At 35.5% G+C, this 72,089-nt stretch overlaps 1 protein-coding gene across 2 annotated transcripts; it reads left to right on the forward strand.

The window, feature by feature from the left end:
- The first annotated feature begins 27,971 nt into the window (after nt 1-27,971).
- Nucleotides 27,972-50,730, forward strand: LOC107820973 (cyclic nucleotide-gated ion channel 2-like). 2 transcript variants are annotated; one of them, XM_016647342.2, is made up of 8 exons: nt 27,972-28,106; nt 45,544-46,180; nt 47,789-48,004; nt 48,429-48,745; nt 49,171-49,282; nt 49,366-49,602; nt 49,702-49,788; nt 50,058-50,730. In XM_016647342.2, exons 1-8 carry the CDS (start codon nt 28,081-28,083, stop codon nt 50,541-50,543), a joined length of 2,118 nt encoding a protein of 705 aa, XP_016502828.2. In that variant the 5' UTR covers nt 27,972-28,080; the 3' UTR covers nt 50,544-50,730. The 2 variants fall into 2 exon arrangements, with proteins under 2 accessions (XP_016502828.2, XP_016502827.2); XM_016647341.2 differs by lacking the exon at nt 27,972-28,106 and adding an exon at nt 44,841-45,138.
- Nucleotides 50,731-72,089: the final 21,359 nt, after the last annotated feature.

Raw genomic sequence — 72,089 nt, forward strand, 5'->3', positions numbered from 1 at the left:
TGCCTGCAATTCATGTTGTTGATTTGCCTGTTTAGTTTGATTATCAAAGAGTTTATTGTTTGGTCGAAATTGAGATTTGTAGTATGTCCAGTTGGGTTTAGGAGTCAGTGGTTGGAAGTTGATAATTTGGACTGGCTATAGCTGTTTGGGGATTTATTTTAGGACATTGAACCACAAGGGTTTCAGAGGGTAATTTGGGGATTTAAAAACTTGAAAAAGAGGTTTAACTTGAGTGGACTGTCAAAGAGGTACCAAGGTACCATTAATTTAATGCATTTGTTTAAACAAAGTTTGGGAACAAAAGATAATGGTATGGGGGAGGTTTTGTTGGGGAGTGATTAAATAAATATGTACCCATGACCTTTGATTTAAAAAGAAAAATAGGACAAATATGGTGGGAAACAGACATACAATAGTGGGCATAAGATGGAGGATGATGGGGCAAGATGGGTTTCGGATTTTGGATTTTTTTTAATGCTCTTAAGAGCTGGCAGGGTCTGTTTTTGCATATATATAGAGAGCCATTTTGATAGGGCAGAGGGGAGAGTTCTAAAAAAAAAGAATTGAGGGGGAAATCAGAAAAAGGAGAGGTAAAAAAGATAGAGGAGAGATCAGAAGAACAGAAAAGGGGAAGGGGTTGAGAGCTAAAGAGAAAAGCACTGTTTCATTGCTCTTTCTTCTGAGTTTTTGTTTCCAATTTCTAAATTGAATTTCAATTTCAACATCTCTAAAAAAGAACAAAAAGCATAAGTTTGGAATAGGCAACCCTGTCCAGTGTTTGAAGTTCTAAAGCTATTGAACTCATTTGAATATTAGTAGATTCTTCTCTGCAATCTGTTGTTTCTGGGCCCTACTTCAATTTCCTGGGCCTTGGTAGTGTTGTTGTTGGTTTGTCTTTGCTTGCTGCTTGATTTCTTTTGAAACTGCCACTGGATTCCGGTTTTATTGTTTGGTTTACTCTACGGGCTGCTGTTGGCATTTGCTACTGCTTTGTTACTGCTGTTGTTGCTGCTGCCATTTTGCTGCTACTGACTTCTCTGCTTTTTTCTTCCTCTTTTGCGTTTCGATATCCAAGTACACGCTAGAATCTCGCATTGATGTAACAGTTGAAAGCACGAAATGAAAGATGCAAAGAAGTTTAATCATTTGTTGTTGTAATTACAGCTTTATAAATATTGTTAGATTTGCGTAATTTGTTAGTTTGTAATCCAATAGAGAATACATGAGGTAACTTGTATTCAATTGAAACCTTAGTTTGTTTACGTTGTTGATCTAGTCGTTTTAGTTGACCGTATGACGTAGGGTGCACATGTGTTTAGTAAGTTGATAGTTAAATCTCATCTCTATTCTTATTTTGAAACACGTAAGGCAGATTGCTTCTAATTTGGCAAAAGACGCAATTCTGTTTTAAATAATTTAAACTAACTCTATCAAATTGGATTTCGTTAGGCGGTTTATAGAACCATGTTCGAATCCCATTAGCCGCAGTTTCTAGTAGTTGATTCCGTTAATCTAGTTCAAATAAGTTAGTTTAAATTCGAACTTGAAGAACATTTAGTGTAAGTTTAGCATTTTTATTAATCTTGTATGTAATCTCCTTTAGCAAATTAACAGCATGTTCACCCGTGAAATAAGGCACGAAACAATTCCCGCCTCGTAAGCAATTAATAAGATAATTAACAAGAATCTGGAGTTAGCCAAGCATGCAATTCAATTAGTATTTTATTTTCTTTCTTCCATTTCTTAGAGACGAGCATAATAAAGACGTAGTCATTGTAGGTTTATCTTTTTCATAAAATGAGACGAGCCTCGCCAAATGAAATGCACAAACTGCGGGGCCCTCACAAACGTATATACTAAAAATACTTAAAATTTGGGATGGACTGTTTAGTGAATTTCACTGCCTTCCCCAAAGATAAAAACGCGTTAGACTCTTTAGGCGCGATTTAATTAAATGACATTCTTAAATTCGGGTGCGCATTTATGTGACCCAAATTCAAATCTCAACGGAATCGAAATGTGTTAACAACTACGGGTGCATTGATTGTGACGTGGTTCGAGATGTATTTTCACGACGTTGCAATTCTATAAAAAATAAATGATAATAATAAAAGCGGTTTAAACTTAATAAAAGCACATAAGTCACAACATGTATTTAAATCAGATATTTAGCAATTATAACAATTTAAGCGACCGTGCTAGAACCACGGGACTCGAGGGTGCCTAACACCTTCCCTCGGGTCAACAGAATTCCTTACTTAGAATTTCTGGTTCGCAGGCTTCATTTGGAAAGTCGAATATTTTCCTCAATTTAGGATTCAAGATAAACCGGTGACTTGGGACACCAAAAGCCAAACCTTTCCCAAGTGGCGACTCTGAACTAAATAAATAATCTCATTTCGAATATTGTCACTTAAATTGGAAAAACTCCCTCGCGCATCTTACCCTTCGGGGCGGGTCACAAATACTATTTGAATGGCAATAAATGGCAGCAATAATGCAATATTTAATGACCCAAGAATAAAGAGAATAATATTAAATAGTAATAAAATATAAATAATGGCATTTATTTACATAAATGCAATGAGTCAACCAAAAAGTGATAAGATTATTTGATATTCCCTCTGGTAATGATAAATGACTGATGAGCCTTTGAATATTTGGATTCTCCTTGGATCGTGGGAGAAGAGTTGGATAAAGATCAGAAGAAAAGGTTTATTTTTATATATGTATAATAAAGCAACAATCTTCAGAGAATGTTAATGTTTTTTTTTTTTTATAATGAGTGTCCAATCCCCCTCTATTGCTACATATTTTTCTATTTACAAGGGCACATGGGCCACAAAAATCCTAATAGTACAAATCCGAAGAATATTCACTGGAATATTCTCTTTGAAGTCTTATTCCCAGAACTAGTTGTTGCTCCTCTACTAAAGGGAGTGCTCGTCCTCATCCTTGACCTTCGTCGAGTCCTCGACCTTGCCTTCGCCCTTCGTTGAAATCAACTTGACGACGCGTGGCGGCCTTCGAAGGTCTTCTTAATATCGATTAGGCTCGCATATAATTATGACAGTTTTTAGCTCGTACAACATATATCACACACACACAGTATACATGGATATACATGTGATATATATTTGATACAAATATGATACATATGTGATGCACAAATGATATACAGATCATTTTTTTCATGTTTCATTTTCTACTTTGAATTTTCAATTCAAACCATCTCAAAACTCCGTCAAATCATCCCAAAAGTGAGATTCAAACTCTTTAAGATATGCTCAATCTACACTCAAAAGAAAGCAAATATTTGACCTTGCATTAGCTACAAATAGCTAATTAGTTAATATTAGTAATATTTGACTAATATTAGTAATATTTAATAAATTGAACAATTTTTATAATAAGTTACTTATAAATGGATATAGTTGTTTCCCAATAAGAATGGCAAATGTAGCCCATGAATTATGGCTCGTCCAATATGTTCAAGTTGTCCAAATTGAGTCGAGATAAATGAATCAATATATTTTTCTTAAATTATTAGTTTACGTCATTCCTACTATATAATCTTATTTTCAAGTTTCAATTTTGATTTTACTAGTTTGACTTGTTTTAATTTGATGGTTATTTTAGAGTTTAATAAGTTAGATCAAATCAATAAACTGGTCATAACTTAACCCGTTTAATTTATTCGGACGGGTATAGCGGATTATTAAAAAGTTGATAGATTTGGCCACCTTTATTCAGTGTGTGAACCATCTAGTGTTATAGTCTGTTTGGCCAAATTTCTTTTTGGTGAAAAGTGCTTTTTTTTGTCAAAAGAACTTTTGGCCAAAAATTGAGGTGTTTGGCCAAGCTTTTGAAAGGAAAAATGTGCTTTTGAGGAGAAACAGAAACAGTTTTGGAGAAGCAAAAAAAAATAGCTTCTCTCCAAAAGCACTTTTTTGAGAAGTATTTTTGAGAAAAATACACTTAAAAATACTTTTTTAAAACTTGGTCAAACGCTAATTGTTGCTCAGAAGTGCTTTTCAAACTAATTAGCCAAACAAAAATTACTTCTCACCAAAAATACTTTTGAGAAAAACACTTTTGAAAAAAATACTTTTTAAAATAAGCTGATTTTTGCAGCTTGGCCAAACGGGCTATTTGGCAGCCAAGATGAGTAAATTAGTTTTAGAAAGAATACAGAATATATAGAAAAAGTTTAGCTAACAAATAGTTAACTGTGTTTTCCTCTATTCAAAGTTAATTTTGTCCTTGTTGAATCCTTCCTCTCTCTTGTTTGTTTACAGCAGATGGAAAGACAATTACAAATAATAGTCTATGGTAATTGCAAATTTGTAACTTGAAAAGTAAGTAATCTGCTACATAAAATTGTTACACACTGAAATCATATATGAAAATTATTTTTGGAATTTGTCAACATCTTTTAAAAATTGTCCAAACAGTATCAATTAACAGGATAAATAATTAACAAACGATATTATAAAAAATTTTGTTCGGATTTGGTTTGGTAACACTAACATATCTTATGATTTGAGATATTATGCACCTTTTTTGATCTTTTTTTTTTTGTAACACGTTCTTAGCCAACTCTGTTTAACCCCAAAAATGGTTTTCAAGGTCAAAACAATAATTTTATATGACGGGCCGCAAGCAATCGATTCAATCCGAAAGATATAAAATTTTGTTAATACAACGTGATAGATAAGTGGAAAATAAATTCAATGACAGATAATATAATAAAAATAAAGCAGAGAAGAAAGAATTCTTATTGAATGATCCTTGATAGGATAATGAGCCGAACAGAACTTGAAGAGCCGAATTATGGCTAACTTGGGAGCAAGATGCTATCAATTACAATGTATATAATTGTAGAGAAGAAAATTAGATTCCCCTGATGGTGGTAAAAGTATGTTTATTTATAGGACTAAATCTAAATAACCAGTGTGAGCACGTGATTTTTGTCTTACGAGAATTACTCCAAAAGAATTCATAAATAATTTTTCTTTGTATACGATTTTGAATTTTTCGTGGCATTTTATCCGTACATGTTTATTTCATTCTAATTAAAGAAAAACACAGAAAAATAGTAATATAGGTACATGTGCATTTAGGAATTAATGTTGCATTTTCATAATTAATTAATCATGGGTTTATATAAAAGGATAAAATAAAATATATTTAGGAATTAAATAAACCATAGTTGGTTTTAAAAGAAGAAAATATGCATTTAAAGTGTGCCATCGTGGGATTTTATTTTTTACTTGTGTGGTAATTGTTGATAAGAGTTAATATTTTGTAGTTTGATTTTGGTTTTATATTTCATTTTTTATTTTAGATTTTTTGTTAAAGTGTTGATTAAAAGAAGAAATGAGAAGAATTAAAAACATACGCCAATCAGATCTGGGCCAAGAAACTTTAAACCAAAAATCAGGCCCAAAACTTTCTCTATACCCGGCCAAATCCAGTCCACCTGCAGCCAATCCAAACGATGTCGTATTGGAACCTTACATCTGGACTGTCGATCAAGATGATTTAATGGTCCAGATCAATTCTCTTGTTAAACCAAACGACACCGTATGACTGTATTTGATCAGGACCGTTCATCGTTATTGATCCAATGGCTCCCAGGCTTTCACTCCTGACCCGACCCATCCCCATCTGAGACCGACCCAATCCCCACTAAACCAAAACGGCACCGTTCCTTTAAGTGGAGAGATCCTGGCCATCGATCTTGCCTGATCTAACGGCACAGATCAGACCACCCCTCCCCTATATAAACTGAATTCCTAACCCAACCCCCCTAACCAAACACCCCCCCCTCGTCCTCCTGTTCATCATCGTCTCTAAGACGATACCCCTCCAAACCCTAGCCGCCCTAGCTCCCCCTCGCCTGAAACCCGGCGGCAACTACGTTGCCGGACACCAAACCAACACCCTAAGACCACCTGACCACCCTCTATCCAAATCTGGTTAACCACTTAGCTCGAATCTTCATTTGAAGATTCGAGCCAAACTCAGATCCAAACCAACCAGTCCCTAATTAACACCACAGCACCCCCTAACCACCCTCGTTACAGATCTGTTGGTTGTTCACCTCGAATCACCCTACATCGTCTCGAATCTTCAATCGAAGATTCGAGCATAACCTAAACCTACCCCAATGTACCCCAAACTCACACCAGTCACTCTCCTAACCTCACTCGTAACCAAACCAAACTTGGTTTGGTTCGAATCTGACCAGAAGTGGTTGAGCCCTAAATCAGACCCTCAAGAACCCTAAAATCCCAAATCTTGGAATCTGCCCAAATTAAGTAGAAGGTTGAGGTCTAATCGACCTTAATCGAAGTATTTTCAGTTGAGAATACTTCGACTAAGGTCTGTTCGATTTCAAAGTGTACGAATCAGAGTTTCGAAGACTGGGTCTGTATAATTCTGTTATTATGAGGTATTTTCTTTCTTTCCTTCGTGTTTGTTTTCATTATTTACGTATCTGTTTATTTACTATGTTGATTTTGGTTGTTTTTAGTCAAATTGACTCTATTCATTTCAAAGGACCTTTTATTTGGTCCGATTCTGTCTATTATTTATAGTCGCCTTAACTGTATGTGTTATAAATTGTGAAATCGAGTCCTAAATTGCGTCGCTTAATTAATTCCCTGACTAGTATATAAGTTCGTCAATAACACTGTTTGATAGTTTCTTTGTTACTGATTTGTTTAAGTGTTAATTGTAATATATAATCGATTAATTAAATAGGTCGTTCATATAATTTGAGTCACTTGGCATCCTATTGATAATAGTGTCCGAGTAGTCTCATGTTGTTGTGTTTGATCCTTTCTCTCTTAGTTATTTACCATCTTTTGCATATATTTCCATTCAAAGTGTTTACAATGTTCTGTATCTAGGATTTGTATATATGTCAATTGTTATTCTAGTTAATCCAATTTCTTGATCCCTATTCTGATGCTACTCAATCTGATTTGAGTCCTATGTGTTGAGTAATCTGAATTGGTTATAGCTGTTGGCCAGAAGTAATCTTAGATAACTGTTAGATTAAGCAGAGGTCAGATTTTAAAAGTTGTAATGCAATAGTGTTTGTGTTAGGAAGGCAGTAATATTAAGAGTTTTTAGGGGTATTATGGGAATGAAATAGTAGGGATAATATGTTAGTATTAGTGTGTTATTAGTGGAATGTTAATGGCTTTAATTTAATGTGATAATGGGGAACAAAAGGAAATGGAGGGGGGGGTGGCTGAAAATCAGGGAAAAGGCTTCCTTAATGGGATTTAAAGTAAAAAGAGCAGATTTTTAGTGGAAAGTCTGATTTTGTTGAAAAGAAGAGGGGTCGGGCAGCACTTAAAGGAAGGGGACAGACCTGTATAAGAAGGGAAAAAAAAGACAGAAAAGAGGGGGGACTAATTTTCGAAAAGAGTGACATTAGGCTGTACTTCTTAACCTAAAAGACCATTGTATTTTTAAGAGGAATAAGGCTGAGGTTTATTTCAATAGTCTCAGTTTGTTTCGTCTGAATGTTCAAAGTAAGGCAACTATTGTTGCTTTGCATCTATTTCTCTTCTGCTTTGACTGTGGCTGCATTTTGGTATTACTGGGCTTCATTTGGCGTTGCTGTTGATTTTGCCTGAAGCTACTATTGGATATTCTTAAGTTTGTTGTTGGTTTTTCAATCTGCTACTGGTTTATCTGTTTGGTTTTTTCTGAAAATCACAAGTTGGTTTTCCAGTACTACTGGGATTTCTGATTACTGGTTTAGCGATTACTGCTGTGGCTGTTGCGTTGTTGTTTGTTGCACACTTCCTGCTGATCTTCCTCTTCTTCTCTTTGCTTTCCAAATACCAGGTACACAACTGGCACATCTTGTAAGCTGAAAAATATTGAAGCATGAATATAAAGAAGTGAAGAGTTGAAGTTTTAAGTTCATTATAGTTGTTCATTTACTTGTATACGTATTAGAATACCTTTTTCATTAGAATCATGTAAGTGTTTATTTATGTATAACTGGACATTTTTTTTTTGCAATAGTTTAGTAAGAAAACTACCCATGTATGTTTAGTTAAAAAGGATTGATATAGTAACTTTTGCTCTGTTAGACAGTATTATTTGTTAAATTGCATATATCAAGAGCATGTTAGGCCATTTAGATTATTATCAAGCATTCAACAGTTATCTCATTGAATGAATGGCCTATTTCGGTAACTGACAGGAACATGGTTTAATTAGATATAAGTAGTTGATTTAATGCATATAAATGGTTTTTAAAAAGAAAATTTAATTAGATTTCCAAGTTCTTACATTACAGTAGAACGCCACTTTAAATTTGAAGGAATTTGTTAATAAGATGATACCATTTTTACAAGCTATGAATGTGTAGAAATAAGTTAATTAGGCCCATCTAGGATTAAGGATGGCCCAGGTCCAGTTTTACACCATACACGCTGGGCCTGGGCCCATAACTGTCAAACGGACTACTTCCCCCCTATCAAGCTCATTTCTGATTTAACAAACCCTGTTCGAAACTTAACTATAATACACGTAAGTATGTAAATAAAGTATGATCACTCTTTTATTTATTATAGAGACAAACGGAATAGAAAACATAGTCATTATAAGACGACCTTTAAAATAAAAATGAGATGAGCCTCATCAATATAACACACAAATTATGGGGCCATCGTTAAATGTATATATATTTAATTACTTAGACTTCGGGATGAGTCGTTTTTAGCAAAACTCCACGGCCTTACCCAAAAAATAGTAATACGCTAATTGCTGTAGGCGCGCATTTTAGTAATCTTACCCTCTTAAACTCGGGTGTGCATTTCATGCGACTCAAATCTAAATCCCAAAGCATTGAATAAAAATGTGTTCCGGATTGCGGGTGCATTTCATGTGACGCAATTCAAAGACATATTTTTATACGATGTTCACATTTTTTTAAAATATAATAATAAAAGCTGTAAAGGAATAAAATTTGCACAGGAACTCATAATTGTATAAAAAAAATCAAGTCAAATGTAACAGTTGAGCGACCGTGCTAGAACCACGGAACTTGGGAATGCCTAACACCTTCTCCTGGGTTAACAAAATTCCTTATCCGGATTTCTGGTTCGCGGACTGTAATACAGAGTCATTCTTTTCCTCGATTCGGGATTAAAATTGGTAACTTGGGACACCCTAAATCTCCCAAGTGGCGACTCTGAAATAAATAAATAAATCCCGTTTCGATTGTCCTTTAATTGGAAAAAACTCCTTCACCCCTCGCGCGTGTAGTGAAAAAGGAGGTGTGACAACTAGTCTCCTTGAATTTTGGGTCCATTATGAGCATTTACTCAATCCATCCATTACTTTTGGAAGATTTGTCACAGCTGTGTCAATGCTGAAATTCTGTAACTGTGAGTTAATTCCATAACTGATGAGTTAATTCCGTAATTAATGAGTCAATCTCGTGCCTGTTGAGTCAATTCCGTGCTTGTTGAGTCAATCTCGTGCCTGATTGCCTTGTTCTGACCGTTACAATCATTTATTGCATTTATTAATAATTGATTTGTTACTGATGGTGTAATGATGGTAAATCCCATATAATCCGGGATTAATTTATTCCTTCCTCATTTGTAATTATGAGATACTCTCTTGCGCCTGATCTGGGCTATTTCATGATGATCAGTTCCGGGACTAACAGGCACGGTATGAGTATGTTCGGTCCCGAGGGTGTTTCACATATCATCTTTACATGTCATTCTTCACTTTTCTTTAAACTTTACTGACACATGTCGGCATTTAATAGACCCACATGGCAAGTCTAATTTTCACTAATACAGATAGTCCCCCCACTTTCCGGTTACTCACTATGATGTGACCGAGAAGTGGAAGATTTTATCCTTTTCATCCTTGCCTCTGCCTCATTAAAAACCTTGCCAGAAAAACCCAATAGGGACAAATATCGGACGAAGGAAAAAAGAGTGCAGAACTTAGAAATTCAGATGATAACTCCATCGCTTATGTTCCTTTCGTCAATAATCGGTTGGTTTACCCCTGTCTTGTTTCGGGGTTTGAAGACAAATCTTTGCCTTATGTTTGCAAAGTTTGATATATATATTTCAGCTTTATTTTTTGCCTATTTTAATGTTTGGGTTTTTGTTTCACCCTTTAACTTTGCATTAAAAATGCTTCAATGCTCCGTGACTTTTTTGAATAAGCACGAATTATAAAAGAGGGCCCTTTTATGAACGACACTTAATGAAGAAGACGTCTCAACTTTATAATGGTGTAAATATACAAAAGAGAGATAGGAATTTTCACATGTTTTTCTTTAATAATGTTTTGAAGAAAGCTTTTATATTTAACTTTCATAACATTTCACATGTGTTTGTGTATCGTCTATAACTCATTTTGCAACTGTTTTTTCTTTTAACAGATTCGATATAAGCTTGCACTCGTAACTGTTTTTCTTTTGCAACAGTTTTTTTTGAATTAGTACAAGGAGATAACTATTTTTGTTTACAACACTTTTAAATATAAGGGTATGAATTTTTACCCATAACTATTTTTATTGATAACAGTTTTCAAGTGAATACAAGGGTAATTCTTTTTCATCCGTAACTGTTTTCAGTTACAACAGTTTTTTAGTAAGTACAAAGATGTGCATTTTTACCCGTAACTAATATTCTGCCTTTAACCTTTTTTGAAACATTCGTTTATATTTACGAATATGTTTTCAAAGGTTTTCGAGTCATGCTTGTGTTTTTGGCTTGTGACTTTGCTCTTAACTTTCGATTTGTTGGGTAGACCTTAGGCTTGACTTGAATTTTGATTTTTTTAGTCTTCTTTGCCTTCCATATATATAGTCCCCAAGTGTTAGAACTTTGAAGTATGAAATCTCGAGCATTTGATTATTCCTTCCAAGTGGTCCATTTCCTGAAAAGAAAAAACATACGGGACTCGGAGGTATATATTTAGATGATGCCTGCTTAACCCCTTTTTTTTATACCAAAAGGGTTGTAACCTAGACCGGGATTAATACAGTGTTCCTCGTGTCTTTCGGGTCTAATATCATTATTTGGTATTTTAGAGAATTTATCCGAGTACTAATTTTTCTTGGCACTTTAAAAAATTATTTGAGTGCTCATACTTAGTCTTTTAGACTTAAAATATATATTTGGATGCATCATTACATGTGCGATGTCTTAATGTTGCACCTTTGGGTGTCTAACTTTTATATGAAAGATGGCTCTTTTATATACTTTAAACGCTATGAAGAGGACGTCTCCTTTTCATTCAGGCGAAAAATAGGATCGATTGATCCGAGTAGACTTTTAGTCTGAGGGAATATTAATCCCGGTAGGATTTACAAGAGTATTGACCCCATTAAAATATATGGGAGTATTGACCCCGGTAAGACATTGAGTTTGAGGGAGTATTGATCCCAAATAAATATATATCTTAGTAGATTTGTCCTGAAGAGACATTTAATCTGATTGGATTTTGAATTTAAATTGGAGTATATGAACATACTTCCAAGTAGAGAGGGACACATGTCTGAAATAATATTTGCGATTTACGGGATAATCGATCCGAGTCATAATACAATTATCCATTAAGAAAGGCTTAGATATTTAGCTTAAATGGTCGTTGCTGGAACGAATATAAATCGCGTGTTTGTTCAAAGTGAACTTTATTCTGGTGGCTTATTTGCATATATTTATCTTGACTTAGATATAACACTTTCGTTTTTTATCGTGGGATTCTTGACTCTGACATGGAGTTCTTGATCCTTTTTGTGTACGTGTAGTATATGTATTTTTGAAGAACTCATTCAGCACTGTTTGAAGTGTTTATGCTTGATATGAGTAATACAACTAACTGAGTTGAGATGGTAAATAATGTCAGGTCAAATTGACTAATCTTCAAGTATGAGTAATCTCCCTAGTGTTTGAGTTTTGAGGTATGAGAACTCAAACACTGGAATCATAATTTGACAGTTCGCGATCTAATAGTCCCCAGTAGGATAGTTAGTATTGATATTGATGGACTTTCAAATGGTCCAGTTCCAACATAGGGACGGTACCGAAGCTCTTTTTATCAAATATTTTATACTCTGATCGGGAACTACGGAGGTTCCAAAATATTATCGAGGATCATGCCATATCTTGACTTGAGCTATTCATACTGAATTTGATGAGTTTTTGATTTGAAGCCTTATTACCAGAGTAATTTTCACTGCTTTCTTTATAAATTTCTCGCATCATATATTTTGTTTGTTTGGTTCATGTGACATTTTAGCTTTTAGAGCCTTGAATATTCTCAAATATAATTCTCCTCCAACAAAGCAGGTAGTACGGGATGAGACACACTCAGAGTTATCGAGAGCATGCTTATCTTTGGGTAAAGTCTCATTCTGCAAGTAATAAATGAATTTATTATGCCAATTCCAAATTAAATTAATCAGGCTTACCTCATTTTCATTCTAATTGATGATAGATCAGGAATCGCCTAAATAAGAGATGGCTCGATCCCGAGACTGTTTGATCTGGAAATGATATTTCTCAATAAGTGCCCGGAGTTGCTTTCTAAGTCAGTGATATCAGCAGTAGATCTGAAACTAACACATCCGGCTCGATTTTCTTGGGCTGCATAGTTTTCTTGGATTTGATCAATCGTTAAATCAATATTTTTGCTCTGAGTCCCCAAGCTAATTTAAGCCCTGTAGCATATGCTTCATACTCGGCTTTGTTGTTAGTAATAAAATAACTTTTATGAATTATCTAACTACTTTCCCTGATAGGCATTAAACATTGCCCCTAACTCGGGAAGTTTAGTACATGTGGACCTAATTGTGTAGAAGGTCCAGATCCCGAGAATTATCCCAGAAATAACATGTTCGGGTAATATGTTCGAGCTAAAATTAATCATGAAATCTGCTAAATTTATGATTTTATAGTCGTACGTGGATGATAAACAATATCATATTCACTTAGTTCGACTAGTTCATGTTTATGCAAAATATTGCGTAATAAAAATATAGTGACTAAGGGAATTGAATGACAGTGAAATAAAGCCTTAGATTTAGGGAAACTACAATTAATGCCAACTTATCAAAATGTAGATATGTAGTTTCCATATCTAAGAGCATTTTATAATAGATAGGAGAATGTGTACCTTTATCTTCTTGAATTAAAATTGCATTTACCGAGACATCCGAGATAATTTGGTGTACCGACAATCATCTTTCTCCTCGGAATTTTGAAAGTAATGATGCGCTGTTGTTAGATAGCAAGTTCGAATGATTCGACTTTTCGGATTAAACCGATCTTTTGAAGATCTGTAACTTTATCTTTTATGATTTGACTCTAGTTTCTTCTTTTGCTTGGCCGGATTATACCGCGGGTCAATATTGAGCATATAAAACTTTTCCTCCGGTGGTACACCTGCTATGTTAGCATGGAGGCAAGCAAAATAATTTTTGTTAGCATGTAAAAGTTTAATCACCTTACCTTTAAATTCGGTGTCAAGTCTCGACCAACGTAAACCTTCCTATTTGGGAAGTCAATGATAATTTCTAGTTCTTCAGCATTTGACCTCGTGGCTTCTGATGCCTTTGGTTCAATGATTGCTTCCGAAAATATTTGTATAATTGTCCAAGGTTATTAATGAACCTTCCTTCCTCGTGTCTATTCCATCCCGCAGCTATATCTTCTTTTTCAGTTGTTAGGTGTGGTATCTTTGTAAGCAATCTCGTGGGTATTTTACCCATATTTTTCCTAATCTTCATTCTTCTCCTGTGAAATTTTACAATTTAGCAAGGTAATTCCTTACCTGTTCGGATAGATCCGGATCTTTTTCAGCCCGTGAAGAAAATCTCGTATCTCTTTGCTCGAACCTATTTTTAGATTTTTGCGTTTAAACTCGGATCACCCAAGAATCACATCCGCTTGATCTCCGGACCTGTTTTTGACTTTTAATTGAATGAACGTGTCTTCCTCTATTCGAAGTTTTGTATTATATCGAATGTAAATTTTACTCCTCAGTTCCGGGAAGGTCCGACATTATTCTTCTGACTCCTTCAATCATATCCGGAATCACCTCGGTTTGGTTTTCGAACCTGTTTTTGGACACTTATTAGTGTCGATTCGACTTACCGTGTCTTCTTCTGTTTAAATTCCGGTGCCGCAACGGTTATGCATATCATTCTCGCAGGATAGATAGGAATTCCCGGAGGTGTTCTATCCGCTCGTTCTATTCCTTGATCTGTTTCTGTAAGGTTAGAACTAAATTTTGGAAATTAAAATTACCTAGTGTATCTGAACCTCCTGTTCTGGAACTGTTTCGTACATATCCGTTATAATCAATTCTGGTACAGATAGTTGCGGTACCAATATATCAATGTGCATTCTCTATTTTTCTCTGCTTGTTACTTACATATCATTATCATGGCTATTCTTCCCTTTTTATTTTGCATGGTACGCCATCTCCAACTTGGTTGTCCTCAACTGTGTTGATTGGTAAATTTCGGCCATGATGAAGGTTTAAACTAAAAACAAGCGAATATTAACAAAAATTGTTACTATCTTTGGATGAATAGCAAATTTGCTTGAGTTCCCGATAACAGAACCAAACTGTTTAACCCAAAAAATGGTTTTCAAGGTCAAAGCAATAATTTTATATGACGGGCCACAAGCAACCGATTCAATCCGAAAGATATAAAATTTTGTTAATACAACGTGATACAGAAGTGGAAAATAAATTCAATGACAAATAATATAATAAAAATAAAGCAGAGAAGAAAGAATTCTTATTGAATGATCCTTGATAGGATAATGAGCCGAATAGAGCTTGAAGAGCCGAATTATGGCTAACTTGGGAGCAAGATGCTATCAATTACAATGTATAGAATTGTAGAGAAGAAAATTAGATTCCCGTGACGGTGGTAAAAGTATGTCTATTTATAGGGCTAAATCTAAATAACTAGTCTCCTTGAATTTTGGGTCCATTATGAGCATTTAATCAATCCATCCATTACTTTTGGAAGATTTGTAACAGCTGTGTAAATGCTGAAATTCCGTAACTGATGAGTTAATTCCATAACTGATGAGTTAATTCCGTAATTAATGAGTCAATCTCATGCCTGTTGAGTCAATCCCGTGCCTGTTGAGTCAATCCCGTACCTGTTGAGTCAATCTCGTGCCTGGTTGCCTTGTTCTGACCGTTACAATCATTTATTAATAATTGATTTGTAACTGATGGGGTAATGATGGTAAATCCCATATAATCCGGGATTAATTTATTCCTTCCTCATTTGTAATTATGAGATACTCTCCCGCGTCTGATATGGGCTATTTCTTGATGATCAATTCCGGGACTAACATGCACGGTATGAGTATGTTCGGTCCCGGAGGTGTTTCAAATATCATCTTTACATGTCATTCTTCACTTTTCTTCAAATTTTACTGACACGTGTCGCCATTTAATAAACTCACATGGCGAGTCTAATTTTCACTAATACAAACTCAAAATTAGGCTTGTGAAAATAATATTTCAAAACATATTGAGTCATTGTTACAAAAATAAATATAGAGAAGATCAATTGTACTTCATTTAATTGAATATTGATTTTTTTCTAAAAAAAATTATATTCGGATGTATCTATAGTTTGTGATCTGTTTGAAAACCTATTGTTGTCCAGTTATTTGTGAGAAATTATTTTCATGACAATTGAGGACATTTGTATGCCGAAATTAAACTGACTGAAATTCAAGGCACCCGGATCAATTACTAAATAACAATCTTTTAGAGTGGCTACTTGGTGTCATTTCGACGAAATTATTGATCTAAATTGCTTATCTACAGTGATGGGCCAAGATAGACAGTCCAGCATAGAAAACCAGAAAGGCAACATGGAATGGAAAAGAAGAAAGTTGCAAAAAACTATAGATCAGAAATAAAAATGTCTTACACTTGTCTTGAAAATCACATTTATATTTTGTTCTTTTTATGCAATTTTAATTTGCTAATGCGTACAATCATAGTATATGTGGGAGAAATTCGTTTTTATTTTAATTTTGTGACAAAATAGGTTTGATGTTGTAATGATTAATCATAAATAAACTAATCTTATATAGACTAATAATCAATTACTGCAATTCTCTCCTTTTAAATGAAATAAGAACTACCACCACAAACAATAACAACAACGATCCAGTGAAATCTCACTAGTGAGGTTTGAAGAGGGTAGCGTATACGTAGACCTTACCCCTACCTCGAAAGAATAAAAATACTGTTTCCGAAAGACCCTCGGCTCAAGAGGACAACAAAACAAAAGGAGAACCAACAATGTGAACAAATTCACACTAAAGATGAGAAAAATCAAATGAGAAATATGGAATAGTAAAGTCAAAAAATCCCAAAGATGGTTCATGAACCTTCTGTTTGGATTTGCTTTGATAAAAGTTTTAGTATGACACGGAATTAGTAAGATGTTGTATCTCCTTGCTGAAAGCAATAGTTAGTTCCATTTGGAGTGTAATACACATATAAAATACTAATAGTAATAGAAGCTCAAAAAAAGACCATAGTACTTTAGTTGTACCAAATTGAGCTGTACGGACTACGGAGGATGAGAATGACTGCCTTAGTCCTTACTCAATCAACCACCTCTCATCTCTTAAATTCTATCTTTCTTTATCAGTGAATTTTCTGCTACACACCCTAATAATTATATTAACGTAAATATCAAAAAAAAAACTTTGGTCGTTAAATTTAAGGGGAACCATGAAGAGAAGGTTGACCAAAATCACCACGAAAATCTTGTCAAATCTCAAAAACTACGTACAACAAAAATTGCACCAAAAACTAGAAATAGACCAAATTAGCGAAATCATACATTAAAACATTACACCAGACACTAGAAATAGACTAAAAATAGAAGGAATTGCAAAAATTACGCCTCCATACCATTATGTGTTTTCTTCGATCACAATTTCCGCTAAATCTAACAATAAAAATTTATTAAATATTTGATGAATACCTAAACTAATTTAAGGGATTACTTTAGCCTTATCCCTAAAACGTAGGAGACCATTATTGTCATTTTCTCTAGTTTAAGCTGTAATGTCGTAAAAAAAACTTTTGTGGTCCGCTTTCCTACAAGTAACGTGGATACATCTTATTGTAATTTGAAATTGACCACAAATCCCAATTTATATAGAGAACAGTCCACATGCAAGATCTCTAAAGATCACGTATGCCCAGGTAAAGGTAGCTATCAATATTATTCTCCTCCAAATTTTTTCTGTCTACTTCCTATTTCTTTTTCTTTTTTCTCCTACAGCAACATATATAAAGGCTGGCGCGCGGATGCATGTTTGACGAATCGGTGTCACGCAATATCACTTTATCGAATTTTTTTACTAGATATATGTATTAATATCGTGAAGAAACGGATAATTAGAAAAAAATGATACTACTTGACATATATTGTATCTTGGTGTGTTGATTATGTGCTTGATTTTGCTCTAAGAAGCCAAAGGTTCGATCCACAACTAACACTTTTTTTTGCAAATATTTGAGAAAGCCTTTGTGTTCTAACTTAAGACTCAACAAAACCAATAGACATAAGGCTATTTCTTGTCCAAAAATATGATAATTAAAGTTATTATTTCCGTTCTTCTATAAAGTTTGACACCGCTTACCAAAATTTCTGAGTACGCCCTAAAAGGTATATTCTTTAGTTTTCTCAAAAGAAAGAAAAGTGTTTTTTCATGTTGTTTGGTAGCTTTCCCAGTCTGGAAAGGTAGCTAGGATAATAAGTTCAATATTATGGTGAAGCAAGACTGCAAGAGAACATCTTATCAAAGGCATGGCTACATGGATATATATATTATATACATAGAGAGAGAATTGTAGGGACAAAAAAGATTGAATGGTTATTCCCGCAAAGTATATTTCAACATATCTTGTCCACGAGGATGGTCTCTTTATATTTCCATCCTATAAAGAGCTCGAAAGGTCATGACACTTGGCTGCATTTTTCTCCGGTAGAGGCAAATTTAAAATTTAAAATCTAATGAACAAAATATTATTGTGCTCACTACGCTTATGTAATTAGCCCTAATAAGTGTTCGTATCCGCTGCCAAATGCTACAAATGTTAAAAGGAGAGGAGCAGAGGTAAGTTAAAAATTTAAATTTGAAAGTTCAACCTTTAGAGTTTATTAGATAGAATTTACCGTACTATCAAGTAATCATGAATTCAGAACTTAATATTTATTAGTATAACACTTTTATAATTCTTCACATATATAATTTTATTTCGTCGTTGAAAATATTGAATTTAGTTAAATGTCTGCATCTAAGAGGGTGGACTGGTAATCAAGATGTTCATTATGCTTTTTATTTGTTGTTTGTATTAATGTTATTATTATTGTATTGTTTTCATACTAGAAACATAGAAAGAGAGAGCACTAAAAATAAGAAAGGTGTTATATCAAGAATTCATGGCAGAGCTCAAACGACCAAATTATCAAGAAACATGTGTATCTCCAGCGGTCTAATTGCTGGTTCAGTGAATTGTGGCTCCAAATTAATCTTGTGATTGAATTGGTAAATCTAGAGTATCAATGTGTCATATAATTTGCCACCATTCATAAAGATAGACTTAATCAGAGAGCTATAGGCCCCTCAAATCAATTATTGAAAAAGCAATCAGTGACTATTGAAACTCTCTGAAATCAACAATGTCTCTTATCCAATCGACTTAAATCCTCTAACACGATATATATTATAGGGAAATTTGCGCTTTTAGTTTATGATATATATTATTTGTTCGCGTGCTTAAATCCAAAAATGATTGAGTAAAAAAAAAAACGAGATTCAAGTGGGATTGCGATTTGCTACGTAGTTGAGTCATCCATTTCCTAAAATGAACTACATTAAAATTAGAGGTATATCTAGGAATTAAATTTAATATATTGATAAAAAAAATATGGATTCGATTTTAAGGTTTTTTTGCACTAAACTTAGTCTGCTTTTTAAAATTATGTGTAAAATTTAAGAGTAAAACTTTAGTAAATTTTTATATATATATTTATATTTCAAATTGAAAATACTAGGTTCAGATAAACTTGTTGTTGTAAGAGATGTATTCGCCACCGATTAAAATAGACCGGTACAAACTGATACCTAATTTTCTTGCGCTGGAGATTCATATATACTTGGGATGTTAGGTATGTAGGATTTGTTTGGTCTTTTATTGGCAAAAATATCTACTTCTCTCCAATAATATTTAGACATACCTATACTTAGTAGTATTTGTTTTCTTGCTCAATGAATATAACATTTCAATTAAGATTTAATCCCTACTTGTTTTAAAATTTGCTTAATTAAACGATGGGAAGTTCCCTATACATTACCCTATAATTAAGACTCCTCTTTTTTCTTTCTTTGGTGGAATGTGGTTATAATCCTTGGTCCCATTTGAGGGTTTGTTGAAAACATTAAGTCCTCATACCTTTTTCGGGGCATTTTGTATAAATAACTCTTAGTTTATGACTAAGTTCATATTTGGTCTAAACTTTTTAATATTAAAAAGTTTTCGTAGTTATTTCTGAACTTCTGTTTTTCTCATTCTTGCCTTTATATTTAAAGACTTATTCAATAATTTACACTTTTATTTTGCAAAATGCTTTTTTAACTTCATGAATGTTTAAATCAATCATGAATTTTATAAAAGAGGGCCCTTTTATATTCAACACTTAATGAAGAAAACGTCTCAACTTCATAATGGTGTAAATGTACGACAAAAGAAATAGGAATACACATGTTTCTTGAAATAACTTTGGCAAGTTTTTATTTGAACTTTGTCAAGTTTTAAATAACACCTTACATGTGTTTAAATAACTTCTATAACTTTTTCGTAACTGTTTTCCTTACAACAGATTTCAAAAAAATAAAATAAAGCACAAGGTTTTTATTTATAACCCGTTCCAGTACATTGCCTTTAACCTAACTATGATAAGATTTTTCTTTAGCTTTGGCTCGTAATTTGCCCTGCACTTGACTCATTCAATGAGTAAACTTTTCAGGCTTGAACTTTGATTATTTCCCAATCTTCTTTGCCTTCTTTATACATATGTCTATGTATATTATATAGTCCCCCAAGTGTTTGAGCTTTGAAGTATGAAGTCTCGAGCACTTGATTACCTCCTCTTATTTGGTCCTTTTCCTGAAAAGGAATAAAACATACAGGATTCGGAGGTACGATTATGGATGTAGACTGCTTAACCCGTCTCAATTTCTATCAGAATAGTTGTAACCCTAGACCAAGAATTTAATTTATTCCACGTGCCTTGCAGGTCGTGATTCATCATTTAGTACGGTTTAGCTTTTTGCCTATCATCTAAAATCGTTAGTAAAATTTTAACAATTAAAATATAAAATTTTAAAATGAGGATACCTGACCGTGGGTACTCCTTAGAAATAGTATCTCTTCAGGTGAACGACATTCCAATGTGAAGGTAATATCTTGCCATCCATTGTTTCCAGCTCGTATGCTCCTTATCTCTTCAGGTGAACGACATTCCAATGTGAAGGTAATATCTTGCCATCCATTGTTTCCAGCTCGTATGCTCCTTTCCCCTCGATGCCATGAATCTTGTAAGGTCCTTCCCAGGTTGGACTTAATTTTCCCGCATTAGCCGCCTTCGTGGATTGAAAAAATTTCTTGAGTACGAAGTCCCCAATCTTGAAGTATCTTAGACGAGCTTTCCGATTGTAATATCATTCCATGAATTGTTTTTGTGCTGCCATTCTTATTAATGCAGCTTCCCTTTTTCCTTCAAGTAAATCAAGGTTTATGCGCATTTCTTCTTCATTGGATTCCTCTGACGCTTACGTATACCTCATGCTTGGCTCCCCTATCTCAACTGGAATTAAGGCTTCAGCTCCGTACACTAATGATATTGGTGTTTCACCCGTACTTGTTTTTCCTGTGGTGCGGTATGCCCATAAAACACCAGGTAGCAATTCGGGCCAATTACCTTTGGATTCTTCCAATCGTTTCTTCAAATTATTGATAATGACTTTATTTGTCGATTTAGCTTGTCCATTACCCATCAGATGATAAAGTGTTGAGGCAATCCTTTTAATCTGCCAACTTCGAAAAAATTCTGTGATTTGTGCGCCTATAAATTGCGGGCCATTATCACACACGATTTTCTTTGGTACACCGAATCGACATATAATATTTCACCAAATGAATCTCTGACTTCTTTTTCTTGTACCTGTTTAAATGCTCCTGCTTCTACCCATGTAGTAAAGTAGTCAGTGAGTACAAGCAAGAGTTTTACCTTGCCTTTTGCTTGTGGTAGTAGACCCACGATGTCCATTCCCCATTTCATAAAAGGTCATGGTGCAATGACCGGATGTAGCAACTCCGCAGGTCTATGCATGTTATTACCATATCTTTGACACTTATCACATTTAGCAACGAAATTTTCCGCTTCTTCTTCCATTTTCGGCCAATAATAGCCTGCTCTAATCATGGTTCTTACCAGTGATATTCTTCCTGCGTGATTTCCACAATGCCCCTCATGTATCTCTCTCATTACATATTCCGTTTGAGAAGGCCCGAGGCATCTTGCTAAGGGACTACCGAACATTTTTCGATAAAGATAGCCTTGCTTTAAACAGTACCGAGCAGCCTTTTTACGAAGCGCGAGAGCTTTTTTCTTGTCTTCAGGGACGATTCCATACTGCAAAAAAGTGACAATCTCGTTCCTCCAATCCCAGGTTAAGTTATTGAAATTTACCTCATTTTTGTCAGGATCGAGAACTGAATGAAACACATGGATTACGCAAGCAGTTTCATTGCTCATCACGTCCGCCGTGGATGTGAGATTGGCTAGGGCGTCTGCCTCAACATTTTCATCTCGTGGTATCTCCGTAACTTTCCAGGTTTGGAATTGCCTAATCAGATCTCGTACCTTCTCTAAGTACTGCTGCATTCGTGCTTCCCTGGTTGTATAAGTCCCCAGCATTTGATTAACTACGAGCTGCGAATCGCTTTTGATTATAATCTGATTAATATCAAATTCACGTGCCAGTTCTAAACCTGCAATTACAGCTTCATACTCTGCCTCATTGTTAGTTATAGGATGACATTTTATGGCTTATCGAATGTTTCACCCGTAGGTGGTACCAAAACAATTCCTAAACCTGCCCCTTCACATTAGACGAGCCATCAGTAAATAAGGTCCAAATTCCCGGATTAGACCCATTAAACACCTGTAGTTCCTTTTCAGCTTCTAATTGTATCCCATGGCTAAAATCAGCCAAATAATCTGCTAACACATGAGATTTTATAGCGCTTCTAGGTTGATATGTGATATCGTATTCACTCAATTCTATGGCCCACTTGGCTAACCTACCTGATAACTCATATTTATGTAATATATTGCGCAATGGATAAGCAGTTACTATGGGAATAGGGTGGCACTGAAAATAAGTCCTTAGTTTTCTAGATGCCATGATCAATGCAAGTGCAAGCTTTTCTAATTGGGGATACCGCGTCTCTGCATCTAATAATGATTTGCTAACATAATAAATTGGAGATTGTTTACCTTGGTCTTCACGAACTAAAACAACACTCACCGCTACTTCTGAAACAGCTAAATAAATAAGTAAAATTTCTCCGACCTTCGATTTTGCAAGCAACGGTGGGTTTGGCAGGTATGCTTTCAGGTTTTTGAGCGCTTGTTGACACTCTTCTGACCATTCGAACTGGTCTTGCTTTTTAAGAGCCGAAAAGAATTTAAAACATTTTTCTGATGACTTGGAAATAAATCTTTCCAAGGCTGCAATTCTTCCTGTTAGTCTCTGCACCTCTTTCTTATTTGTAAGCATGTCAAGAATTTCTTCAATGGCTTTAATATGTGCGGGATTTACTTCAATACCATAGTTAGAAACAAGGAAACCCAAAAACTTACCTGATGAAATGCCAAATGCATATTTCTCGAGATTTAGCTTCATATTGAATTTTCGTAAGATCTGAATTGTATCAGTCAAATGCGATATATGATCTCCTGATTGTTGAGATTTGACAAGCATATCATCTATGTAGACTTCCATAGTTTTTCCTAAATGTTCTTGGAACATTTCGGTCACCAATCTTTGATATGTGGCACCAGCATTTTTGAGACCAAATGGCATTACTTTATAACAGTAAGTCCCCCTGTCTGTTATAAATGAAGTTTTTTCTTCATCTATGGGATCCATTTTGATCTGATTGTACCCTGAATACGCATCTAAAAAGTTTAACAATTCATGTCCTGCAGTAGCATCAATCATTTGATCTATATATGATAATGGAAAAGAATCTTTAGGATATGCTTTGTTAAGGTCGGTGTAATCTACACAAACTCGCCATTTGCCATTCTTTTTCGATACTACCACAGTATTGGCTAACCAATTATGATACTTTACCTCGCGTATATACCCGATTTTTAATAGTTTTTAAACCCCATCTTGAATCACCTGATTTTTGTAAGTCCCCTGCTTTCCCTTCTTTTGCTTAACTGGCAGATACGATGGATCTTCATTTAACTTGTGAGTCATTACTTCTGGGGGTATTCCTGTCTTATCAGAATGGGACCAGGCGAAACAATCCACGTTAGTTTTTAAAAATTCATTCAACTTACCTTTCGTGTCGTGGCTTAAGTTGGCCCCAATGTAGACTTTCCTTTCAGGCCATAGTGCAAATAACTCTACAACCTCCAGTTCTTCAATTGTTGTTTTGATATTTTCATTTTCTTCTGGTTCTTGAATGGAATCGGGCCTTAAGTCCACATCTGTCCATCCTTGTTCAGTTGAGGCTTGTGTCGTGTTATCCTCAACTGGATTCTGTAATTGCTACTTTTCTTCATTTTTCATACTTGAATCTGCTACAGAATTGATGCTCCTAGAAGTCTGTTGATCCCTACGGATTTCACGTATTCCCCATAGTGATGGGAATTTAATAACTTGATGTAAGGTAGATGGAACAACATCCATCTCGTGGATCCACGGTCTCCCGAGAATCATATTGTAAGCTATTTCCATCTCTACCACTTGAAATTTCGTATCTTTGACCACCCCTTCTGCGAATGTTGTAAGTGTTACCTCCCCTTTTGTTATAACGCTTGAATTGTCGAAGCCAGACAAAGTATGTGCCTTAGGTACTAGATTATCTTTAGCTTGCATCTCGCTTAGTACTCTTAGCAAAATAATGTTCACGGAACTAGTTGGATTAATCAAAACTTGTTTCACATTAGTTTCATGTACAAGTAGAGAGATTACCAGTGCATCGTTTTGTGGAGTTAACACACCATCCGTATCTGTATTATCAAATATAATACTTTCTTCCTCCAGAACATGTCGGACCCGTTTCCTGTAGGTAATTGTAACCTTAGAAACTTTATTGGCCGCCGTATATGTTACGCTATTGATTTCCTCGCCCTCGCTTATAACATTAACGGCCCTTTTCGGAGAACGAGGTTTAGGGGGCTCCTGCCTCTTCTTCATGTATGCTTGCTTACCTTTTTCACTAAATAATTTAGTAAGATACCCTTGTTTCAGTAGATGGTCGACTTCTCCTTGTAGCAAACTACAATCTGCTATTTTATGACCATGATTGTTGTGAAATTCGCACCAGTGGTCAGGATTACGTCTATTTAGATTTGATCTCATTTCTTTTGGCCACCGCACCTTATCACCAATGCTTCTTAATACGGCTACTACTCTGAAATACTGACATTAAAATTGTAACCGCCAAATCTTGCCTTCAAGTTTCTATCATCATCTCACGTCTCTCGTGTGTTTCGATCATTTCCAAACCTCGATGATGAGCATGACTCTCTATTCCTTGATCTATGATCATACCTTGAATTGTCCTGCTTTGATCGTGAGTCTTTCCCTGCTGGGCCCATATATGGTTTGTATCTATTTATACTAGACCTTTTTTTCGATTTCTGCATGTCTTGAACTCACCTTCTCCTCTTTTTGAGACCGGGAGATAGTGTCTTATTCTATCCTTAGCTTCATACTGTATCTATTGTTCCCAGGTTGTTGCTGGAAATTCATGTAGACTTTACTTGAGTCATCTCGTGGCTTCTGAGCTTTTCTCATTCAAAAGCCATATATAGATGCCCAGCTATCAGGTACGCATGGTAGCGTCATTCTTTCACGCTGGAACCTATCCACGAACTCTCTAAGCAACTCTGAATCTCTTTGATTGATTTTGAAAATATCTTTCATTCTTTTTTTTGACTTTTTGAGCTCCCAAATGCGCTTTGATAAATGAATCTGCAAGCTCAGCAAAAAAATTTATAGAATTTTCGGGTAAGAGAGAATACCATGTCAATGCTCCCTTGGTGAGTGTTTCACCAAATTTCTTGACCAATACTGATTCGATTTCTTGTTTGGTGCAATATTGCCTTTCACACTAGTTGTGAATGCAGTCACGTGGTCTCGTGGATCAGTTGTGCCATCATACTTTGGAATATCGGGCATCTTGAACTTCTTCGGTATTGACACCGGAACAGCACTAGGCTTCCATGGTTGTTGTGAGTATTTATCCATGTCTATTCCTTTGATTACAAGTAGTACTCCAAGTATTTGTTCTATGCGATCGCTTTGTTCTTTGAACTGCTTCTGCAGGGTTAGAACTAAACTTTGTAAATAAGAGTTAACTATGTTACCTGGTTCGCCATCACGAGACTCGCTTGGAGTTCCACCAGTTCCTGAATGAATGAGCCCAGAATGTGGGTTTTCCAAAGTATTCTAATTCGGAGTTGGCATTGGTGGCGTAACTGGCAACTGGCTGGTAAAATCCCGGAGATCATTATTAACTTGTTGAGCAATTAGATTCTTCAGAGCATCATCGAGTGCTTGCTCGTTCGCAACTCCAGTATTTTGATTTGCCTCAAATCCGTTTTGGTTCGCAATCCCGTTATTTGTTTCAGAGCCATCTAGAGTTCCTTCTCGTGACTAACATTGTGAATCACGCGGTGAGGGAAGTGGGGTCCTGTTACCCGCATCATTCTCATGATGTTGAGGATCTTGTTGGTTGTTGTTGTTATTCGACATGGTAAGTTTTTTGATGAAAGAATTGATTAAGAAAGTAAACGATTATCAGATTCCCGGTAATGGAACCAATTTGTTTAATCAAAAATAGGAATTTCGGTCAAAGCTTATGTTAGAAGAACTCGGGTTACTGATAATCAAATAGAAATAAGAAGAATTGAGAAATAATAGCTGAACGCAAAGTAAATCAATGTATTCCAATAGTATTTCATGTCCTTACAAATAATCAATCTTCTCCTTTTATAGTTATTTCTAGGTAATACGTTTTGTTTTTACCATAATAGTGACATTATTGATAATTAATGGCATTTATTGTAACGTATCAGTAATCATATTTGATTTAATACAGATTCCTTAACGTTTTCCGTATTTAATGTAGTAGTACATATCTATACCTTATTTACTATCAGATTCATTCTCTTCCATCATAAAGAGGTTCGAGCGTCTATCTCTCTTACTTTTTCTTGAATATCTACCCGTGCCTGTTGAAGCTCGTGCCTCTTTGATTATTTTTCATCACCAATCCTCCTTTGACTGGTCCATGTGTCATGTCATCTTATAATAAATTTCATATACAAACTTAATTTTTCCCAATACATTTAGTAATATCTAATTATAAAAAATGGAGATATATGATACAAGCTAATTATATATAATATATGATTTTTGATAGATACTATCATGCTAATCTAATCACTTGCTGTAAAATCAGAGGGAAACAAATCAAGTAAAAGGATAATAAGATCATAAAAGGAACCGGCACGTGAAGGGAATATCAAGTGAAAAAGACAATGGTGATGAATGTTCTATTAATATATGTTGCTTAAAACTATATTTGTTTGCCTTATCAATACAATTCTTGTAAACTTATTCTCAAAAACTTAAATGGTTATCTCGTGAACGTGATACTCATGAATAATACAGGTGAATAAAACAAAGCACTTTTGAGTTTTTCCTGATGCATGTGGATATCATTTCTTAATTTAACTGGTCCTATATATATCGAACTAATTATTAAGGTCATTAGACAAGAAGCTATATGAGTATAGTATATGGGAAGCATCACATGCAAGAAAATTGATAAATAAATTGTTATTATAAGTAACTTGTTTATTTATTATCGAGTTTAAAATATTAAATTTTATAACCTGAAAAATAAGGCAAATTAATTATCAGCTACAATTAATAGTGTAGAAATATTACATTGCGCATGTATAATAATTATCTCCACCCATTATCACACATTGACCAACTTATACATTGACATGGAATAATTAATAATATAGTCACAACGTGTGAGGTTCTTCTTTCTTCATGTGTGTAATATAATTTTGTTTTGTATTTGGAATGTGAGGGTGACTGATGCTAGAGGAGGAAGCTTCCACACTCCTCACAACCACATCAAACAACAATGGGAAACTAATGTTATTTTTTCATGATATATATATATATATATATATATATATATATCATGAACATATATATTATCATGATGATTAATCATTAGTGATGTTCAAACTAGTTCTGATAACCACACCTTCATCCAACGGTGGATCCAACATTACAACATCGGGGTAATCTGATTCAAGTACTTTTGACATAAAACATAATATTTTTTATGCAAAAGTCTACATTATTGCAACAAATACTAGTAGTAGATATGAATTCAATGGGTTACGACGTTCAATATTTAGAATCTTAAAAGTTAAACTTATAAATTTTAAATTCTGGATCCGTCTCTATCCATCACTCTGGCCTATCACTCCCTCAACTGTAAACGTACGAACGGACCTTTGTACTCTCTCCTTCCTTAGCTCTCCCCCACACGACACAACTTCCTCTCTTCTCTTTTCATTAATTTTGTGCTCTTCTTTCAGACTTAAAGCACCATCAAAATTCATCTGCATGAGTTAGAGAAAAGTTGTATCATTCTCGGTCGTCAATGGCTCATTTTCTCTCAAACTCCAGGTTTCAATCCTCTTCCTTTTCTTTTCTTAGTCTGAATTTGTTTCGAATCCCTATTCTTGATGTTTTACCTACAATTATATTGGGGAACAGAAAGTTCACGTTGAAAACAGATAAATTAATTTCTTTGAGTTAGTTATAGTTGCTGGGAGGGAACCTTGGCGTAACTGGTGAAATTGCTGCCATGTGGCCAAGATGTCATGAGTTCGAGTCGTGAAAACAGTTTTTTACAGAAATGTAGGGTAAGACTACGTATGATAGACCTTTATAGTCCGGCTCTTCTCCGAATCTCGCGCATAGCAAGAGCTTAGTGCACAGGCTGACTGTTTTGAGTTAGTTATAGGAACGACGAAATGATCATTGATATACGAAACCCTAGAAAGAAACCTTGTCACTGATCCCTAGGGTTTATTAAGGACCATGAATATCCCATGGACTGAATTTTGACAGAATATTCTTTCTACGAAAAATAGTTGAAAAATTATATTATTCAACTTGTTCAATCTCACCAGTATTGTTCCCCTAAATTAAAATTATCTAAACCTATATATAGCTTGTCTCTTTTATTGAAATCGTTAGTCTTTAGGTTGATGCACAGTCTTTAGGGTGGGATAATGATCTCCTCTTGAACAATCCTCATTAATTTTTTTTTGGATGGAGTTAGGCCAATATCTATTTCTTAAAAGCTATTATGCTTCACAGAAGATTTATATACGCCGAATATGTTTATGGAAGAATTATATTCAACTAAAAAAAATAGTACAGAGTATATGATAATCTTTTCCTTTTAATGTAAATGTTTAAGATGATATGTTTATCGTTCGTACACAGATACGTCATACGTACGAAGATTCCATTTGTGTGATCTTTCCAAAGGCTAGTCATCTTATATGAGATAATGAGACTAAGTACAAACTAACCACTTCTCAAAAATTTCAATTAATCCACTCTTAGGTTTGGTCTTCATTTTCCCTGTTTCTTAGAAAGAGAGGATCCTACTATAAAAGAACTGAGTATAATTTTGATTATCATACTTTTAGACAAAAAATAACGGCTATTGATTTTGTTGAGTCTTAAGTAAGAAAAGGTGTTCAATTCTATTTCATCACAATTTTTACTACAAAGGCCCTCTCAAATATTTGTAAAAGAAAAATGTCTTAGTTGAGGTTTGAACCTTTGACCTTTTAGAGAAGAAGCAAGCACATTACCAACACACCAAGATACAATTTATGTCAAGTGGTGTCATTTTTCCTACTTATCCGTTTTCGTATAGTATTAATATATATATTTAGTAAAATTTTCGGACGAAACGGTGTTGCATGACACCGCTTCGACAGGAATAAATCCGCCCCTGCTACTGAATTGAAGACATTAAAATGCACCAAACGCCACTCCTCACCCGTGGGCAGTAATTGGATAGAGTTTCCTCGTTTTATCTTCTTAATTAGGCGGTTCAAAACTGAACCGTAACCGTTAACCGAATGACAGAAATAGCTTATTGGCTTATTGGTCTTGTGTTATCGGGATAATGGTTGGTGAACGAATTAAGATTTTATAATTAAAGGCTTAATGGTTTGGGGACGAATTACTCAATTTCTTTATTGGATAAACATTTAACCCTTAAGAATTTTCATTTATACTTTTACTTCTATGTATATAAATTACTACTTGAAACCCCATATCCCTAATTTCTCAATTCAGTACTAGCGGTAGCAGCCCGCAGTAGTTGCCTCTATTCTCTTCTCTATCACCTAAATCCCTAATTAAAATTTCTCCTAATCTCGGCAGCAGTCCCTCTCTCTTGAAGGCCGAAGCTTTTGCGCTTGGCTCTTCTCCTCCATACGAGTTACGACCGCCGACCACGACTCCGAATCTGCTCGTCTCACTTCAGTTCGAAACCTCTCTCCAGCGATATATATTTCTAAACACTTAAATATCGAATCCTATATAGATGAACTATCTACCAGATCTGTTTGTAGGTATTTATATTATTAATCTGTATTAATTATAATGTTATTAAATAGTAAATTTCTTGTAATAAAAACAGAAACAAGAAAAACAAAAGTAAAGCAGAACAGAATCTGGAAAAAAAATTGGAATGAAATCGAGCCTACTGAATTCACAGTGTGTCCTAAAGGAAATTATTCCCCTCAAGTACTCGAGTTGTTGGAATATTATCCTCTCAGAATAGAACGATTTGACTCACCAGAGTATCGGTACCTAATATGCTGGTGAACTGCGAACCACTCAATGGCTGTAAATCACACTGGATTTTAATTGTGCAGAAGAAGAAAAAGAAGAAGAAGAAGAAGAAGAAGAAAAAGAAGTTCAGAAAATTTCGTAAGGAAAAATTCTGGGATCAAAACAAATCTATATCTATTTTATGGTACTGTTTCTGAAAATTTGCAATCTTTCAGAAATAGCCATGGCTGTTTGGAATTCCAGGTTGACTTTTTTATAATTAATTTAATTAATTAAATTATTGAAAGAAGATTTTTCAAAAAATTAATCAATCAATCGATCTTTGTCCGAACCCGAACCCGAAGCCGTGCGAGCGACGACGACGACAACAACAGCGCTAGACTTACCTTCTTTCCAACCCATTTAACACCAAGGGAAGTACTTTCTTAATATAAGCACATTTCCTTTTCTTTCCACTATCAATGAGGGACAATTGCTCTTTCCAAAGCATAAGAGAACAATTCACTTTTCCTTCATATTTCTTCCCTCCATTTCTCGTTGACCAACCAACAATCCCCTATATGAATGGGGAATGGCTATAAGACACAGGAATGCTAACGAGTGTGTGATTTACAAGCAATGATTAATTGCATCCGGATAAGTAAGTTTGCCTTTAAACTTTTCATAGTGAACTTATATCGGATATATTCGGTTAATCGGTAGATTTGATATCTTTGAACCGTCGAGCTTTGTTGTATACCTAGACAACATAAGTCACACAATCAACCTTTAACCATCTATGGTTCTCACGGTTGTTTTCTTTTCAGCCATGAACACCGCCTGGTTTCATGAGTGCTTAGAGAATGAGCCTTTATTTTCATTCCCCTTAAAGCAGCTTATACTTCACACCCACATAAGTGATTTCTAAACGTGTAGTCCTATAGACACATTATCTAATCATTTCCTTCTAGACTTAGCAAATCATTAAGAAGCTTTAAGCTTTATTAACTCATCAAAAAGCCTTAATACTTTATTCTGATTTCTGAATATTGTCTTCATCACGAGAATGGGTTGAATTATTTGACAATATTGAACTATCATTCATAACTTTGTGTGATCTCTTTGAACCTAGCTCTTGCGATCTCCGGTCTGCTAGATAGAGTTACCTCCATGATGACTTGTCCTAGACCTTAACCCCATTCCCTTCGACTATCTTTCAACTGCCTCTCTAGATAGGCCTCTTATAAGTGGATCCGATACGTTACTCTTGACTTCACATAGTCAATCGTGATAACACCACTACAGAGTAGTTGTCTAACAATATTGTGTCTCCGTTGTATGTGACGAGATTTTTCGTTATATATAACACTCTCTGCCCTACCTATTGTTGCTTGACTATCACAATTTATACATATATGTACCAAAGGTTTGGGCCAAAATGGAATATCTTCCAAGAAATTTCGGAGTCATTCAGCTTCTTTACCGGCCTTGTCTAAAGCTATGAATTCAGATTCTATCTTAGACGGGCGATGCATGTGTGTTTGGATGATTTTCAAGACACTGCTCCACCCCCAATTGTGAAAACATATCCACTCATGGATTTAACTTCAGATGATCCGATGATCTATTTTGCATCACTATATCCCTTAATCACGGAGGGATATTTTTTATAATGCAGAGCATAGTCTTGGTTATATTTCAGATACCCCAAAACTCATTTCATTGTCATCCAATGTATTTGATTGGTATTACTTGTAAACCGACTCAGTTTGCTAATAGCACATGCTATATCTAGTCTCATACAATTCATAATATACATCAAACTTCTCAATACTCCCACATAGTCCAGTTGTGAGTCACTTTCACCTTTATTCTTTTTAAGTGCATAACTCACGTCAATTGAAGTCTTGGCAATCTTGAAATTCAAATACTTGACTTGTCAAGTATATTTTCAATATAGTGTGACTGTGATAATGCTAGACCTTGTGGAGTCTTGTGAATTCTAATTCGTAAGATTATATCAGCAACTCTTAAGTCTTTCATGTCAAATTTATTAGCCAGCATGCGCTTAGTAGCATTTATATATGCCATATTTTGATCATTATCAACATGTCATCAACATATAAACAAACAACGACTTCATGACCTGGAGTGTTTTTAATGTAAACACATTTGTCACACTCATTGATTTTAAAACTATTTGTCAATATTGTTTGGTCAAATTTAGCATGCCATTGTTTAGGTACTTGTTTAAGTCCGTAAAACGACTTAACAAGTTTGCATACTTTATTTTTTTTTTACTATGAACCACAAAACCCTCAAGTTGTTCCATGTAAATTTCTTCCTCCAACTCTCCATTTAAGAAAATTATTTTAACATCTATTTGATGGATTTCAAGACCATACACGGCCGCTAGTGCCACTAACACCCTAATAGATATTATCCTCATTACTAGCGAGTAAGTGTCAAAGTAATCAAGGCCTTCCTTTTGTCTATAATCTTTGACAACAAGTCTTGTCTTATATTTGTCAATAGTACCATCAGTTTTCATTTTCTTCTTAAAGATCCATTTCGAACCTAAAATCCTGGAGGAAGATCAACCAATTCCCATGTATAGTTATCCAAAATTGATTGAATCTCACTATTGATTGTCTCTTTCCAAAATGCTGAATTAGAAGATGACATAGCTGCTTTGAAAGTTTGAGGCTCATTTTCAAGCAAGAATGCCACAAAATCTGGTACAAAGGAAGCAGATGTTCTTTGACGTTTGCTACGCCTTGGATCCTCTTCACTAGGAGTATTTTCCTTTGGTTCTTCTCGTGGTCATTTAGAACTTTCATTTGAAGACTTGCATTCAGTTTTATACGGATAAATATTTTCAAAGAATTCAACATTATCTGATTCAATTACCATATTAACATGAATTTATAGATTATCAGATTTATGAAGCAAAAACCAACATGCTTTACTGTGTGTAGCATATCCAATAAAAATACAATTCACAGTTTTTGGTCCGATTTTTACCTTTTTGGGTAAAGGTAACACCCCCACGTTTTTTGTGGGGTACTCTATTAAGTATTTGGTTAGTTGTAAGGATAGATTTCCCCCACAAACTCTGCGGTAAGCCGGAACCAAATCCAAATCCAAATCCGAAGCTGAAGATGAAGTCGAACCGAGTGACGACGACAACGTGAGGCTTACCTTCTTTCCAACCCATTTAACACCAAGGGAAGTGTTTTCTTAATATAAGTACATTTCCTTTTCTTTCCACTACCAATGAGGGACAATTTCTCTTTCCAAAGTATAAGGGAACAACTTACTCTCCCTTCACATTTCTACCTCCAATCCCAACAGTTTATTCGATAGGGGTAAGTGTAAGTATTTTTTGGCACTGTTTTTGAAAATTTGCAACCTTTCAGAAACTTTGGAACATGTGGTATCGCGTGCGCTGGTTCTGGGTTATTTTGGGTTGACTTTTTGATAATTAATTAAATTAGTTAAATAATTGAAAGAAAATTTGTCCAAAAAATTAATCAATCAATCGATCTTTAACATAGTCCGAATCCCAATCCGAAGCTGAAGCCGAAGCCGAGCGAGTGACGACGAGGGTGCGAGGCTTACCTTCTTTCCAACCCATTTACCACCAAGGGAAGTACTTTCTTAAACTTTCCCTCCCTTCTATTTTTTTTCTTCCACTAAAACTTTCTTTCTCTACATCATTATTGTCACCATTTCCGCTACCATATATGAAAAATATTGTATTTCAAATTTTAGTCTTTTATATATGAATTAGGGATAGTGAAATGGCATGTCATGTGGTATCCACCTCATCAAATGTCAGTGCCACGTAAGATTGGATGTCCACCTTGAAAAACTTAACAGAAGAGGGGTATATTTGAACCAATAGTATTACGACAAAACTATATTTAGACCCAAAATTTAATGATAGATATATTTAAACATTTTCTCATAATACATGGATATATTTGATCCTTTGCCAAAGAAATTATTCGAGTTAGCTCATTCACTTGAGGTGCGCTTGGTATCACGCGAGTCATTATGAAAAAAAGAGTTTGTAATGAGGAAATTATTTTCTGATGTTTGGAACGAAGAAGAAGAAAAAAAATGACTACTCACTTATGGGCAGGAAGTGTTATACTTACAATTATCATAACTATGAACCTCAGATTACTGGTTCTAACTAATACTTATCGGTATTAGTATTCGCGCGATGCGCGGACATAGCCTATATCGGATTGTGATGTGGATTATTTGAATTATGTATAAATAACTTTAAAATATAAACCTTCCAGATAAAATTTATAGGTAATCACTGGATACTAATTAAGAAGTAAGACATGAAATCATTTTGCAAATCTCTTAGTTGATAATCTGTTTTCTTTTTCTATATTTATATAATCCAACCGGTTAATTTTAGTACTTGAATTTCGTTTGGTTATCAATATTTAAAAAAAATACTAAATATGTCATGTGGCGATTTGTCTCGTTTGAATATATTAGATCATATTATTTTAATAAAATTCTTAGTATCATTTTATTTTTTATCTCAAGCTCCAATAAGTCTTATTCTTTTAAAATTTACACATTTTTTTTGTTCTTTGCTTATAATTATTATATTATTTATTATTTAATATTATTATACTTTAATATGATTTTTTTCGGGTTACTAATTGACTTAATATCTTACTTATTATCCTTTTAACAATTATAGATAAACATTATTTTATTATTCTTGAAATTTAATATATTTTACTCTTTTATCCTCTTACTCGAAAATATTTTACTATTTAAATCTATCAGTATTATTTTTGAATATTATTCAATTATTTACTTTTTTATTTTAAAATAATTTAGAGTATAAATATCCTCACACTATCTCTATTATTTTCTTTATACAGTCTATTCCCTACTAAAAAAATTTTAATTAATTTTTCGTATTAATATTTTACCTGTAATCAAAATAATATCATATTTTACTTTAAATTATAACCTTGATTAGTCTAAAATAGTAATATACAAGTTCTTTGATTATTATATTCCAAATCTATTGAGTTTTTCTTATATTTATTTTTTGTATTACATGCAATAAATTTTCTTTCCTTTTAGTTTCAAGATACAAAATTTGATTTTTTGTTTTCGTTAAAAAATTACTTATATTAGATATTTATTTTATATTTTTTAAAATTTAATTCTATATCTAGCAAGACTTTAATTTTTGGTGGTCCTATCCATAGTTTGAGCATTCTCATCATAATGTTAAGAACTTTCTAATATTAAGTAAAATAGTCTTTTCCTTTCATTTCTAATATTAAATTTTTAATTATTTTTTTTTACTTTTGCTATTATGTTGTCAGATATATGGTATTGTCACAGTTTCATATGGCTTTTAATTAAGTTTCCACTTTATTTAATATAATTATCCATTACTATCCTTTGATATAATATAGATAAATCTAGAATTTTTTTAATCTTAAAATAAGCATCTATTTTATTTTAAAAACATTGCTTGAATTCTTGAGTTATTTAAATTTATCAATAGTATTTTAAGTATTTTATTTCACTTTATTTTATTTTATAGACTAATTCTTAGCATAAATATTCTCAAACTATTTCTAATTTATTCTTAATATTTTTCTTTATATATTTGAAGAAGAATTTTTTTATCTTCAAAAAAGTTATATCCTTCTAATTTTTAATTGGACTGCATTTTTAAAAATTATCTTATGCTTTCAATAACTGCACTCAATTTAGATATTAATCTAAAAATTAATTTCTTATTTGTTGGAACACATTATATCTAATGATAATATTTTCACTATCATTTTATTTCTTTATGTACTATTTTTAAAAATAATAAAATTATAAAATGAAAGAAAACAAATCAAGTGGTTAGTGAATAATTATATCTGGAAAGCTATCAAAATTTATTTACTATAAGAATATGTGTCAATTTTAATTGATTTCTACCATAAATTAAATTTGAGCAAATCTAAATTGTTTTAATCCTTATTAAATTAAAAAATCTATTTAGATTAGGTCTTAAAAATGCTAAGTGACATTTTCTCAATACGCCACTTGGCTTAATATCATGCTTCACTACCCTCCTTTTAATATAATATAATATAGATAGAAGATATAGATATTTAATTATTTTCTTATCTTATAAATAATTGTATATTTTATGTAAGATCTTATTTTACCGCCTGAATTTTTTTTAATTTTTGAAATCAATAAATCTTTAATACCTTAAGTAAATTTTAATTTTATTTCATATTTTAACTTACTCCAAAGTATAAATAGTCATAGGTTATCTCAATTTATGTCTTTCTATATTTTTTTTATTTTTTTCTATTTAATTAATTTTTTACTCCATATTTCTAACTAATTTAGAAGAAAATCTATGAGTGGATCAATATATATATATATATATACACTCCAAAGTATAAATAGTCATAGGTTATCTCAATTTACGTCTTTCTATATTTTTTACTTTTTTCTATTATAGTTTTTTAATTAATTTTTTACCTCCATATTTCTAACTAATTTAGAAGAAAATCTATGAGTGGATCAATATATAGATATAAATACAGATATAGATATAAATATAGATATAAATACAAATACACACACACACATATATATAGTGTGAGAGAGAGAGAGAGAGAGAGATTAGATTTGTCTAAGATATATTTAGATTATGTATAAGATTTATTAAACTACTTCCCTTAATTATGTTTTTATTTATAATTTCTAATGATTAATGTTATCCTAAAATTGCCAAGTGGCTTTACTTTAACTTGCCACTTGGCTTAAGCATAATGCATACTACTCTCCTTTTAATATAATATAGATTAAATTGCATTACTAAGGATTTTAGTACTGAAAAGTTTCATCAAAACATTCTAATTTCCTAATGTTATCTTTTATATTTAATATCAAGAATGGAGATATTGTCTATTTACCAATCAAACACATGGCAATAGTTTCTTTTGAAAATTTTCATGAAAATGACTTTCCGTCGTATCAAATACAATATCTTTTAAGGTCATAGAGATTTATGCTTAAAAAAGAATACCTTATTTAGATATCATGGCAGTAAAATTTTTGGAAGATGAATGACGTAATTGTTATTTAATCCTGATTACTAGGAAAATTTTAAGAATTAGTACCACAATACTTGCCTGGTTTTCCGTACGCGTGTTGCACTTTTTTCCTTTACTCTAATGCATTTATTTTTGAACATTTTTCGGAAAGTCAGACCATGTCTCATTTACATTTTAAAGTAATATGAGTCAACTAACAAAGTGATATTCTTGCATTAAAGCAACTATGAAATATGTAAGGTACTTGCAGTACTTATGTTTCAGTCAACGAAAGCAGCTAAATATATATACTTATCTAAATTGTTTTCTTCCTTGGGAAAGTTCATAATTACGCTGATTAAGATGCTAAAAGTTTATACGAAACTAGCGGGACAATTGGAGACACATTCGATCCTTTCTTGTGTATTGCCACCTTCTGCAGTTGTCCATATTATCAGTCTTTTTTGTTTTTGTACACTCCTTAAAAATATGTTTTATGGACTTAATTACACTCAAATTTGTCTATACTATTTTTTATCTCTATTAAACTGTCACACTTAATTAACAATCACTAATTAGAACAATAAGAGCATAATTGAGAAAAATACTACTAAATGACCTATTTTTTCTAAAACGTCAAGCATTTTCAAACAAATTTAGTTTGTCAAAATGACTAATTTTGTGAATGAAAAGAAATATACTAAATAAATTGTTGATGGGAAAAAAAGAAGGAAAATAGGACTTGGGGCCCAAATCATACACAAATTTTCCTTTTGTATGTGCAAATTTGTTCGAATGGCCAAAGGCATCACGGCGTATCCCAGTGCCAAAATTTCAACGTCATGATTTTTCCTTTCACTCACTTATTTCCTTTAATAGTAGAAGAAGCTCTTCTTTCTTCCATACACGTCTTTCCTGTCGCCTTCTGCGTCAACGTACGTACATATATGTAATTCGGTTTTATTCCAAAGGTAAATTCAAATATAGGTTGTCAGTTTTGGAGCTTATTTTTGGTTACCGTGTGGGCTTTACACCCCGCTAAGATTACCAGATTATCTTCTATTACTTCCTTAATAATTGCAATTTTTAAATTTTCTTTGGAAGATTACCTATGTGTCAATGGATTACTGAGAGTGAACTGATATTTCAAGAAGTTTGAGAGTCACTGCAATGTGTAGAAGATAGTGCTAGTTTTACACATGTAACTTTGTTTGTTACTCCATCTATCAATTAGTTAGCTCACTTAATCATAGTTAGTTGATAATTTAACCCAGATAGTTACTTGTTAGTTAAGTAGACCATAATTAATCAAATGTGTATAAATACTTGTATCTCATACTGTACAAAGTAAGAGAGGTCATTTTCTCCCAATTCTGTTACAACTCGATCATTTTCTTTGCATTCAATTCTCTTTTCTACTTACTCAATCGATTGGGCACACACTGAATTTGCTTCCATCATTGAATTCAACATGGTATCAGAGTTTCTAATTGAAAGAATCTAGGGATTTTCTTCGTCAATTTTGTAAGGAAATCGAGAAATTCTTCACCTTCGAAGTCTGCTGAAAAAACCTAATTTTGCAATTATGGTGAATTCTAGTAATGAATCTAGTTCCAGCACAATGGACCACAACCATCCGCTTTATCTATAGCCGTCGGATTCGTCGGGAGTGGTACAAACTGGAATATTACTCATCGGAATGGAGAATTATAGCATTGGAGTCACGCCATGTTGCTGGCATTGGAATGCAAAAACAAGCTCAGATTTATTGATGGCACAGTTCGTCGAGCTAATGTTGGCAAGGATTTGGGATCGCTGCAATGCTTTGGTGAAATCATGGATTACGAGCAATGTAAGCAAGGAGTTCCTTAGCGGTATACTCTCCCGTCCTGATGCTTATTTTGTTTGGAATGATTTAAAGGAGAAATTTGACAGGGTTAATCTCACTAGAGTTTATCATCTTCATAAGAAAATTGCTACATTGACTCAAGGTGTTTCCCCTATCTCTATTTATTACTCGAAATTGAAAGATCTTTAGGATGAAACTGATTCCACTGTACCTATGCCTTCCTGCTGTGATAAGTCCAAAGACTTTGTTACTCACTTGAAAAATCACAGGTTGTTACAGTTTCTAATAGGTTTAAATGATGGCTATAGTCAAGCTTGCAGCCAAATTCTAATGATGTCACCAACACCATTAATAAACCAAGCATCTACCATGATTACTCAAGATGAGAGTCAAAAACTAGTGTCTGGTGGTGGTTATAGGTTAGGTGAACACAATGATCCCACAACACTCTTCACAAAAAGGAACACAAAAACGTATGAGGAATTTTCTTATGTTCTGTGATTATTGCAACATGAAAGGACATACCAGGGAGAATTGTTACAAGCTCATGCATTGTGAGTCTTGTAAAATGAAAGGCCATCTCAAAGAAAAATAATATAAGATAATAGGTTATCCAGCTAATTTCAAAGGGAAGAAGAAAGACAATGAAGTCATAGGAGGTAATCATGCATCTGAGTTTGTTCTCAATCAACAACAACAAAACGTTGCACATGCTCAAAATGTGACTAACACTGGACAACAGTAAGGAAATGGACAAGTCTTAGCTCCATTTTTTACTCTAGAACAGTATGACCAAATATTATCAGTGCTGAACAAATCTTAAGTATCTGAGGCTAGTGCTAACATGACAGGTAAAATTTTATCGGATAATTTGAATGTACTGAAGTGGATAGTAGATACAGGGGTAACAAATCACATGATTAGTAATGGATCTGTCTTGAAAAATGGTGTATTAGTAGGAAATTCAGGGAAGGTTCAGTTGCTTTATGAGGAATCAACAAATATCACTCAAGTGGGAGATTGTCACTTAGCAGGAAGTGACTTGATTGAGAATGTGCTTTGTGTACTAGATTTTAAGTTTAATCTTCTCTCTGTGTCTAAGCTAACAAAGGCTTTGAACTATTGTGCCATTTTTTCCCCCCAATTGTTTTGTCTTTCAGGATCTCTTTACTGGGAGGGTGAAGGAGATTGGTAAGGAAGAAGATGGCTTATATGTCCTAAATTCAAAGAAAAGGAAACCACTTACTGAAGGCCCAAAATTAGTGGCAGTTTCTGGAGAGCTGAATGCAGCTATTTGGCACAAGAGGTTAGGGCATGTGCCTATGGCAATGCTTAAGAAAATTAGTGTTTTTAGAGATAATTCTAGTTTTACAATAAGTCTTTGTGACATTTGTCCCTTAGCTAGACAAACAAGAGTTCCTTTTCCATTAAGTTGTACTAAGACAAATGATCCTTTTCATTTAGTTCATATGGATGTTTGGGGGCCATACAAGGTGCCCACTTATAATGGAATAAGATACATTGGTTGATGACTTTTCTAGATGGACTTGAATTTTTATGTTACACATAAATATAATGTAATTACTATGTTGAGAGATTTTATAGTAATGGTTATGAAACAGTTTAACAAAAGATAAAAATCTTCAGGTCAGAACAATAGCTCAGAGTTCATTAACAGCCACTGCAATGCATTGTTCAAACAATATGGTATCCTACATCAGAGTTCTTATCCATATACCCCACAGCAAAATATGGTGATAGAAAAGAGTGATAGACACATTCTAGAAACTGCTAGGGCTATCAGATTTTAGGGGCATTTGCCTCTCAGATTCTGGGGAGACTGTATAGAATCAACAATCTATGTGATCAACTGAATTTCATCATCAGTACTAGGTAATAATGACCTTTTGAGTTGTTGTATGACAGACCTCCTATTTTGTCACATATGAGGGTTATTGACAGTCTATGCCATGCCACTAACTTAGTTGGGAGAGACAAGTTTGGGCCTAGAGCAATCAAATCAGTATTGCTAGACTATGCTTCTACTCAGAAGGGATATAAGTTATATGACATGGACAATAAGTCCATTTTTGTAAGCAGAGATGTGGTCTTCAATGAATGAGTCTTTCCTTTCCAACAACAAGTGGAAACTGTGACTCCAACTTTCCCTCAGCCTTCTTTTAGATTTTCTTCATATGAAGAACTGAGACAACATATCCCACCTGAGCCTCTTACTCCTACAGTGTATGCACCAACTGATCCTATTGTATCAGAAATTCCTATTGCTCCTACAATGTCTACATCAACTTCTCCTATTGTATCAAAAATTCCTGCTGCATCAGAAGTCACTTCTTCTTCTCAAACCCAAATACTTGCTTCAGAATCATTAAGAAGGTCGGGCAAACCTAGTAAAACTTCAATTTGGCTTCAAGATTATGTTGAACCAGCCAAAGGAAAGAGGATTGTCAATACTTGCCTATATCCTCTCACTTCTATATTGAACTATAATGCTCTTGCACCTACTTACCATAGCCTTGTTGCTAAGCTCTCTACGGAAGATGTACTAAGAACTTACTATGAAGCTGCAAAGGACCATAGATACAAGCACTAGAAGACAACCATACTTGGACTATCATACCTCTTCGTCCTAGGAATAAAGCCATTGCATGTAAATGGGTGTACAAGATAAAATATAAAGCTTCAGGTGATATTTAAAGGTTCAAAGCAAGGTTTGTCACCAAGAGTTATAGTCAAAATGAGGGAATTGATTATCAGGAAACCTTTCCGCATGTGGTGAAAATGGTGACAGTCAGAGCAGTTTTATCTTTAGTGGCAGCCTACAAGTAGCAAATTCATCAGATGGATGTGTATAATGCATTCCTGCAGGGTGATTTAACTGAGGAAGTTTATACGCAGTTACCTCCTGGCTTCACACAGTTGCATGGGGAGCAACATGTTTGTGGGCTACTCAAGTCTCTTTATGGACCTAACCAGGCCTCTTGTCATTGGAATATCAAATTGACCATAGCTTTAGTGTCTTCTGGTTTTACATAGAGTCACCTAGATTACTTCTTACTTACTAAAAAGGTGTTAGACAAAATGGTTATAGTCTTGCTCTATGTAGATGATCTCTTGATCGCGATCAATGACTCTCAACTCATCTAAGAAACCAAAGACATTCTACAACACATTTTCAAAATTAAAGATCTTGGAGATCTAAGATATTTTCCTGGGCTGGAATTTGCTAGAAAGGAGGAAGGCATCTTGATGCATCAACAAAAATATGCTCTAGAGCTCCTCTCTGATTTGGGATTGACTGGTTCTAAGCCTTTAGCTACTCCATTGGAACCTAATTTGAAGCTCACTTCAGTTGTTTTTTATCAGCATGTTGGGGAAAATTGTGATAAGTTGCTTATCGACCCTAGTGTTTATCAATAGCTGATTGGTCGTTTACTATATTTGACCATCAGTCGACCTAATATTTCTTTTGCAGTCCAAACTCTTAGACAATTTATGCGTGCTCCCAAAGTCTCTCACATGGAGGCTGCTAGTCGCGTGGTTAGATACATCAAACATGCTCCTGGCTTGGGTATCCTCTTTTCTGCTTCTAGTGCAGCCTAGCTACATGCCTTCTCTGACGCAGACTGGGCCTCCTGCCTTAACACTAAGGGGTCGTTTGGTAGGAGGTATTAGAAAAAATAACGCAAGCATTAGTTCTATGTATTACTAATACCTTGTTTGGTACCTTTTTTCCACTTGTGTATAACTAATACTTGTATTAGTTATACAACATACTTGGCATTATCCTATGCATAAGTAATGCATAGAAAACCATGGCATTAGTAATACCAAGGCTTTAATGCATGCATTAGCATGGTTAAAGACAAAATTGTCCTTAAAGTCCCTTAAAGCTAGAGAATATGGAGGGCATTTTTGTAAGCGACTATTTTTTAAAAAAAATTATGCAATGCATTATAATTTTAATACACCACACCAAACAATAGATAAGAAATAATATTTTCATAACTAATGCTTGCATTACTAATACATGCATTACTAATACATGCATTACTAATATACATTATGCCGCACTATTCTTATACACCCTACCAAACGACCCCTAAGAGATCCATCACAGGGTACCTTATCATGTATGGTGATTCTCTCATATCCTGGAAGTTGAAAAAATAGTCCACCATTTCAAGACGCTCTATTAAAGCAGAGTATAGGAGTATGGCCTCGACTGTCACTAAGATTGCTTGACTCATGGGCTTATTCAAAGAGCTCAATGTTGAGCTTCATCTTTCTATGCCTCTTCATTGTGATAGAAAATCTGCTATCCAGATTGCTCCCAAACCTATTTTCCGCGAGCGGACCAAGCATATTAATATCGATTGTCATTTCATTCACGAGAAGATTCGGCATGGTTTGGTCAAGACTGTCTATCTAACTTCAGCTGAACAACCTGCCGATGTGCTCACTAAGGGTCTTCCTCATTTGCAACATCATCATTTGCTTTCCAAGCTAGAGATGAAGAACATCTTCATTTCCGCTAGCTTGAGGAGGAGAGGTGTAGAAGATAGTGCTAGTTGTACACATGGAACTTAGTCTGTTACTCCATCTGTCAGTTAGTTAGCTCACTTAACCATAGTTAGTTGAAAAATTAACCTAGATAGCTGCTTGTTAGTTAAGTAGACCATAGTTAGTCAAATGTGTATAAATACTTGTAGCTCATATTGTACAAAGTAAGAGAGATCATTTTCTCCCAATTCTATTACAACTCGATCATTTCCTCTGCATTCAATTCTCTACTCTAATTGCTCAATCGATTGGGCACACACTGAATTTGCTTTTATCACTGAATTCAACACAATGGACTAAACTGTTTCTCTGTTTTATTATAGTAACTAATACTTTCTCCGTTCTATTTATACGACACTCTTTCCTATTGATCACAACGTTTTCATATGTAAAAACTCTTTAGCTTCAAATTTGTATTTTATCCTTAATAATATCATACTCTTATAGCCACAAGTTCTAAGGATACTCTTAGTACGTGTCGGAAGTATTTCTTTTTTTCTCTTTTTTTTTTCTTAATCACACTTGGTTGCCTCCAAGTTTATCTTTAGGAGAGCACGACTACCTCAGGACGATGTTCAAGACGAGTCCCAATTTTTGGGGATATTCCAACTTAATTTCCTTTTAAAAATGGAGAACCACTACTTACTTTAGAAGCTTAATTATTTCTACTGCAAGATTAGTATTCCTCATTCTCTGATAAATCTAAAATTATGGATTACCTAGCCTGCACTTGGATGTGTACATCATATATCTTATTTAAGCTAATTAGACCCGTTAACCCAGTGAACATTTTATGACAATATGTACAAAGTAAAGAGTTGGTTGATTCTTTCTTCATTTGCTCTCTTATATTTACATGGAAAGTAAAAATTTCAAGAGATATTGAATCATCATAGAAACTAAAAGGGACCCAAGCCGCCCTGCAATGAACCCCACAACCGTGACGTTTCCGTAAGAGGTTGTTCGTCCTTACAGGAAAATGCCAACCTCTTCATGTGCTCATTCCACAGACGTACCCTTCCCTAATTATTGTTGTATGTATGCATTTTGCCCACTTCATCCCCTCCTCTCCACATAACCAATTCTCTTCTTTCCCTCTTCTCTCTTACACTTATCACCTTCTCCCCGCATGCATATTTCTCATAATGTTGGCTTCTTCTTCTACTACTAGATATATGTAATTCTCTGGCTTCTTTGATCTCTATCTCCCTCTTAGATTGAGTATTGTCAAATTTAGAGACTATAGTCCTTTCTTTCTTTCCCATGGTTCCGCTCCTCTCAAGATGTCTTCTCGCCAAGACCTCCGCTTCTTCCTCTCAAGGTCAGTACATAAATAGCGGAGCCGGAAATTCTAATAAGGAACTAAAAAAAGTGCAAGCATTCGAATTTGAACTTGTGAACTAAAGTAAATTTTGAATCACCCTCGTCACAATAATTTTCTCTTATGTTTAAAGGATTCAATAATTTATATATATTTAAAAATTAGCTTTTCCAATATTAGTAATTTTTAGATGAACGGGATTCAATTGAAGCGTTAATGTTCACTAGCTCCTCGCGTGCTAAGTATCTGTTAGAAAAATGAACTTCTTTTTTCTTATTTCTTATGTTACATTTTTTATTGCAGTGCACTGGTTTTATTTTATTTGTCATTTTTTGTTGTTATATTCATTATATCATGACTCATGGGTTGTGCTAATAAATTGAAATTTTGAAATGGGGATATCAGGTGGTTCGGCATATTCCGACGAAGATCAGTTCAACCTGACAACAGCGACGACAACGAAGATGACAGCAACCCAATCTCAAACTCCATTGAATGTTATGCATGCACTCAAGTTGGCGTCCCAGTTTTCCACTCCACTAGTTGCGACCAAGCTAACCCACCGGAGTGGGAAGCTTCAGCCGGTTCCTCGCTAGTTCCAATTCAGAACCGGACTAATAATTCCAGAACCGGAAAATCCCGGTCCAGTCACAACCGGCATCCGTCGGGTCCATTCGGAAGTGTGTTAGACCCTCGAAGCAAGCGCGTGCAGAGATGGAATCGATTCATTTTGTTGGCACGTGGCATGGCCTTAGCCGTTGATCCTCTCTTCTTTTACGCCTTATCCATCGGCCGTGGTGGATCGCCGTGCTTGTACATGGACGGCGGACTTGCGGCTATCGTCACGGTGATACGGACTTGCCTCGACGCCGTACACCTCTTCCACTTGTGGTTGCAGTTTCGGTTGGCGTACGTGTCGAGAGAGTCGCTAGTTGTTGGGTGTGGGAAACTCGTGTGGGACGCGCGTGCGATTGCTGCTCACTATGTTCGGTCCGTTAAAGGATTCTGGTTCGATACTTTTGTCGTCCTACCCGTCCCTCAGGTTAGCAAAATTTATAAGGAATTTTTACACGAATAGCTGATTATATTAATTATTTATTTTTTCTAATTATATACATAAATTACGTATATATTATATGGCTATTTTTAATTTTAAGTGGTCGGGTAGACGGACCACTTGATATTTGTTACGTTGCTTTTGTCTCCAAGAACTAAGATTTTGTAACCTCAATATTTTTTAAAATAAATCAACCAAAAAGTTAGGAGGAGATTTTTTTTATTAGTTTAACATATGTACACTGACTCTTTATAAGCTTACATCATATCATTCTACAAAAACAGCTAACTACTCATAGTAATGTACTAACATGCTATATCTAGTTAAAATACACATATGATGTAAATAAAATTATCGATGTTAATATATATAAGTTAATCTTTTGTAGATGAAGAGGCAGCTGGTTTAAAGCAGAAAAAAGGATATGGTTAATATTAGAGAAGTTAAAAGTCGCAATATAGTGAAAGGAGTGAGATTAAATGACGTAATTCATTAACGCGTGAAGCGCGGGCAAATTCTAGGATAATAATATAGGAAAGTTAGTACAATGATAGGTAATGCTCTAAAAAGTTTTTTTTTTTTTTTTGGTAGTGATACTATGAGTATGTGGTCTTTTATTAATTTCTCTTAGATTAAGTTAAAAGAGGTTATAGAAGTTGAAGGTCACGGATTTGCACTATGATGTACTTGGTGCAATCTGATCTCCACATGAATTGATACTGCTTTCATAGTTTCATCCAAAATTTGTCTATTTTCCCTAAATAAACAAAAAGTGAAAAAGGTACACTTTTTAACCCAAAATGTTTGTCTTCCCTTCTTTTTGAGTTCTATAAAAATGTTACTATCTGTTTTTCTTAAAATGAGATTCTTAATTACATTATAAATAAAGAAAAAAGAGAGGCTCCAATGATCAACTTTTTTTTCAATACAACTTTATGTCTTCTAAAATATGGTTCCACGAATTTATTGATACAGTCAGACCTCTTTATAACAACGTTCTTATATAACAGTACTTCACTATAAAAGTCAAGTTTTTCCGGAACCAAATGGTATGTTCTGTTATAATATATGTTTTGTATAATAGCAATTCGCTATAACATCCAAAAATATTTGGAGCATAGGAGACTGTTATAAAGGGGTTTGATTATATATACATCAGAAAAATCATAATTGTGTAAAAGTGAATAACCAAATTAGAACCGATGCAGCAGAACATGCTTCCAATAGAGGTCACAGGTTCAAACCGTGAAAATAACCTTTTGTAGAAATGTAGGATAAAGTTGCGTACAACAGACGGTTGTGGTTCGACCCTTCCATGGACTCCGCTCGGGCTGCCCTTTTTTTCACTATACTTAACTTAAGACTATTGTTTTGTATCTGAACTCAACTCGCACGCTCAAAATGTTATAATGGTTTGTAGGGGTTGATTCGAATCTCGATTATAATAATAATACATACCTTGCCAAATAATTCTAACTGCTAACAAAATGTGATGCTGTATGAGGTTCCAATGCTTTCTACCTCTGCAATTTTATTTCGAAATTGTGATTACTCATTTCTTAATGTTTTTCTTTTGGTATTTCCACTTGTCAGGTTGTATTTTGGCTGGTGGTTCCAAAACTAATAAGAGAAGAGCAGATCAAGCTTATAATGACAATCCTTCTACTAATGTTCTTGTTCCAGTTCCTCCCCAAAGTATATCACAGCATAAGCTTAATGAGAAGAATGCAAAAGGTTACTGGATATATTTTTGGTACCATTTGGTGGGGATTTGGCCTTAATCTCATTGCTTATTTTATTGCTTCTCATGTAAGTCCTACTTCACTTTTACCCCGCATTCTACAATTCTCTAAATTAAAAATAGAATTTAAGTTATATATACTGATAGTTTAAATTTTTTTACACTATCCGATACAATCATATCAGACAATATAGAGAATTACTTGTTGTTATAAGTTAACTTAACCTAAAGGACAGCCCGGTGCACTAAGCTCCCGCTATGTGCGGGGTCCGGGGAAGGACCGGACCACAAGGGTGTATTGTATGCAGCCTTATCCTGCATTTATGCAAGAGGCTGAACCCGTGACCTCCTGGTCACATGATTTACCAGTTACGCGAAGGGTCCCCTTCCTGTTATAAGTTAACTTAACCTGGTGGTGGTAAAAAATTTATACGTTGTCAGTGCATAAAACTTATATTCATAAAAATGTTAGTGACGAGTTGTTATTTATAGGTTGCTGGGGGTTGCTGGTATGTACTATCTATACAAAGAGTAGCTTCATGTCTAAGGCAGCAGTGTGAACAGAAAGCTTCTTGTAATCTGTCTTTGTCATGCTCAGAGGAGGTTTGTTATCAGTTTCTATTGCCAACAGGAACTGTGGGAAATCCATGTGCTGGGAACTCAACAACAGTGATGAGGAAGCCACTGTGTTTAGATGTTAATGGACCATTTCCATATGGAATATACAAATGGGCTCTACCTGTTGTTTCTAGTAGGTCTGTCACTGTGAAGATTCTTTATCCCATCTTTTGGGGATTGATGACCCTTAGGTAAATATTCCATTTTCATCATTTATCTTTAGATATGGCACTAATACTTGATATTTGAGTAACTTGATTCTTTATATATATCAGTTAAGACTTGAAAATTGAACATCTTAGTGATCTTTTTGGCTTTTAGTATGGTGTAACACCAAGGAGATGTGATGTAGGTAGCCTACCCTGATGCAAGCATCAGTGACTGATTCAACAACTCGAACCCGTGACCTATAGGTCACATGGAGACAACTTGACCGTTGCTCCAAGGCTCCCCTTCCCTTTTAGTATGGCGCGAAACATGAAAATCTTTAATTCCCTTCAAAATGTTTGGCCAGAGGAAAAGATATGATTAAGGAAAATGAACTATCTGATGACTGTTACCTCTAATCTTTGGAAATACATGGACCTCAGTTAAAGCTTATGGTGTTTGATTGCAGTACATTTGGCAATGACTTAGAACCGACGAGTCATTGGCTAGAAGTTATCTTCAGTATATGCCTTGTGCTTAGTGGATTGATGCTCTTCACTCTGTTGATAGGGAATATCCAGGTAAGCTATGAGTACTTGTTTTTCTAAGGAATTAATATGAGTCCTTCAAGCTGCAATATTTATGATCTATTTCTGTTTTCAAGGTGTTTTTACACGCGGTGATGGCAAAGAAGAGAAAAATGCAATTGAGGTGCAGGGATATGGAATGGTGGATGAAGAGGAGACAATTACCATCACAATTGAGACAAAGAGTTCGCCACTTTGAACACCAGAGATGGGCTATGATGGGTGGAGAAGATGAGATGGAACTCGTAAAAGACTTGCCAGAAGGACTTCGAAGGGATATCAAACGCTTTCTTTGCCTTGATCTTATTAAAAAGGTACAAGACAAAGTCCATGCTTAATTTCCTTCTAACAATAGAACATTGTTATATTACCATATGATGATGATGATGATGATCTGAATTTCATTATTTCAGGTTCCTCTGTTCCATAGTTTGGATGATCTAATTCTAGACAACATCTGTGATCGAGTTAAGCCATTAGTCTTCTCCAAAGATGAGAAGGTGCCTATTCTTTTATGTCTTCTACTCCGTAGTTAAGAATTACATATTACTATATTTAGAAGCCAGTATCTCTTAACCTTCTCATTTTACCCTTAATGACATGCTCTTATAGCCATATAAATCTGATGGTATATTTAAGACTATAAGTTCTAAAGGTACCTTTGATATGTGCTGACAAACTCCGTGCCTCCTATAAGATGAAAATGGAGGGAGTACTATAATAGCTTGAACTTAGGCAATGGCTTACCTTTTTTGTTCTGTCAAAACAGATCATTAGAGAAGGAGATCCCGTGCACCGGGTGGTGTTCATTGTTCGTGGGCGAGTAAAAAGTAGCCAAAACCTCAGTAAAGGGATGGTCGCAACGAGCATACTTGAGCCTGGAGGCTTCTTTGGAGATGAGCTTCTTTCCTGGTGCTTACGCCGTCCCTTCATTGACAGACTTCCAGCTTCTTCAGCAACCTTTACTTGCATAGAATCCACAGAAGCATTTGGCTTAGATGCAAACCATCTACGATTTATCACAGATCACTTCAGATACAAATTTGCAAACGAGAGGCTTAAGCGAACAGCAAGGTATTATTCATCCAATTGGAGAACATGGGCTGCTGTGAATATACAGTTAGCTTGGCGTCGTTACATGGTGAGGACAAGCCGTCCTGTGAATCAGGTAACGGAGAATGGGGATAGTGATCATCGCCTTCGAAAGTATGCTGCAATGTTCTTGTCAATCAGGCCACATGATCATCTTGAGTAGTGATAATGGCTGTGATTACTATATCCTCATTTGTCATATTTTTCGTCAATAAGCCAGATTTGTACAACGACATCGATTGATTGAACTTTAATATCAGAGTAAAGGGGTTAATTATCTGCTCAAGTAAATGTCAACGTTTAGTGACTTGTGTTTGAGTAAATTTTACATATTTTCCCCTCTTTGGTAATGAATCTCTCTACATTTTGCCATCCATTTTTTCATTCAGAAGTAAATCCTGATATTCGTACATTTCTCAGATTGAAAAACTTGATTAGCATACTAAAGGTGAGAGAAAATGGAATTGCATGAAATGACACCCCATGCCTGTTTCCTGCATTCTTCCTCTCCTCTTGGACTCTATCTTGGCATATTCAAATTTACCACAAGAAAACATCTTTGTTAAAAAAAATTTTAAAAAAATTGGTCGAGCTAAAAAGTTAAAATTAATTTTTAAGGAATTCATTGTTTCCTTGTCAAAACATTACATTTTCTAGTTTTGAGTTATTATTTCAATTTTTAAAGTTTTCGACTTTATCTAATATTTCAGCACTCTCAATTAAGCTACTCAAATTTTCATATATGTTAATAAGATTTTTGACAACAAACACTAAGGTAGTTTATTGACACAAATGGCTAATTTATAATACATGTCTAACTTATAGTGCACCATTTTATATAGTAATAACAATATTTTGGGGCATTTTAGCTATGGTGGACCTAAAACAGAACTTTACTAGTCTTACCCTTGGATCAATCATGCTGAATAACTTCATATGAGTTCCACCCCTTTCACTTCGTTGACCATATTCATAGCGGCCACGACCTTGGTCACTATCACGGTTAACTTTGTCTTGCCTCCATGGTTCAATTGATAATGGCAACAACATCTGCTAATGATGGACATGTCACATCCCTTCAGGAGATGATTCAATGAACATGACGTTGTCATTACATTCAAGATAAGAGTCTTTAAGGACCCAATTGCTACCTCCAAGTTTGGCATTAATCTTTAGGCAAAGATCGGTACTTACTAGTGAATATGTTCGCGCTTCGCGCGATTATTAAAGAGTTAATAAACGTACGAAATAATCAAGAATTCAATAATGAATTTATATGTTATTTCTCTTCTATACGAGAAAGAAAATATCCATAACAACATATATTTGAGTTAAATCATACACTAATTCATACGTTAATTCACCATTTGGGTTTATTAAGAAAAATTCGGAAAGAGCATCTAAATTTTGTAGCTACTAGTTATCATACAACAAATGCCTCTAAATTATGTTTCCTTAGAGTTAATCTAAAAAAGACAATCTCTAAGTCTCCAACCTAAAAAAAATACGATTTTAGATTTCAAACTCGGGTACTCTTTAGAAAATTCAAAATTAATGGTGTCAATCCAACTCGATATTGTTTGTATGTCTTATTTTTAACGAACTTATAGATTGTAGTCAATCTACCTTATTTCTTGATTTTTAACATAACAAAATATTGTTCGTTTGACTTTTAATTAAGAGTATCATATTACAATACAATTTTCATTTAGTTAAGGACTGCTGTCTCGAAAGACTTTACAATAGATTTTTCTAAAGATAATGTAACCCATAACATGGCTACCATTAGGGAGAAAAACCTTTAGAAAATGAAGAGCCCTAATTTTAATTGCTGTATTTTTAACCGATCAAGAATAGGATAAATGTTGTTGAATGAGTCAATCATAACATGTTGGCATCTAGTGTATTTAACCCGAAAATTATTGAAATTTTAATGAATTTTATCCCAACTCTTTGACATGAAATTGTTGCAGCGCAAACAGAAAGAGTTGTAAAAAATTTCACGAACTTACATTAAATTACCAGAAATTACTTCAACACTCATTACGAGTTAAAGCAAAAAAATAACCTGGTGTAATGTCTCTTTCAGACGGACAGAAATATGCCAAAAACAATCTTGAAAAAAAGAAGAGAACATACATAATAATTAAAGATGTAATTAGGCTGCTTGAGAAGCAAGTTATTTATAAAAAAAGTACAAGGATCTAGGAACAATATCACATTCTATTATGGTCAAATGAATCAATAGAAAGAAGCTAAGTAAAATTAAAATATTATTTTGTGAGAAAATTTTCACCAAAAACTTTTTAGTACTGACCTTCTTCATCTCGTCATTATCGTCAAAGGAGAGCTTTGTTTTGGGGCCTTTAACTTGTCTTGTTCAAGTTTAGCAATTGGCAATATTCAGCAAAATGATATCCTGAAAATTTAAGCAATTTCAATATAATAAGAATATTATTGGGTAGGTGAAGTAGAATCTGTAAAATTAGAATCGAAAAAGATCATGGAAACTTCCAATTTCAAGAAACTGTGATAATATTCAGTAAAATGGTATCCTGAAAATCTATAGTAATTTCAACATTATAAGAATATTATTATTAGGTAGGTGAAGGAGAATATGTAAAATTATATTGGAAACAAAAAAATTATAAAACTTCCAATTTCAAGAAACCCATTTAAAGGCTATAGCAAAAATAAAATCTTACCCGCTTCATATTATCAAACAAACTTGACCTACTAACGGCCTAAGAAGTTCTTATTGTCTCACATTCATTTTAGTCAAATGATAATACTTTTTTTTTATACTCGGTCAAAATATTCACAAAATTTACCTTATAAAAAGAACTAACAATTCAATCATTCTCCGTAAATGATTTGCTCGTTGTAGATCAGAATAGTATTGAAGTTAATTAGTTAAGTAATGACTGATGTTTCATTTTATTTAAATTGAATTTAATTTATATGTATCTACTTAGATACTGTAGAAAATTTTACTCTATAAATATCATGTAACCTATTGTAACATGTTATTTTGTTAAATTATGACGTTATATGCCTTGTTAATTACCTTCTAAATGGCTAATTGGTTTAAGTTTCTTGGCAAGACCTTCACAATGCAAGTCAAGCTTTAAGACCGTAGGGTTGTCATTCTTTATTTTTCCAAGGAAGTCACTACCAAACTTGTTCTTCTAGGAATCATTCTTCTTTTCTCCTCCTTATTTGCTTTTGCTTCTTTTGTTTGTTTTCCCAAAACCAAAAGGAAAAAAAACAAATCTTTTAGTTTTATGAACCAAATGGAAACAAACTAAAATTTTGAGAAAGAGTTCAGAAAGTGTTGGAGACAGACATGTTATGAAAGAATTTAAAGAATTATGAGCATTAGAAGAGACGTAGATTAAGACAAAAAAATCTAAAGCAAATTGGAGAAAAGATTTAGTCGTGAACCCAAGATTAAAAGCAGAAAAGATCTTTGTGCATTTACCTCAGTATTTGCCCTCAAAATCAGATAACAATTAACTTTATAAGTGGTTTTAAGGATACGTGGATTAACTTGACATGAAGCGATGAATTGAGTTGCAATTGAAATAAACAATGATAAAATAAATTCAAACCACAGGAATTGAATAGTTACAGCCTTGGGAGATTAGCCACCCTTGAACTGGATGAACTTCGATCGGTATCGGGACACATATAAAATTAGAGTTTAATGAGAAAAATAATATATTGTTTTGGAATGCATGTTACAATGTGCTTTACAAGTTATCAGACTCCTTTTATATAGCATGGGAGTCCTACTTTAGGTACAATTCTATAAAAGGTAAAAATCTCCTGATTTACTGATTTGTCAGTTCCTTATTGATATGTGCCGAGATTCCTGCCGCAAGATCCAACCAGTTACGGATATTACGGCCTTATGTTATTTCGGTATTCTGTTGGTTACACTGACAATGTTATCTTGAGCTCGTTCGGAGTTAGGGTTGATTCCGGGATCACAGACTCAATATTCTAGAGGACGGATATTTCCAATCTCGAATTCTGGCCTGGTGGAACCGGGGGTCGATCTTTGGTTCTTCATGTTCCGAGCCCGATCTACCATGTCGTAAACGAGTTCGATTTATACCGTATACAGATAGTCCCCTCATTTTTCGGAGAGTAGACGACGAGAAATGACATGAACTCCCGATTCTCACCTCGATATCAGGCGACAGGAATGACAATATAAACAAAACATCGCGTCAATCAATCTTAGTGGCATTAAATACCTGTCAGTTGTCGGTCGGCCACTTTCTGGATGCGAACCGTAGTTTGAAAACTATAAGTACCTCATTCTTCCTTCATTCAAACTTTACATTCAAGCTTGCTCTTTAGAAATTTCCCAATTTTCTGGCACTTTGTATTCTTATTTCTTGAGATCATTTGTGAGAACTTTGTTTGTTTCCACCCCAAATCATCAAGTGTACTGCTATAACTTCCTCTTTTTCTCATTTTTCCCTCTATTTTAAAAGAAATGGCGAAGACTTCAAAAACTGTTCCCCAAAAAGAAACTCCTTCTACATCACGGCCCGCTGTCTAGGAGACCGTGTTGCGTACTGCTATCGAGGAACCAACGGCAGAAACCCCTCTGAGCACGTTCATCCCAGGTGGGTGCTCGATAACCGCCGATTTTAAGGTTGAAAAGCCTGTATTCGTACCGGGCCGGTGTGAGAAGGGGATAAGTAGGAATTTTGACTACTTATTAGCGCCTTTTAACTTTCGTTTTAGTCCAAAAGCGTTTAATTGTGTTCCCAAAAACTGATGAAATATGCTTAACTGCAGGAGTATTGAAAAATGAGCTGCTAAGATGAAATCCAACTCAAGAAGGAGTGATCTGAACTCAAGGACAAAAACAGGCATAAAAGCTCAAAATGCGGACAACAGAATATCATCTGCTGCCGCAGAATGTGAAGACAAATTTATCAGAGGACTGTAAGAAGTGCGGTCAGCACATGAAATGTGCGGCCACAGAAGCTAAGCAAGAGCAAAAGTTCAGAGAGTTTGCATATCAAGTTCAAAGGAAGTGCGAACCGCACAATTATTGCCAAGTTTTGAATATCAATAGCCACAATAGACGTTTTTCTTTACTCTCTTTAGTAGTTTTTGCTATTTTAAGCTTTTTGAACATAGATTTCTTTATTTTAATTATCAATATGAGTTTGATTATCCTTTCTTCTTTTATTTCTTCTGTTTTAAGCATGAGTAGCTAGATTTTCACTAGGGTTGTGACCCAACCCTAGAGTGTAATGAATGTTTGATTTATTACTTGTTAATGGTTGGGTGTTTATTATTTGGCCTTGTTCTTTTTTTTTAATTGTAGAATTAGTTGTTGTAAATATTAGTTCATGCCTATTTGACTTGGTCTCTACTTGAGAAAGAGAGACTTAGTCTAGGAAAACTTGGCTAACAAGAAATTGGGTAATTCAAAAGATACTCATTTGGCTTTGAGAAAGCCGAATTGGCCTTGAGTTTTTTATCGACCATTTTGTTCAATATCCATTTGGCCTTGAGAAAGTCGAATTGGGCAAAATTACTCTTTTACCGAGAGGTATTGAGTGTTGATAGGTATAATACACTTCGACCAACAAAACAAGCTTTAAAATTTACAATCCGTTAGGCAAACACCTAGGTGAAGGTCATAGCCCTAGGTCTTTTATGTCATTTGAAAAACAACAAAAAAAAATTCCTAGTTTAAATTCTTAATTGATAATCTTAGTTTAACTTAGACTTAGAAACAATCTAATTTTGTGAAAGTGAAATTTGAGTAATTCAAGCTCATTCATTAAAGTATATACTCCTAAGTCTCATTCATATCCCCCTGTGGAAAATCGACCTTGACTCCTTGTTGGGTATTAGTATTGCATCGACCATTTTATAACCTCAAATAGAGGTGTAACTTGGACGAGAACAATTTTTGGCGCCGTTGCCGGGGAGCTAAAAATGTATTTAGTTATATATTTGGTTTTGTGTGTGAATTATCTTCTTTTCCTTCCTTGTTACTGATTTTTGTGAATCAATTGTAGGTACCATAATGACAAACAACAATGATCAACTCGGAAACATGCCTTTGGGGAAAGTGGACATTGAAGATGACCAAGTTGAAGAGGTTCCTCTTGAACCTCAAGCAAGTAGAAGAGGCCGGGCGCCTCAAGATAATGTCCTCCACCCCACCTCGACCAAGAGCAGCTCCATACCGAATGTTGCCGAATGAAGGGTATGCAAGTGCCATTTTCCCGCCCCACATTAGGGCGGGCAACTTTCAAATCACAAATGTAATGCTCACATTGCTAGAGCAACGTGGATTCTTCACCGGGGCTCCGAGTCAAAATGCATACAAACACTTAAAGGGGTTTGTGGATACTTGTTGGGGGAGTAAATAAACAAATGTCTCCGAGGATGCTTTAAGGTTGATGCTATTTCCTTTCTCTCTACGGGAGAAAGCCTTGGATCGGTTGAGAGATTGCCAAACTATTCCATCCATACATGGGATGAATTGGCGGAGAAATTTATTTCCAAGGTCTTTTCTTCTGGGCATATGTCTACTCTTAGAGACGAGATTCTAGCATTCAAACAAGAGCCCAATGAGTCATTGCATGAAATATGAGAGAGGTATCGAACAATGGTCAAAGAATTCCCCATAATGACATGACGGAGGCTATAATTCAACAAACTTTCTATCGAGGGATCAACACTACCAATCAATGCGTGGTCAACCAACCTGCCAGTGGAAATTTCATGACAACATCGCATGCGGAAGCTTGTGAGATTTTGGATGAAATGGCGGATACTTCATCGGCATTGCAAAGTAGAGAAAATGTTCCTCAAGGTGATCCGACCATAATTCACCTACATAAAGAATTGCATGATCATGGGCAAGCCATTGCCGAGTTGAAGCTCAACTTTAACAAGTGCAAAATCCTAAGCAAGTCAATGCCATGGAGGGATTTAACATGATGGTGAAGAAAAGGAGGCCCAAGGGTCCACAGGTGCAAAACCGTGTGGTTCTATGTGCAAGAAGATAATGGGTTTGATCAAGATGAATCTTAAAATGACTACGATGAGGAAGTGCAATACGTGAACAACTTTCAAGGGAAAAGAAACAACTCTCAAGGCCCGAATCAACAACAATGATGGCCTCAAGGTAATTAGAATTCTAACAACCAAAGTAATTGGAATAATAACAACAATCAAGAAAATTGGAGTAGTGGAAATAATCAAGGCAATTGGAGTGGAAAAAATCAAGGATAATGGGGAGATAACAATCAAGGGAGATGGAACAATAATCAAGGCAATCGGGGGTCGGGTTTTCAAAGACCCCCGATGTATCAACAACCGAGTAACTCGCGTCCTTATACTTGGGATGAATTGAGAATATGTTCAAACAAATGATGGAGAAAAATGCCAACTCTGATGCCCAACTAGCCTCACACAACACATCAATTCGCAACTTGAAAGTTCAAATGAGGCAAATCTCACAAGCTCTAAACACTCGTCCAAAGGGAGCATTGCTAAGTGACACGGTGGTGAACCCAAGGGGTGGGAACAACAAGGGACATGCCATGGCCGTTACTACAAGGAGTGGAAAATGTGGGGATGCACCCACCTCAAATCAAAGGAAATTTGTTGATGATGAGCAAGTATTGCAAGAAGATCAGAGACCGGACAATGTGGTTCAAGCAAATGATGAAGTGCAAATTAATATTGATGACAATGTGGAGGAAGCTCATGAGGAAGTGAACCCGTCTAGGGATCATATTATTGACATACCAGAACCGGTAGTGCAAAAGGCTAAGGCACCAATGCATAGGCCTCCTCCCCCATATCCTCAAAGGCTTGCCAAGAAAAATGGTGAGAATCAATTCAAAAAGTTCATTGACGTGATGAGGAGTCTATCCATCTTGCCATTAGTTGAATTCTCGGAGCAAATGCCCGATTATGCAAAGTTTATGAAAGATTTGGTGACAAAAAAACGGTCGATGAATTGTGAAACTATCAAAATGACTCATCAAATGAGTGAAATTATACATTCCATGGCTCCCAAATTGGAAGATCCCGGTGCTTTCCCAATCCCTTTTACCATTGGAAGTGCCGAGTTGCTAAAGCACTTTGTGATCTTGGGGCAAGTATCAACTTGATGTCCTATTTTGTTTTCAAAACTTTGGGAATTGGGCAACCAAGACTATCTATGAGATTACAAATGACCGATCGTACTATGAAGAGACCATTGGGAGTGATTGAGGATGTATTGGTTCGAGTTGATAAATTCATTCTTTCGGTGGATTTTGTCATTCTTGATTGTGAAGTTGATTATGAGGTGCCGATTATTCTTGGTAGATCTTTCCTTGCTACGAGAAAGGCTCTAGTTGACGTTGAAGTCGGAGAACGTACCTTCCGGCTTGGTGATGAAAAAGTAGTTTTCCATGTGTGTAAGTCCATGCGGCAACCCAATAGCAAAGAGGTGTGTTCTTTCATGGACTTGGTGACCAGTGTGATTGTAATGAAACAAGTGATGCGATGAATGTTGATGATACATTGGAGGACATCATGATCAACTTTGATGATGTCGAGATTGATGGCTTCATGGAATGTGTGAACTCATTGCAAGGAATGGGGTCGTACATTTATGAGCCCCACAAATTGTCCTTGAATCTTAAAAAAAGGAAAACTCATCCAACAAAGCCCTCAATCAAGGAGCCTCCTATCTTGGAGTTGAAGTCGTTGCCTCTACATCTTCGGTATGAATTTCTTGGCCCTTCTTCTACTTTACCAGTAATTCTTTCCTCTTGCTTGACTAACGTGCAGGTAGATTCTACATTGGCTGTGCTACAAAAGAGGAAGAAGGCTATTGGATGGACATTGACGGATATTCGGGGAATAAGCCCCGCATTTTGCATGCACAAGATTAACTTGGAGGAGGGTGCCAAACTATCTATTAAACATCAAAGGAGACTAAACGAATCCATGCAAGAAGTTGTCAAAAAGAAGATCATCAAGTGGTTGGATGCTGGGGTTATCTACCCCATTTTCAATAGTTCGTGGACTTCTCCGGTTCAATGTGTTCCAAAGAAAGGGAGCATGACGGTGATCACCAATGATAAGAATGATTTGATTCCTACAAGAACAGTGACTTGGTGGAGAGCGTGTATGGACTACCGTAAGCTTAACAAAATCATAAGGAAGGACCATTTTCCACTTCCCTTCCTAGATCAAATGCTTGATAGATTGGCCGGTCATGCTTTCTATTGTTTCCTTGATGGGTATTCCGGCTACAATCAAATTCTTATTGCTCCGGAGGATCAAGAGAAAACTACTTTTACATGTCCTTGTGGTACTTTCGCCTTCTCACGAATGCAATTTGGGTTATGCAGTGCATCAGAGACTTTTCAAAGGTGTATGATGGCGATCTTCACGGACATAATTGGGGATTACTTTGAAGTCTTCATGGATGACTTCTCGGTGGTCGAGAATTCTTTTGATGATTGTCTCGAAAACTTGGACAAAGTGTTGGCAAGATGTGAAGAAACAAACTTGGTACTCAATTGGTAGAAATGTCATTTCATGGTTTAGGAAGGCATGATCCTTAGCCACAAGATCTCAAAGAATGGTATTGAAGTCGAAAAGGCAAAGATAGAGGTGATTTCTAAACTTTCACCTCCAATTTCAGTGAAAGGCTTGCGAAGTTTCTTCAAGGTGGTGAACCCGTTGTGCAAGCTTTTGGAGAAAGTTGCTAAGTTCCATTTCAATGATGATTGCATAAGAGCCTTTGAATTGCTAAAGCTCAAGTTGACTACTACTCCCATCATCACCGCTCCAAATTGGAGTGTTCCTTTTGAGCTCATGTGCGATGCAACTGATGTAGCGGTATGGGCTATTTTGGGGCAACACATCGACAAGTTTTTTCATCCGGTCTATTATGCAAGTATAACCACGAATAGAGCCCAAGTCAACTACACTGTTACAGATAAAGAGCTCCTTGACATTGTGTTTGCTATTGAGAAGTTCTGCCAGTACTTGATGGGTGCAAAAGTAATTGTCCATACGAATCATGCGGCACTTTGTTATCTTATGAGCAAGAAAGATTCCAAAGACCGGTTGATGAGATGAGTACAAGAGTTTGATATAGACATCCAAGATCTAAATGGAAGTGAAAACCAAGTGGCGGACCACTTGTATTGTTTGGAGGAGGAGGGGAGGTCGCATGATAGCCTTGAAATCAATGACTCCTTCCCTGATGAGAAACTCTTGGCTATTTCAATGAAAGAGGTGCCATGGTTCGTGGATCTAGATAATTTTCTTGTAAGTGGTATCATCCTGGATGAGTTCTCTTCTAACCAAAGGAAGAATCTCAAACGGGATTGCCAAGACTATTATTGGGATGAACCATACCTTTTCCGGATTTGTACGAATGGAGTGATTAGAAGATGTGTACCGGAGGAGGAACAAGTTGAAAGTCATTGGCTTGTCATTCTTCGCCATGTGGTGGTCACCATGGTAGAGCAAGAATGGCGACCAAAGTGCTAAGTTGCATCTTCTATTGGCCCACTCTTTACAAGGATGCAAGTGATCTCGTCAAGCATTGTGACGAATGTCAAAGGGCTAGTGGAATCTCAAAGAAAAATGAAATTCCCCTCACCCCCATTTTGGAGATTGATATTTTCGATGTGTGAGGTATTGACTTTATGGGTCCTTTTGTGAGTTCTTATGGAAACACCTACATCTTGGTCGCGGTTTATTATGTGTCCAAATGGGTCGAGGCCATTGCTTTACCCAACAATGAAGCGAGAAGTGTGATGGCGTTTTTGAAGTAGAATATTTTCACAAGATTTGGCACTCCAAGGGCTATCATAAGTGATGGGGCATTTTTGCAACAAACTTTCGACACCTTACTCACCAAGTATCACTCATAAAGTCACGACTCCCTATCATCCATAAGTAAGTAGTCAAGTGGAAGTCTCCAATCGGGAGATAAAAACTATTTTGTCCAAAACAGTGAATGCTAACCGGACGGATTGGTCAAAGAAACTTGATGAATCTTTATGGGATTATAGGATAGCTTACAAAACACCTATCGGAATGTCTCCATATTAGTTGGTGTTTGGAAAAGCTTGTCATCTTTTGGTGAAACTTGAGCACAAAGCCATGTGAGCTTTAAAGAAGTTGAATTTTTAGTGGGATGTCGTCGCCAACTTAAGGGTGGCACATTTGAATGAGTTGGGTGAGTTTTGGTACCATGCATACACAAGTTCGTCCTTATACAAAGAGAAGATAAAATACCTCCATGACAAGTAAATTCAGAACAAAGAGTTTAAAGAAGGTGATCTTGTGTTGTTGTTCAATTCTCAGTTATAGATGTTTCCCTGAAAGATAAAGTCTAAATGGAGTGGCCCGTTTGAGGTTGTGGGTGTGATACCCTTTGGTGCATTGGACTTGAAGAATAAAAATGATGAGGCATTTAGAGTCAATGGTCACTAGGTGAAGCATTATCTGGGAAACATTGGTGATGGCCACATCGTGGCAGTAATTCATATCAAATGATGGTAATCTGTGTTGTGCCACGACATTAAATCAGGCACTTTTTAGGAGGCAACCCATGTTTCTTTTTTCTTTTTCTTCTTTTTTAGATAGGTCTTATTTTGTGCTAACAGGTTTTGAAGTGTGTTGCAGGAATGGGTGCGCTTTACAGGAACTGTGCTCAGCAAAAATTGGCTAAGTATGGAAAAAGTGCGGACCATACAATTTTGAATGCCATAGTAGAAGGGAACTGCGGCCGCACAATTCTTGTGCGGACTACACAAATTGAGATGAAAAACTGCACACACTCTGAAGTTTGCTTGTCAGAGAAATGGCCAAAGTACGATTGTACCAGGAAATCTGCGGTCCGCACCAAAATCTGCGGTCTGCACCAAAATCTGTGGTCGCACGGGTAATTTTGCGGATCGCAGTTCAACGAAGGGAATTTGAGCAATGGGTAACAGAGTGCGAACCGCAGAAGGGATTCTGCGGCCGCACTTGTCTCTTAAACCATTAACCTGCTAAGTATAAATAGTAAACCTCATTCTACTGTTGAAACTTTTCCAATTTATGAGAAATTAATACAAAGGCAAAAATCTTGAAAACAACTGATTCACTCATCTGCCAACTAATTTAGCATCTTTGATCATTCCTTAACACCATTTCATCACTGGTATGTTCAAATCATTTCTAGAATTCTTCATTTTTCTTAAGTTAATTTATAATTTGTTAGTTATTTTTTGACCATTTGTTAATTTCATATCTATGTGGGGTGTATACTGTGTTGGGTAATCTCCTACTTGTTATTTGGGGAATAATTATCTTGTTTATAATGTTTAATTGCTGCTACCATTTTCAAATTGCGTATAAAATTGAAACCCTAAGAACTCTGCCCGATAAATTTTGAAATGTGCGGCTACACAAGGAATTGTGCGGTCCGCAGAACTATAGGTTAGGGCATTTGGTTAGGCAAGAATGTGCGGACCGCACTTAAAATTATGTGGTCCACAGAAATTCAATCACGGCTGTAGAAAAGTATGTGCGGCCGTAGATCAGGTCATTCTCTGTCTTCAGAGAGTTACCATTTTTAAGGTATCCACTGTGCGACTGCACTAAAAAATGTGCGAACCGCACTTCAGATGTGGGGTCGCACTCAAAATTGTACAGACCGTAGTTTCATCACTGCGGCCGCACTTTCAAATTGTGCGGTTCGCACAACCCAACCTGCAGCCGCACTTGCAATTATGCAAATCGCACTTCCTCACCCTACAACATATTCTGTTCTGCAACTGTCTGCTATTCTGCACTTAAACTAGAACTGACTCCTGTTGCTCTTTATTGCAGAAAATAGTTAGGTCACGTGGTCGTGGTGATACATCAAAGGGGAGGGGTGAACCTTCCCAAGGCTGAGGCAAGAGTACCTTACCACTCGCCTTACAAAGAGCTATATCCAAAAAGGCAACAGTAGGGAGAGGTAGAGTTGCAGAGCTCGCTGAATCAAGTTTATATGTCCTATCTAGGGAAGCATCGGAGGGCGACTTTGTGCAAGAGCAACCTGATGTTCAATCACAGCCATAACAGCTTCAGGGGAGATTTCGACTCCTAGATGAACCTTCCACCTTAGAGAGAACTCCCGAGGGTTTGGAAGGTGACAGCCAGGATTCAAGAACCTAATTTATACATGCCCCCACGCACTAGCTGCTACAATGGATGAGGATGATATCCCGAATGATGGTCGAGGGGTTGATACCAGAGTTTCCGGCCTTGAGAGGTGGATGCCAAAGAGCACCTAGTCCAGGAATGTTACGCCAATGTGGCGCATATAAAGAAGGAGACCAACGTGACGAAAGTGAGGAATATGAAAGTGAGGTTCGATCAGAGCATCCTAAACGCATATTTAAGGTTTGAGGATGTGGAGCCTGTGCAATACCCGAAGAAGTTCACATTGGGCGATGCAGCTCGCCCATGGCTTGCTGAGAGCAGGGGTTCATATTCAGCGAAACACCCTCAATTTTGAGGCAAAAGGATGGCATGCATTTGTGTGTAGCACACTAGACCCATGCCAAAATGAAATAAATCTCTCAATCTCTTGGGCAGTTCTAGTCGCTTCTATTATGGATGGGTACCCAATCAGTGTGGATGTCGTAATGTCGGCCAACATGTCTTTGTAGACATGTAATTTTTGACCCTCCTCAAGATTTTTTATATTTTAGCATGTAAATATTTAATTTAGGCTTAATATTGCTATTTCAACTAATTTTGACTCTTTTACTTTATTTTATTACAAGAAAATAAAAATTACAAAAAAATAGTTTCATTAATGTTTTGCCGTCAGTTTTAATCCTGAAAAATACCAAAAATAGTTTTGTTTTAACGGTCAGTCTTATTTTAATAGTTATTTTACTTAAGTAGGATTAATTAATAAATGAGATCGTATTTTTAGTCTTGTTCGCGGGGAAAGAATAAAATTTGGGCTTAAACGACCCATTTTTAGGCCTAAATTTCAGATCTAGCCCATAATTCCCAAGCCCATAATTCCTAGGCTCATACCCCTTAACCTAAAAAAACCCTACAAAACCTATATCCCTATACTCTACAATCATCCGAGGGAGAATAAAAAAAATACACCCTAGATACATCAGCCGTTTTTCACAAAATTGAAACCTGAGACCCTTTTTCTTCTTTAACAAAAAATGACAGATCCTAAGACCTAAGGCACACAGCCGTTTCTGATTTGAGAAAAGATTCAGCTACAAAAGAACCTCGAGCTCGTCTTCTTCAAAACCCAACTATCGAGAACACAAAAACCCCATGACCTTCATCTTTTCACCTTTTATAAGACCTAACACCACACTCGTTTCCTCCACCCTAAAGCAGCACGCTCGAACCCAGTGACCTTACTTCAGTTGCGACACACAAAACACACACATACATACATTCTTCACCACCCACTCGCCGGAACTCACACGGACAGAAACACAAAGACACACACATACACAAAGTCGTTTTTGTTTCTTCTACTCGAAGGAGAGGTCCTGAGTTCTGTTTGTTGTCCTGTTCATATCCCCATCCTTTTGAGGTTGTCCGGTCAAGCTCAGATCCGAGAAACAGTATGGTGCTCGAGGTTGCCGGTTCGAGGTTCGTCGTGGTCAATTTTGAGTTTGTCAATTTTAGTTTCCGGATCAAACTCGGTTGTTGGTTTTTGTTTTGTGATTTCGGCTCCACATCGAGGCATGTGTATTCATTGCTACTTTATTGATTTTTGAAGAGAATTTTGGCTTAGCAGGTTTATTTCCGTATCACTCTTCTTTATTTGAACTTGTTTGGGTGATTTGAGCTTTAGAATAGTGTTTTGTTTAATTTTCTCTCGATTAGTGTTCTATGTTGATTGCGTGTGAATCCATACCGTGCTTAGTCATTTGTGGTGAATATTTTCTTTTAGTGTTTTCATTGCCTTAAAATGGATGGCGGTGTTTGAGCTACTGTATTTGATCTTATATGGGTTATGGGAGGTTGGAATTATCTGGGCCAAAAGTAATGACCAATGGCCTAGTCATTTATTACAATATAACCAGTGCAAATTTTTTTAGCAATTAAAATCTTTTAAAACACACGCTTTCCCCTTTGGCCTAAACTGTTGCATCTGATCTCCTCTGTCCTTGTAAGCATTTTAGCAATTAAGTTGAGGAAGGAATAGTGAGTAGGTCACATTTCTTCAAAAAATGGGGAAACCATTATTTTATGAGATATTGGAAAAGCCAACAACGAGTTGTGTTACTGTACACTGAGAGAGTGCTTTAGGCACGTTTTGAATTTATTATCGTGATTACGTACACATTCGCGTGATATAGACACGGTTTCTAAAAACAAAACTGGAGTATGCGTTCGCGCAACTTCGGCCAAACTTTCTTAATAATAATAAAGCGTTATTAATTGTGGTCATGTTCACGTGACATGATTTTTGACGCGCCAAACAAATGGGTACACGTATGCGTGACCTGTTTTAAGATACTTTTTAATCAAAAGAGGCAAATACACATAGGATCTAAAATAAGTAATTAGACAATTTAATAAGCCAAGTAAGATCAAAGCGACCGTGCTAGAACCACGGAACTCGGGAATGCCTAACACCTTCTCCCGGGTTAACAAAATTTCTTACCCGGATTTCTGTGTTCACAGACCGTAAATAGAGTCAAACTTCCTTGATTAGGGATTTTAAACCGGTTACTTGGGACACCATAAACTATCCCAAGTGGCAACTCTGAATCTAATAATTAATCCCGTTTCGATTATCATTTAAATTGGAAAAAACTACCTTATACCCTCTCGGGGGTAGGTAAAAGGAGGTGTGACAGCTCTGACGACTCTGTTGGGGAAAGAACTCAGAATCTCTGGTTCAGGGTTCAAGAATTCGAGCTTGTTAATATGATTTTTACGTGGCTTCATTTATTGTTAATATTTCTGTATTCTGTAAACCTTTTGTGCTAAATGCTATCTATTTACCGCTTTAATAATACTTGAATTGAATATAACTGTCTTCTTACGCCACCCCTCTGAGTCTTCTTAAATAGTGCACACTTTCGCGTGACCCGCTTTTTCTGTAGAAGTTATACCAAATAAGAACGGGGCTGGGCTAGTAACAAGGCCGGATAGATTTCAGTGCTCCCGGTACGTTTGCCCCTCTTCGGCTCGAGTTGTCCGCTCGGGTAAGCCAGGTCTAGAACACAACCCCAGGATTTAAACCTAGAAAAACACAGCCTCATGCCGGATCCCTAGTAGGAACGTTTGTTTGCATCATGTGCATTTGACTTAGGGGACTCAACTCAGGGGTTGGGTCCGTCTAGGAAAGGGGTATCCAAAATAACAGACCATCTTGATACATCCTATGTGCTACATGTTGCATTTCTTCAAAGGGTAAAAGGGTCATTTGGTAGACCAATGATAGTTGAGGGCAAATGAAAAAAGAAAAGAAAAAAGAGAGAGGGTGAAGTGTGAAAATAAAGCAAGTAGGGCCCAATTATATTTTCTGTCACATTTTTGTTAAGAAAAAAAAAACATGAAATTTAAAAAAAGATTTTGCACTTTTTCATCACTTTTCGAAAATCAAAAAATAAAAAAAGGGAAAAGAAAATCCAAAAAAAGTTTATATGTTTCATTATTTTTCAAAAAAAAGAAAAGGCAAAAAATATATATTTTTCTCTAAATTAGTTGCTATTTTTTTTAATTCTCGCCGGTATCCAATCTGCCCGAACTACGCATACTTGATTTCTCGTCTTTCGGGGCGTGATACATAGGCAACCCACATATGGTCCGGTCTTTCTAGTGAATTTTAGGTTCTTGGCTTTGCGGGGTCTTAGCCAATCTTGCATTTTTAGCCACCTTTAGCCACATAGGTTAGTTTTAGAAAAATAATCACAATCATGTCTTGTATGTGTCCAACAAGAAGGGTTATTGTCTCACCTAGCATTCTAGGTCTTTAACTTTATTTTGTCTTAATTTTCTCATACAGGTGTTGATCTACTTACCGGAGTTTGGGCATGACAAACGCCTTAGGACCATCCAGTCAAGATCGCTCATTTAGGAGCTTGCTTAAGGACTTTTTTTTATGTTATGTTTTGAGTCTGTTTTATTTTTATGTCGTATTTTACCTTCTAGTTTTATATAATAATGCCTAAGTCTTTTAGGTGATATTAGAGTCTGTCATAAGCTAGTTAAGTTTGTTGAGTCTTTTGTTATGGTATTTCCTATTTTGTATTTGAAAAAAATGTGTAATAAGTCAAAAATCCAAAAAAAAAGAAGAAGAGATTTTACGTTTTTATATTTTTGTTAGATGTTTTCTTTAGAATACTAACTCTAGAAGTTAAAAAAAATTGTGGTTTTTCTTAGGAAAATAATAAAAATTGCTTTTATATTTCCTTTAGTATATTAAGACTAAAAATTCAAATAAAAAGAGAAGAAAATTTTCTTTTAGTACCTCTTTAAAAATTTTCTTTTAAGATATTAACTCCAAAAATCCAAAAAGATTTTCTTTTGAGGTTCTTCTTTGGAAAATTAACGAAAAAATAAAAAATAATCTTTTATTTTCACTAGAACTTTAGGATATTGTACATAGAAGGAAAAAACATACTTTATTTTTCTTTAAAGTTTCTTCCTTACGTAATAAAAAATTAAAATCTAAAAATATTTTTTATCTTGTTCATTTCTCGTTTCGAAATTTTTCTTCAGGGATATCAAATGAAAATTCAAAATATTTTTCTTTGGTTTATTGTTTAGATTTCTTTCCTAAAAAAAAGAATCAAAAAATATATTTCTCTTGTAGGTTTTTTTCCTTAATAATTTTCCATAGAGTATTTGTTTTAAAAAGAAAAAAAGAAATAATATACGCTCGATAAGCTTGAGTTTAGAATAGGTTAAATAACATTAAGTCTAGAAAAATAAAAAAAGGATTTGCTTCTTTTATTTCTCCTTTCTCATCAGAGTAGTCATTAAGGTAAAAAAAAGAAAGAAAAGAGAACGTTAGTTTGTTTACTTTATTCCGAATCTTCCCGAACTAAGCAAAGATCTGATTCATGTGACGTCATGATACGTAGGCAACCTACATAGAGTTCGACCGAATCATCATTAAATAAAAAAGCATAAAAAAAGAGAGAAGAAAAAAAGGTGAAATTACGGGATGTGAGAAATGAGAGGAAAGAAAAGAGTGATAATTAGAATAAAAAAAGGAAGCAAAATGAGCAAGCCAAGAAGTGTTAGAAAAGAAAGAGAGGATTAAAATGAATAAATTGGGATGATGCCATATGACCTTCATACCCTCGAAGTCATGTTAGAGTCGATAACTATGACTAAGTGCATTGCACATAATGTGAGATTATCTTATGTTAAGTGCCCTAACTCTAACGTGATGACTTCATTTTGTTCCTTTTGTTATCTTCATTATAGCAGAAGGGTGGTTGGTTTGTAGTTCTTAAAGTGGTAACTCTTCTCTACAACATAAAGTCGAAAGGCAATGACAGACGACAACGAAATTGAGTTGGTTGGTACTGGTTCCCAAAAGCAATTGGTTGAACAGGGCAATGGGTTGGTTGAAGAAGTAAGGATGTTAAGACAACACATTGCGGACATGTTTCAGGCTTGGATAATTGGGAAGGCACCACCCCCGCCACCACCTAGCTTCTTAGATGCTACCCTTACCCAAACTCCAGCCATAGTGTCAGATGATTCACCATACTCTCCAGATCCACCCACTTATCACAGCTTTCCCAACCACCCTAGTAGCTCCATCACTCATCCTCCAGCTATATCTCCCCAAAATTTCCCTCCTGTCATATCCACTATCCCCGTGATCACAACTTCTCAACAATCTTCCCTTCATAGATCCGACGATGAACATCCACTCAAAGCTCATGATGTCCAATATTACCCCTCAGAGTTTGCCCACAAGGTTCCTGACTCATACAATCAGAGCCCTCAGAATGAGCCTCATGTTAAAAATAAAAAGTTCACAGGAAAATAAGGGCGAGATGAGATATTCAGGAAGCTGAAAGGTATAGAACAGTCCTTAAGGAGCATGCAAGGGATGGGAAATCAGATTAACGTGTTCCCTGATATTCGTCTGCCCGCGGGGTTTAAAATGCCAAAGTTTAACTTGTATGATAGGCGTGGAGATCCAGTAGCCCATCTGAGGGGTAATTGTAGTGAAATGAGAAGTGTTGGCGGAGAAGATGATTTGTTGATGGCATATTTCAGTGAGAGCTTGACTGGGGCAGCTTTGCAATGGTATACTCATCAATGTACCAATAAGTGGCAGGCATGGGATGACATGGCTCAAGATTTTGTTCGACACTTTCAATACAATATAGACGTTACCCCAGACCACTCCTCCCTATCTAATATGGAAAAGAAACTGGAGGAAAGCTTTAGGGAGTTTGAGCTCAGATGGAGGGAACAAGCTGCTCGGGTCAGTCCCCTGATTGGTGAAGAAGAAATAATTGAGCTTTTCCTACAAGCCCAGGGGCCCACCTACTTCAGTCATTTGATCTCGGCATTGGGTAAACCTTTCAATGATGTGGTAAAAATGGGGGAGATGTAGAAGAGAGAATCTAGTCAGGCAAAATCATGAGTTATTCTGCATTGAAATACACTACAAAAGACGCTCAGAATATCTCAGTAAGTTTGGATGGAAGAAAAAGAAATAGAAAAAAATGTTGTTGAGCCGTGCCAACGACAGGATCTAGCAGACATTCCTGCTCAACGCTTTTAGCCTCAACATCGACCCCTTGGATATCCCTGTGCTCCAGATAATCCTCCCCAATGCTACTTCTCTCCACAAAACCCCAAAAGTCGTACATCACCTTCCCATTACTCCGTCCACAATGCACCACCATATGCTCCACACCCACGAGGCCCGCGATGGCCTGCACCACTTCCACAAATGTCTTACCTGCCCCCTCAAGCATATCAACCACCTACCCGCTAAAGGTTCCAACCGAGGCCAGAGTACAAGATGAAAAGGCAAAAGCAAAAGGAAAAGACTTTCACTCCCATTGGAGAATCATATGCTAGTTTGTTACAAAGTTTGAGGCAATTAGACATGTTAAAGCCGATTCAGATAAAAATGTTGAACCCTCTTCCAAAGAATTTTGATTATTCTCAAAGGTGCGCATATTGCTCTGATGCTCCGGGTCACAACATAGAAAAGTGTTGGCATCTGAAAAAAGCAATTCAGAATCTTATTGATGCAGGTTACACTGTCGTGCAAAATCCAGATGCTATAGACACTAGCCAAAGTCCATCGCATGTTCATAATGAGACGCATATGGTGGGTATGATTTGTTTTGAAAATGAATGTGAGAATTCTTCTGAGATCCTCGGAGGTCCACGTGCTGCAAAGCTTTCAGTGCTATCAGAGGTTGATCTTAAGAACGAGCCGACAAAAGGGACCCAAACACAATTTGCTAAAGTCAATATGATGGAGGCTTGTGAAGGTCCTAGTAATGTTGATGCGGAACTCAGTGGCTAAGATGTCGTGCTTGGTAATAGGAAAGATGCTCCATCTCTTGGCTAGCCGGGGAGGAATTCTGGTGGTTTATTTTGTTGTCATTTCTGTTGTCCGGGTTATTTCAGGGTTGTAATTTGAATATTGTCCTGTGACTCAAACCCTTCTATCATTTTAATTTGCCTAGTTCATTTAGTCGTAGTAACTCGTTTAGTGTTGTCTAGGTTTGTTTCAGGATTGTAACCCCAGTTTATTTTACTTATTTTGTTGTCCAAACCCTTTCAACATCTGTCTAATGCAATTTCCTATTTTCTGTTATTTTTAGTCAGTATTTGTTTAGTTCTCCTTTCCTTTTATAGTTCTTTTCCTGCTGACTCTAGTGACATGACATGCACACATAATTCTAGGCCTAGTCTTAAAAGTTAGTCTAATCATGAAGCAATGAAATAATTTTGAAGATGATAGGGACATTTGAGGGAAGTAAGTAAAGAGATTCTAAGATCGCTTAAAGCCCGAATTGTGTGAAACTGGGGCAGATAATTTGGTAAGTTAATGAGGTGACAAGAATTCGATTAAGGAGAGTGCATCCTGGACAATTTGAAGCAAGCAACTTTGAGTTCAAGTGCGTCTCAAGTTATAAGATAAAGTCAAGAAAGTTTCTCCGAATTGACGGAGGGTATCCATCGTGAAGAAGAAATCACCCAATGAGAGTTCTGTACTTGATAAGGCACTAAAAAGTGGAAAGCATATCAGCGATATCAATGTTGAAGTTGTAAAAGAAATGTTGTGTGATGTTCCTTTTTCATCCTCAAGTTGCATGTGTTGTACTTGGCATTTTTAGGGATTGGGAGGCCCTTTTTTCAGCTACCCAAACACTTATACCATTCGATACCCTTTTGAGCCTATACTGATTTCTTTGACCTCCCCTCTTTTGGAATCAAGTTAGAGTCATACGGAAAAAAAAGTTCATGTCCCCCATAGTTTTATTTTAGAAAGTTCATTCCAAAAGGAAAATTCAAAAAAGAAAAAGAAAAAAAGGGATAAAGAAAAAAAAAGAAAAGAAAAAAAAAGAAAATAGTAACAAAAAGTAGTCTTGTGAACTACGTTTGACTTGATTCTTGTCACCACAAGATACATGACAGCCTTATGGTTCGGTCATACCAAATAAAA

Source organism: Nicotiana tabacum, chromosome 3 (genome assembly GCF_000715075.1).
Source record: "Nicotiana tabacum cultivar K326 chromosome 3, ASM71507v2, whole genome shotgun sequence".
Taxonomy (NCBI): domain Eukaryota; kingdom Viridiplantae; phylum Streptophyta; class Magnoliopsida; order Solanales; family Solanaceae; genus Nicotiana; species Nicotiana tabacum.

What these genes read in the sequence shown, in the direction of transcription:
- LOC107820973 (XM_016647341.2), top strand. Translation starts at nt 45,101, where the DNA reads ATGTCTTCTCGCCAAGACCTCCGCTTCTTCCTCTCAAG. An exon ending in TCGTCCTACCCGTCCCTCAG is followed by an intron (nt 46,181 to 47,788) that starts GTTAGCAAAATT and finishes TCCACTTGTCAG; the next exon opens with GTTGTATTTTGGCTGGTGGT. An exon ending in TGGGGATTGATGACCCTTAG is followed by an intron (nt 48,746 to 49,170) that starts GTAAATATTCCA and finishes GTTTGATTGCAG; the next exon opens with TACATTTGGCAATGACTTAG.